The following is a 72,089-nucleotide window of genomic DNA, read 5'->3' as shown; positions in this document are numbered from 1 at the left end:
AGTGCTTTACCAATAATTTTTCTTTTAAAGAAAGTCAATTTCAGCCTATCAAAAGATAAACAAGAAGCCAGTTTGACCAATATTATTGTTCAGTTTGTCTCTTAAATTGCATCTTATGTGCATAGTGAATAGAGTAACGTGGTTGGATCACATGCTAAATAAGGAATACATTATTAAAGAAGGGGTATTGCATAGCTAACATGACATCAAGAAAAAAATGTTAAAGGGTAGAATAAAATACCCCTCACCTATTAAAAGGCAGCAGAAGTTTTCTAAAGGTCTCCTAAGCTTTGTAAGATCTGATTTGACCAAAGACAAATACTCCTACAAACTTATGACTTCAAAACATATGAACAATTACTAATTTTCATATAGTACTTGAAAAATTTTCCAGAGTGCTTTCAAATATATTTAATCTTTACAACAAACCTAAGAACTTTGGAGGAGAGGGTCTGTATCTTGTTCATGGTTTGAATTCAATACATTTTTAATGGATACGTGAAAGAAAAGTAAAGTAACTTAGTCAAAACCATCAGTGTGTAAAGAAACTTGGGTTCAGTCTTGGTCTTACGATTCCGAATTCCTTATTTGGAATTGTATAACTCTAGCTCTTATTTCATCTGTAGAGAAATAGTCAAATCTTTGATGCATATGTTTTCAATTTTTCCTTGATTAAAGAAAAACTTATTTTTCAGGATTCACACCCTCTTTTATCATTTTTAAACAGTGAAGTCAGGTAGTTTGAAATCAAATGTTGGCTATCTTTTTCAATAAGCGGAAGATAGTACATATTTCCAGCTTTTTAGGCTATGTGGCCTCTGTTGCAACTCCTCAACACTGTTGTTTTAGTACAAAAACAATAATAGATAACACGTAAATGAATAGGTATGGCTGTGTTCCAATAAAAATTTATTTATGAATACTAATACGCTGATTTCATGTAATTTCCTTGTGGGTCACCAAATATTATTCTCCTTCTGATTTTTAAAAATTACTCTAAAATATAAATGTTATTCTTAGCTTGTGGGCCCAATAAAAATAGGCAGTTGGTTAAATTTGATTCAGAAGGTCTTAGTTTGAGAATTCTTGGTTTAAATAATGATAATAATAAAAAGAACTCGACCCCTCTGTACAGTTAATTAAAACATTCAGCCCAATCTTGTGTCAGTGAAAATAATATCTATTTGAATTTTCTCAGAGGTTTCTTTTTAATGCTGTTTGGTGGTAGGGCATTATTTCATTTGGAGTGACTGAGTCAGAAAAAGTGACAGGGGATTCATGGGGTGGGGGGAGAAATGTCAAAGCACACTATTTCTGTAATTTGGTGACTTGAAATCAGTTCAGGATTGTGTCAGTATTGAATCTATCCAGGACCTCAGGAAAGGGAATGCTAAGTCAAATAAAAGAAAAATATTCCTGCTTGAGAACACACAAAGCATATTATTTATTTTAAGACAAAATATTTTTTGTTTGAAAACATGTATGTTTATCCTGTCGTGTTTACAATCAGAGACAAGAACAAATCTCAAAACTTGTATATGCTCTGGGGAAAGCAGACATAGAGAAATGTGGAATAAATTCAAAGAAAAAATTCAGAAGTGCTGCTGAGGGAAAGTTGAAAAAGTAGTAGAAGGAGACATTTCCAAAGTTAGAGACAAGAAGATGAGGCTTAACTGATTCAGAAAGAGAGGAACTGGCTACCTCCTTGGCTATGTATTGCATTAGTATTATTAGAAATGCTTATTAAAATGCTGAAGTGCCACCAGAGCATGACTATAAAATAATCTGCCATGTTCCATGAGAAATTGCACAAAAAATGGAACTTTAGAATAAGAATGTAATCCCTGCATTCATTTATTCACAGTTTTTTTGGTGGTTGGAGGTGAACTGATGAGAGAGTGAGAAAGGTAATGTCAGAATCATTTCATCACTGAGATGATTTTTCATTGATGGCACCATATTTTTCTGACCATTTTAAATGTGGTTTGGTCCCATTCACTCACTAAAACTCTCAAGGAACACAAATTTCTCTCATTGGAAACTGAAGGAAATGAGGATCTGAAAGATCTCTTCTGATAACTTAGTTTTCAATAATTTTCTTGGTTCTAGTAGGGACATATGTTTGGATTAGATAACTTGTCATTGTGTTGCTAAGTAAATAAAGAATTTATCTCCACTTGGACTGAAAGGATCATGTTCCAGAGAAGACCTTGTGAAACATCCTCATGAGAAACATTTTGTGTGAAAACTAGCAGACACCTCCTGGAAACATTCTTTTGATCTCAGGGAAAGACTGCCGTTATTCCAATCCACAAATTAGAGCAGGCCAAGCTATATCAAACACTCCTTCTCATTTGACCTCAAACTTTTGTTGTGGTTTTACTCAATAGGAGGTAAGACATGAAAACATGGAGAGACACAAATTCTTTTGAAACACCCAGCAGAGTCTGAGATACTGCTTGCCAAGAACAAAAGTTTATATTCTATTTTTGAATGTTTAGTTGTTTCTTGTATATAAAGCCTCTGCCCTTCAGTGTTGAATGGGGAAGTCACATAAACAGTTTATATTTCTCTTCTGTCATTTTTAGATGCTTATTTCTGAAGAATGAATGAGGGTGTATTTCCTGTGTGCCTTGTAGGGGTTTCTGTTTCATCTTCCTTCTCATTGACTGGAATATTAGACTATGACCTCCTGTTCTTTCCTTTTTAGCACATCCTGCATTTTCTCAGGTAAGTTTTTATGGACCTTTTGTACACCAACTTTGACAAGAGTCCAAAGAGAAAGATCTTATTTGCAGAGTGTCCTGTTTGGTGCCAAAATGGATACACAGTGGTCTACAGTGGCAAAAACACACTGGTTTTTGTCAGCTCTGTCTTTAATAGCTTTGAAACATTGGAGAATTCACCAAATACCCTTCAACTTTTTCATTGTAAAATAAGGCAAATTGAACTACATTTCGGTCAGGATAAGGTTAGTTTTGCTCACACACCTAAAATTTCAGTTGTATTAAATAACAAAGGTTTTCACATGTCTATCATGGGATTGGCAGACCCTGGGTTGGGTAATCACTTAGGGATTCAGGCTCACTACCTTGTCAAATGCTAAGCAAAGCAACCAATGCATCCTACCCGTATTCAGTTTCAAACCTCTTCCTAAGACCTGGAGTTCATTAAGTACCTTATATGCTTCCAGTTTATCTCAAGTAAGGATTTACTGAAGGTTTGCCAGTGAAAAGCACAGACTGCCATCCTGTGGACTCCAAAGAACAGTTTCCTTGCCAGCCACTGTTTGGTTTGTAAACCAATACTACATATTTTAGTTTGGTACAGAACCCTATTTATAGATACTATTTTCTGTATCCATCAGGTTAGTATGGATTGTGCTGTCATAGCCAATAACCTGCATGTAAATTAATGACAAAAAACAAAAAGTATTTCTCACTGAGGACACATTCAATTAAGTGTTGGTTGGATGTTTACAAATTTCATTTCCTCAAGAATCCAAGCTCAACAAAGTATAGCCACCATGCCAAAATAGTTGGTTACTGTACCAAGGAGTAAAGAGAATCATAGAAGATCTTGCACCAGCAGCTAAAGACACAGCATAAGAGCCTCATATGTCCCTTCTATTCAAGAAATGTCACATATCCCCAAGAAAATGTCACATATACCCAATAATGGGACTTGCTGCGTGCCCAGAAAGGGGGCAACATGCAAAAAATTGATAAAACGCACTGATGACTAACACAAGCTAGATAAATCTCACATTCCTTTCTTTCTTTGTTTTTTTCTTGTTTTTTGAGCCTTGCTCTGTCACCCAGGCTGGATTGCAGTGGCGCAATCTCAGCTCACTGCAACCTCTGCTTCCTGGGTTCAAGTGATTCTCCTGCCTCAGCTTCCTGAGTAGCTGAGATTACAGGCACATGCCACCACACCCAGCTATTGTGTGCGTGTGTTTTAGTTGAGATGGTGTTTCGCCATGTTGGCCAGGCTGGTCCCTAACTCCTGGCCTCAAGTGATCCACCTGCCTCTGCCTCCCAAAGTGCTGGGATTACAGATGTGAGCCACCACACATGGGCTTATATTCCTTTCTATGGTCAAATTTCATGATGATATTATTCTTACTATGCTTCAAAGAAATCTTTGGGTGACTGTGCTAGGCCACAGAAAGATAATCATTATGCATGCATGAAACAGTTGAACATTTTGTTTTTTTAAAAATCCCTGGATTTGTAAAGGCTGTGCAAATTTCAGTGCCTGTGAATGAATATCTATCACCACAGTGGAAAGTATGCTAACTCTGTTTGCATTCAGCTCACACTTCCCTAGCTACTGCCTTTGTTCCATGGTTTCTCTAGGACAAATGCAGTCAATTCCAGTAAAGATTGAAGTCAGGATTGGAAAAGGGCATGACACTCTCAGCTGGTTCTTAGCCAGTGTGTTGGCTAGTGTTGACGGCAGTGAATTTGCTGACAGCCAATTTTTTTCACCTACCTCTACTTCTCAGCAGTTTTAAGGGAATTGCTGAGGCAGGAGTTATGAACAGAGGCATCTTTGGTGATGCTGCATGGTATTTTAAACACACTGATTGATGTGCAACCTGGAAACCGCTGAAGCTTTGCTCTGTAAAAGTTTATAAGCCTGTGTATTGATGCAAAAGATGGTTGGTACAAAGGGTAGCCTGGAGTACTCTCCAGTTCTTTTATCTCTTTGTCCTTACCTTGCAGGAAGTGAGAAAAAAGAAATGTCACATTCTGTGGCCAAATGTACAAATGATTTTAGATACAGTTATCAGACTTCAAGTGAAAAAATAAACACTTTTCTCCCACGTGTGGCCCACAGTTTGCAGGCAGAACAACAAAGATAATCACTTTCAACAGGACAAACTACAGCCTCAGAGTTTGAGGAAAGGAATGACTGAGGTTGGATGGGAGAGTGATTAATGTCCCTGTAGCCGCTAGCCCTTATTCTTTCTTGGGGTCTGCTTATGAAATCTAACAAATGTTGAGTTTTATAATGAAATCTTGCAGAAGTTTAGTCTTCTAGACTAGAAATTCTAGAGTCATCTTTGACAGCCTATCTCTGCAATCTTTCAGCTGCAGGACCTCGGGCAGTTATTTAACCTCTCTGTGCCTCAGTTTCCTCATACTTGAACACATTGCTACATGCAAAGCACTTAGTCCATAGTAAGCACCTAATCCATGTTAGCTTGAGGGTTCAGAATTTATCCATTTCTAAGGAATATGATTATATCCAATATTATTTCTGAATTGTGACTAAAGAAGATTCTCAAAGTGATCAAATACAGATGTTCTTGAAACAGATAATATGTAAGCATTTTCCCCTGCTCCTCCAGGGCTTTCTGCAAAGGTTTGATTTCAACAATTCTTGGTATACTTCTGTGTTCTAAAAGTCAGAAAGTTTCGTTCACAAAGACTCAAGTTCAGAATTCTCTGCATCTTGGTGTCTTCTGAGGCATGGAAGTTGTGTTTTAAATACTTGTCTCAATCTGTTCTTTTCAACCCTCTTTGAGAGAAAAGACTTGTCCATTACTGAAAAGTTGCCGTGAACAGGAACACAACTCCTCATAATAAAGCCCAAACTGACAGAGAATATTATCTTAGGCCACTTTCCAGCACTGATAAAGTCATTCCCTTATTATATTGAAGATAGCTCTCATTCCAAAGTGTATTCAGTTATTCTATACCCTAGGAATACCCACAGAATTCCAGGGAGAAGAGAAGGCTGGAAAGACGAAGAATTTGAAGCTAAAATCAAGCAAATTATTTTACTCAGAGTTTTGGAAAAAATGTATACGAGAATTCTGTGTGGGCATATCATGTGGGATGTAGACTTGGTAGCTATAATAAAAGGGGCATAAATAAGACGGAAGTTGTTTTGCTCTCATATTCAAACCTAAGTCATATAGCAGCCTCTCTCCATGAAGCCAGCAGGGGCCCCAGGTCCTTTCATCCTCCTTTTCCTCTATCCCTAGGATGTTACCCTCATCTCTATGATAGAAAATGGCTCACCACTAAGTTCACATTCCAGACAGCAGGAAAGGGATAAAACAAAAAGGGAAGATACCACCTTCCTTTAATGAGACAGCCCTTTTAGGTAACCTGAACTATTTTTATTCACATCTTATCTCAAAGTGGGTAAGTAATTAGATATAGCTACACAGGAACCGCAAATGTCATCTTCACTGTTGGTGGCCATGTACCCAACTAAAAATCAGTGTCATCAGTGGGAGAGAAGAGAGAAGAACAGATACTAGAACAAATAGCCTCTTACTCAGTAGGAGACAGGATGCTAGGTGATAGCCACATGTAAATCTGATACCTGCAGTACTTTATAAATGGTCCCAGGCTTGTGGATGTCTGTGTACTGTGAATTGGGTAGATGAAAGCTATTCCTGATGTTCTGTGTAATTTTCATCTGAAAAGCTGCCTGATACGTCTGTGCCTGAATCTGCCCAGTTGCAAATTGGGAGCAATCACATTAACCATGGGAGAAGTCTCAGGAGTATTTGTTGGCTTGATGAATCTTAAATCAGAGTTTTCGAATGAATGAAACATTTGTAAAAACCAATTGAGTTAGTGTTATTCTAAAAAATAGTTTTGTCATTGGTTGCATTCAATAGTTAAGAAGTGAGTGTTTATTCTGCAACAACTTTATCCCTTAGAGAGAAGTGGCTGTTTTTATCTTTAAGTCAGATTTCAGACTCAAGAGGACCATTTATTTATTAAATTCAGGAGATGCCTCTCAGGCTAAAATGGCCACATTGTATCATAGTGTGTATGTGGTAGGTAAAGAAAATTTGTGATGAAAAAGTTGGGTTTGGTTTAAAAAAATGATGGTAGGAGAGCCAGTAAATCTTTAAAGCCTTAACATTAGGACTATACACATAAGCAACACCGAAACATCCCTTCATTCATTTGAAATATATTTGCTGGAACACCTACTGTGTTCTAGACTAGAAGCTGGGTATATAAGAATAATAAAGACAGACAAGATTCCAGTCCTCAACATTTTGCATGCTACTGGGGGAGATGGGCAATAAGCAAGTAAACACAACAGGTAATAAAAGATTGTGCTATGAGAATCACTGAACCTGGGAGGCAGAGGTTGCAGTGACCCAAGATTGCACCACTGCACTCCAGCCTGGGGGACAGAGCAAGACTCTGTCTCAAAACAAACAAACAAAAAATAAAAAATAAAAAAAAGATTATGCTAACTGATAGAAAATAAATAGTATATTCTGATAGTGAGTAACAGGGGCTTCTGTTTTAGATGATGTGGTCAGGGAAGTCCTTTCAGGACATTTAAGCAGAAACCAGAGGGAAAAGCTGCAGACATAGAAAGAGACGGGAGAAGATAATTTTAGAGAACACAGTTCTGGGGCAGAAAATATGCTGGCCTGTTCAACATAAATGGCAAGGCTAGTAGGAACCAATATATTTATTTGCTGGATAATTTGGGAAAGTCTTGTGGCTTAGAACTATTACTTATGTTTCCTCATGTTTACTGTACCTTCTATTTTTTTTTAAAAAAAACTTGTTAAATAATAGAAATGAAAAGAAATACAAAACACTGAAGTTTGATGGCCAAGTGGGAATATATACAAGCAGAAGCCCCTAGAATAAAGTCTTTCAGAAATGTGTAGAGCAAATTACTGAAATGTAAAGAGCAAAAAATACTAGGACATGATTAATCTTAACGTTATTTAGGAAATCCTGGATGTTGCCAGTCTTTAATTGAGTGATTCTAAAACAGATCTCTCTTTAATTTTCAGGACACATTGTCTCTCCCACATTTAGCTGTGGATATGTTTACTTTATAATTGGAAAAATTATCCATTCCTAGTTCTGCTGGACTTAAGAAGGTTTGTTTTCTCCATCTTGAGTATAGGGCTCTTTTCCAACATGAATCCCTGAGGAGTCGTGCAATTCTATATCTGGAAATCCCATCATGTTGAGCACATAGCCATGGCGTCAGCCCTTCCGTGTTTTCAATGCATCCCCTTAAAGCACAGATGCTTGAGATATGCCTTGGAATCTTTACCAGCCATTTAGTGTGCTGACCCTATCCTCAAATATTGAGGACAGCATTTTGAAAATTATATCAAGAAAGTGTGCATTCTCAAATTGACTCAGTAACTTCCCAAATTGCCAAATCACCTTTCACCCTAAAATTTTCAAAAGGAAAGCCTTCGGAGTTGATAATAAAATTGGGTTTCTCTCTTTTTTTTTTTTTTTTTTTAAGATGTTCTCTTTTTGCCCTTTCATGATGACCTGCCTAAGACTTGCATACAGTTTGGAATGGAATGCCTGGGCTCAAAGGCTACAGCCCACCGATCAGCATCTGACATTTTCATGCACACCGTGTACAGCTCCCTGTGTGGTGGAATGTGTCATGTCAGAACATGAAGATCTGTGACAAGGCCTGGCAATGGCTTTGACAGAGAAACTTTTCTCAGAAAAACTTGCCTGTCTTTTTCTAATGAGGAAATCCCAAAAAGAGAAGCTGAAACTTTACTGTTGTAGAAGGGTAATAAGTAAGCTGTGGAGAAAATTGGACAAATGCAGAAATCTATACAAAGCAAGTGTGACTTTTTCCCGGGAGAAGATCTTGCCAGAAAACATGGTGGTCGTATCATATCTGATTGACTGGTGCAAAACACGGACTAGGTAAGAATGGGTACCAGGAATTTCCTAGAGGACTTATGGTGGGGCTACAGCTTGACTGCTAAGTCTCCCGGCTGGTTCCTGCTGATGTGCTTGTAAGGGTCACTCGCAGGGAGAGCCTGGGGCATGCACAGCTTGTTTTCCTCTCCTCCCTTGCTCATGACTATGTTTAGCTCCCAAGCAGGAAGAGGCTGAATAGCTGTAAGAAAATCTAAGAGATTTGTTTGTATGTCCCTGCCATCAGAGGATGGAGTCTTAGATAATGGGACTACAAAACGACATAATTAATTTTCCATCAACTTTTTCCAAGGACTTTCAAATTTATTTTATGTCCTAAATTTATTCACCTTCACTGCCATTCTGTTTTCAGATTTTCTGTCCAATCATGGTACGGTAGCAAAAGTGCCAAACTTGGACTCAATAAACTAGTTTTATATGATTTGGGGCATGTCATTTTTATCAGTCGTGATATTTTAATGGATAAAATGAGAATCATGAAGCACACGCCTATGCTATGAGCACCGAGTGGGTATGATTATGAAAGCATTTTGTACATTGTAAAGGGTTAAACATACGTTGGTTATTTATTTGTTTTATTTTGACTTGGGGGAAGAAGGTTTATTCTGGATTATTTATTAAATGCTAGGGGAGATGTAGAAATGAAAGCACCAAAAACAATCAATGCCCCAAGTTTCTTTAATTGTTGGAAGGGCAGACTATATCTTTAGGAAACTATCCTATATATTTTTATGTGCATATATATCACCTGGAGGATTTTCTTAAAATGCAGATTTTGATTCAGTAAATTTGGTGGAGTCTGAGAGACTGCATTTCTAAAAGCTCCCAGGTGAAGTCTGTAGAGCCAGTCCATAGACTCTACATTGAGTTGCAATGGATGAAAGAGAATGAGGTAAAGCGGAAAGGTAATACAGGTGAAAAGAGTGATCAAGACGGAGCTTTCCTGTCGGTTGTCCCTTTATCTTGAAACCATACTGGTGAAATGACTACATATAGAATAACAGTTGTTAAGTAATCTTCCTGCTGATATTGTATCTTGATATAGTTTGTTGTTCTTAAGTGAGTGCCATTCTTGGGGAGTAAATCTAGAGCAAGAGATAGATTGCAGTAATTGTGGGCTTGGAACATGCCAGCCCTGCCCATGATTTGCTGTAAACATGGTAGGAAACTAGGGAAATTCGGTTCGTAAAAGAAGTGTCTGTATTCTGCCAACTGAGGAGTGATCTGACAATGATAAAATCATTAGCCTCTATGACCTTAGCTGTATTTAAAGAGTATTCTCTTGGGACACCTAATATAACATGTCTTGATTGGACATTGTGAACTAGCATTCTTATTCACATTTAGAACCAAATGACTTCCTTCTGGCATTTTTACAGTGATTTGGTAGCCTGCCATGATATTATGCATTGTTCAGAATAATTTTCCATGTTGCTGAGGTTCATTTCCCTGATTTATAGCTATTTGTAAAAGTTGGCTCTCAAATGTCAAGAAGAAAATAACTTTATAATAAATTACTCCAAACGAAGAGGAGATGCTGAAATTCTTGAAATTCTGCTGTAATTCTGTAAAGGTATAGGGTTACAATACACAGCTCTTGGTGACTCAATTCTAATGGGCAACTGTTACACTTTAATTTTTATAGATACAGTAGTGTCTCGGCTTTTTGTTAGCTACCAAAATAACCACATCTGAAAATGTGCTGCTGTGGTTTGTAACAAAGCTACACAGGCATAAACTTTGTTGAGGCACCATTCTCTAAGATTTGCTGCTTACTGAATCACCCCTCTTGGATTGGCAGCATCTTGATTAAAATGATCAATAGGGGAACAGATAGTGAAATATCTAATAATAATATTAACTGATGAGATCCTTTAGCTCAATATTTTGAGCTCACTTTGTTGAGTGTATCTCACCTACACAATGAGAATTCTACCCTAGTTTTATGTTTAGTTTATTGTAGAGTTTTAAAAAGCATTACTATGGAGAATATAAGAAAACAAAAATACTCAATAGTTTGGTTCTATTATTAATTTCCTGTATCCTTTAAAAGGAATTCTTGAGGCTCTTAGCTGAGTGTAGCTGAGGTCTGTGAAATGATGCAGTCTATATCCAGGTTGGTAGTTGTTGCTGGCATCCAACTCTGTTTCACATTCAACCTTAGCCATTATTGCTCTGTAATGATCCCATCTATGTACAGGGAAGTTTAACAGTTATAGTGAATTCTTAGTTTCTCAGTTTCTAATTGCTCAAAAGTCTAATACTGAGTCTTCACCAAGTATATTTCTCTAGGTTTAGTTTTCTGCACTGAACTGAAGAGTGTCTTATGCCTCCAAAATGCACTGCAGAGTGTCTGCCAACAATTGTTCACTAGCTGTGAATGTTTGTTCCTTTTCAATGCTTCATCTAGCTCCAGGTGCCAGTGACTTTGCTACCACTCTAAATGTGGTTAAAAAGAACAACTTTCAAACTGATTGTAAGTTGAAATAGGTCTTTATAATTTGGCTACAATATAAAAGACTCTAGATAAAACCATTAAATCTCTCCCATGACTTACATATGAAGTGCTGCTTTCATTTCACAAGGAAATTATTGATTTCAATTAGTTCTCTTTATACTAGAAATCATCTGGTATTAATTTAAAAATTTTTGAGATTCTGTGGAATAAGCAAATGAGACAACGAAAAGCTATGTTTTAAAAAATAAAACTTTCTGATATATACAAAATTAATATTCTTTTGGGGAAAATTCAAAATATAGAAAATTATTGCTTAAGTCCCTCCAAAATTCTATCACCCAGAGATAAACATAGTTAATATTTCTTTTTGTGAGCATTCTCTAGAGATAATGCTTTTTTCATATTCTTGGGCAAGTTATTCAGTCTTTCACTGTGTAAGCGTATTTTTCCTCTTCTATAAAATGGGAATAAAAATGATACTTGTCACCTAGGGTTGGAGATTTGATGAGTTAATATGTATAAAATGTGTAACTTAGTACCTGACAATAGTAAATAAAAATTTACTGGCAAGGCATGGTGGCTCATGCCTGTAATCCCAACATATTGGGAGGCTGAAGTGGGAGGATCACTTGAGGCCAGGAGTTTGAGACCAGACTGGGCTACATAAAGAGACCCTGTCTCTACAAAACATTTTAAAAAAATTAGCTGGGCATGGTGATGCACACCTGTAGTTCTACCTATTTGGGAGGCTGAGGTGGGATGGGTGACAAAGTGAGACCTTGCTCTAAAAAATATAAGTTAATATTATAATCACCATATGCACATATTTATAACTAGCAGGTATATTATTTCCAAAAATGAGGTAAAACTATACATGTTACTTTTTAATCTTTCTTCACTTAGTAATATGTTGAGGTCATGTTTCCATGTCAGTAAACAGGGACCTATAATATTCTTTTAAATTACTGCATAATATTCTATTATTCAAATGTAGTCAAAATTTTTAAAATTCTGGTGTTTATTTGATTTCCCTAACTGGTACATATTTGCACGTTTCCTTATACTAAGTTCTTAAAGGTGGAACATGGGTCAAACAATATAATTATCTTTGAAAGTTAGTGTTTTTAATGTAACAGCTAACAAAGCCTACTAAGAGGAGGAAGTGGAGCAATATGGCAGAATAGATGGCTCCACCAATGGTCTCCCCCACAAGGACACCAATTTAACAACTATCTACACACAAAAAAGCACCTTAATAAGAACCAAAAAATCAGGTGAGAACACACAGTGCCTGGTTTTAACTTCATATCACTGACAGAGGCACTGAAAATGTAGGAAAAACAGTCTCGGGTTGCTAACACCACCCTTCCTCCTTCCTCCAGCAGTGGCAGCATGGTGCAGAGAGAGAATCCGAGTGCTTGGGAGAGAGAAAGGACAGCAATTGTGAAACATTGCATCCAACTCAGTGCTGCCCTGTTATAGCAGAAAGCAAAAGGGATGAACTCAGCTGACACATGTACACAGAGTATTTAGCCCAGCCCTAACCAGAGGGGAATTGCCCACCCCAGCAATTGAAACTTGAGTTCCCACAAGCATCACTATTGTAGGCTAAAAGGCTTTTGGGCTCTAAATAAACTTGAAAAGCTGTCTAGGCCGTAAGGACTGCAACTCCTAGGCAAGTCCTAGTGCTAAACTGGGCTTACAGCCAAGGGACTTGGGAGGGTGCATGATCTACTGAGACACCAGTTGTGGTGGCTAGGGTAGTGCTGGCAGCACACTTCACCTAACCCCATGCAGCACAGCTTGCAGCTCCAGAAGAGACCCCTTCTTTCTGCTTGAGGAGAGGAGAGGGAAGAGTGGGGAGGACTTTGTCTTACAAAGACTTTGTCTTGCAAAGACAAAGATATGTAAACTTTTAAACAGGATTCAAAATAGCTGTTTTGAGGAAACTCAACTAAATTCAAGGTAGCATAGAGAAGGTATTCAGAATTCTATCAGATAAATTTAACAAATAAAATAATTAAAAAGAATCAAGCAGAAATTCTGGAGCTGAAAAATGCAATTGACATACTGAAGAATGCATTAGAGTCTTAATAGCAGAATTAATCAAGCAGAAGAAAGAATTTGTGAGCTTGAAGACATGTTATTTGAAAATACACAGTCAGAAGAAACAAAAGAAAAAATAATTAAAAAAAAAAAAAGCATGCCTACAGGATCTAGAAAATAGCCTCAAAAGGGCAAATTGAAGAGCTATTGGCCTTAAAGAGGAGGTAGAGAAAGAGATGGGGCAGAAAGTTTATTTAAAGTAATAATAACAGAGAACATCCCAAACCTAGAGAAAGATATCAATATCCAAGTATAACAAGGTTATAGAATGACAAGCAGATTTAATGCATAGAAGACTACCTCAAGGTATTTAATAATCAAACTTCCAAAGGTCAAGGATAAAGAAAGGATCCTAAACGCAGCAAGATAAAATAAATAACATACAATGGACCTTTGATACGTCTGGCAGCAGACTTTTCAGTTGAAACTTTACAGGCCAGGAGAGCATGGCATGACATATTTAAAGTGCTGAAGGGAAACAAAACAAAACTTTTACCTTGGAATAGTATATCTGGTGAAAATATCCTTCAAACATGAAGGAGAAATAAAAGACAAACAAAAGCTCAAGGATTTCGTCAACATCAGACCTGTCATACTACAAATGCTAAAGGCAGTACTTTATTGAGAAAGAAAAAGATGTTATTGAGCAATAAGAAATCATCTGAAGGTACAAAACTCACTAGTAATAGCAAGTACACAGTTTTTAAACTACTCTTAAGTGTGATGTATAAACTACTCTTAAGTAGAGCGACTCAACAATCAACCAATAAAAAATAATAACTACAGTAAGTTTTCAAGACATAGTACAATAAGATATAAATAGGAAAAACAAAAGGTTAAAAAGTGGGCAGATGAAGTTAAGGTGCGGAGTTATTAGTTTTCTTTTTGCTTGCTTGTTTGTTTATGCAAATAGTACCAAAAAAAGCAGGAATAGCTATAGTTATCACAGAAAAAATAGGCTTCAAAACAAAAACTATAAGAAGGGATAAAGATCACTATATAACAGTAAAGGGGGTCAATTTAGTAAGAGGATATAACAATTGTAAATATCTATGCACCCAACACTGGAACGCCCAGATATTTAAAGAAAATAATATTAGAGCCAGAGAGCGAGAGAGGCCCCACTGCAATAAGAGCTGGGGACTTCAACACCTCACTTTCAGCATTGGACAGATCTTCCAAACAGAAAATCAGCAAAGAAACATCAGACTTAATCTGCACTACAAACCAAATGGAACTAATGGATATTTACAGAACATTTCATCCAATGGGTGCAGAATACACATTCTTCCTCAGCACTTGGATCATTCTCAAGGATAGACCATATGTTAGGCTACAAAATAAGTCTCAGAACATTCAAAAAATTGAAATAATATCAAGCATCTTCTCTGACCACAATGGAGTAAAGCTAGAAATCAATAATGAGGAATTTTGAAAACTATATAAATACATGGAAATTAAACAATATGCTGCTGAATGACCAGTGAGTCAATAAATTAAGAAGAAAATTGAAAAATTTATTGAAACAAATGATAATGGCAACACAACATACCAAAGCCTATGGGATATAGCGAAAGCAGTATGAAGAGAAGAGGTTATAAGTGTCTACATCAAAAAAGAAGAAAAACTTCAAATAAACCTAACAATGCATCTTAAAGAACTAGAAATGCAAGAGCAAATCAAAACCATAATTAGTAGAAGAAAAGAAATACTACAGATCAGAGCAGAAATAAATGAATTTGAAATGACTAAAAGAATACAAAATATCAATGAAAAAAATTGGTTTTTTGAAAAGTTAAACAAAATTGGCAAACCTTTAGTCAGGCTAACTAAGAAAAAATGACAGAAGACCCAAATAAATAAAATCAGAGATGAAAAAAAGACATTACAACTGATTCTGCAGAAATTCAAAGGATTATTAATGGCTACTATAAGCAACTATATGCCAATAAATTGGAAAACCTAGAAGAAATGGAGAACTTCTTAGATATGTACAACCAACTAAGACTGAACCATAAAGAAATTCAAAACCTGAACAGATCAATAATAAGTAATGAGATAGAAGCCATAATAAAAAGTCTTCCAGCCAGCAAAACAAGTCTGAGACTCAGTGGTTTCACTGCTGAATTCTATCAAACATTAAAAAAAAAAAAAAAGTAACACTAATCCTACTCAAACCATTCTGAAAATTACAGGAGGAGGAGGAAATTCTTCCAAATTAATTCTATGAGTCCAATATCACCCTGATAACAAAGCCAGACAAAGACACATCCAAAAATACAAATAAAGAACCCATAGGCCATTATCTCTAATGAATATTGATGCAAAAATCCTCAACAAAATACTAGCAAACAAAATTCAACAACACTTAAAAAGATCATTCATCATGACAAGTGGGATTTATCCCCAGCATGCAAGGATGGTTCAACATAGGCAAAACAACAAATATGACACATCATATCAACAGAGTGAAGGGCAAAAACCATGTGATCATTTTAATTGATGCTGAAAAACATTTGATAACATTCAACATCCCTTCATAATAAAAACCCTGAAAAAACTGGGTATAGAAGAAACATACCTCAACATAATAAAAACCATATACAACAGACTCACAACTAGTATCCTACTGAATGGGGAAAACCTGAAAGCCTTTCTTGTAAGATCTGGAACACGGAAAGTTTGTCCATTGACACCACTGCTATTCAAACACAGTACTGGAGGTCCCACCTAGAGCAATCAGACAAGAGAAAGAAATAAAGGGCATCCAAATTGGAAAGGAAGAAGCCAAATTTTCCTTGTTTGCAGATAATATAATCTTACATTTGGAAAAACCTGAAGTCCTCACCAGAAAACTATTAGAACTGAATAAACAAACTCAGTAAAGTTTCAGGATACAAAATCAACATACAAATATTAGTGGCATTTCTATATGCCAACTGTGAACAATCTGGAAAAACCACTCAAAAGATCAATGAATCCAGGAATTAATTTTTTGGAAAAAAAATAAGATAGACCACTAGCTATACTAATTAAGAAGGAAAGAGAAAAATATAAAAAACACAATTATAAGTGGTGAAGGGAATGTTACTACTGACCCCACAGAAATAAAAACAACCATTAGAAATTACAAACACCTGTATGCACACAAAGTAGAAAACCTAGAAGAGATCGGTAAATCCATGGACACATACTCCCTCCCAAGACTGAGCCAATAACAAGCTCCAAAATTGAATCAGTAATAAATAGCCTACCAACTAACCAAAACAAACAGACAAACAGAAACAAAAACAAAAACAAAAACCCAGGACCTGATGGATTCACAGGCAAATTCTACTAGATGTACAAAGAAGAGCTGGTACCATTCCTACAGCAACTATTCCAGAAAACTGAGGAGAGAGACTTCTCACCAGCTCATTCTATAAGGCCAGCATCATCTTGATACAAAACCTGGCAGAGACTTCACGCCAATATCCTTGATGAACATCGGTGCAAAATCCTCAACAAAATACTTGCAAACTGAATCTAGCAGCACAACAAAAAGCTAATCCACCATGATCAAGTAGGCTTCATCCCTGGGATGGAAGGTTGATTCAACATATGCAAATCAATAAATGTAATTAATCATAAAGAGAACTAAAGACAAAAACTACATGATTATCTCAATAGATGCAGAAAAAGCTTTTGATAAAATTCAACATCCCCCTATGTTAAATACTCTCAATAACTTGGTAGTAAAGGAGCATAGCTCAAAATATAAGTTATCTATCACAAACCTATAGCCGACTTTATATTGAATGGGCAAAAGCTGCAAACATTCCCCTTGAAAGCTGGCACAAGACAAGGATGCCCTCTCACCACTTCTGTTCAACATAGTATTAGAAGTCCTAGTCAGGGCAATCAGGCAAGAGAAAGAAAGAAAGGGCATCCAAATAGGAAGGGAGGAAGTCAAACTATCTCTGTTCACAGATGACATAATTCTATATCTAGAAAACCCCATAGTCTCACCCCAAAAGCTCCTTCAGCTGATAAACAACTTCAGCAAATTTGCAGGATACAAAATTAATGTACAAAAATCACTAGCATTCCTAGGCCGGGGGTGGTGGCTCACGCCTGTAATCCCAGCACTTTGGGAGGCCGAGGCGGGCGGATCACGAGGTCAGGAGATCGAGACCATCCTGGCTAACACAGTGAAACCCCGTCTCTACTAAAAAATACAAAAAATTAGCCGGGCGTGGTGGCGGGCGCCTGTAGTCCCAGCTATGCGGGAGGCTGAGGCAGGAGAATGGCGTGAACCCGGGAAGCGGAGCTTGCAGTGAGCCGAGATCGCGCCACTGCACTCCAGCCTGGGTGACAAAGCGAGACTCCGTCTCAAAAAAAAAAAAAAAATCACTAGCATTCCTAAACACCAACAATCAGAGAGCCAAATCAGAAAGGCAACCCCATTCACAATTGCCATTAAAAAAATAGCTAGGAATACAGCTAACAAGGGAGGTGAAAGATCTGTACAATGAGAACTATAAAGCACTGCTCAAAGAAATCAGAGGTGACACAGACAAGTGGAAAAAACATTCCATGCTCATGGATAGGAAGAATCAATATAGTTAAAATGGCCATACTGCCCGAAGCAATTTAAAGATTCAATGCTATTCTCATTAAACTACCAATGACATTCTTCACAGAATTAGAGAAAACTATTTTAAAATTCATATGGAACCAAAAACGAGCCTGAATAGCCAAGGCAATTCTAAGCCAAAAAACACAAAGCTGTAGGCATCATGCCACCCAAGTTCAAATTATACTACAGGGCTACAGTAACCAAAACAGCATGGTACTGATACAACAACAGACACGTAGACCAATGGAACAGAATAGAGAACCCAGTAATAAGACCACACACCTACCACTATTTGATCTTTGACAGAGCTGAGAAAAACAAGCAATGGGAAAAGGATTTTCTATTCAATAAATGGTGCTGGGATAACTGGCTAGCCATATGCAGAAAATTGAAACTGGACCCCTCCTTACTCCATATACAAAAGTTAAGTCGAGATGGATTAAACACTCAAATGTAAGACCCAAAACTATAGAAAGCCTGGAAGACAACCTAGGCAATATCATTCAGGACGTAGGCATGGACAAAGAGTTCATGACGAAGACACCGAAAACAATTGTAACAAAAAGAAAAATTGACAAAGGGGATCTAATTAAACTTAAGAGCTTCTGTACAGCGAAAACCTATCAACAGAGGAAACAGACAACCTACAGAATGCAAGAAAATATTTGCAAATTATGTACCTGACAAAGGTCTCATATCCAGAATCTATGAGGAACTTAAATTTGCAAGAAACAACCCTATTAAAAAGTGGGCAAAGGATATGACCAGACACTTCTCAAGAAAAGACATACATGCGACTAACATCATATGAAAAAAACCTCAGCATCACTGATTATTAGAGAAATGTAAATCAAAACCACTATGAGATACCATCTCACACCAGTCAGAATGGCTACTGATAAAAAGTCAATAAATAACAAATGCTAGCGAGGTTGTAAAGAAAAGGGAATGCATATACACTCTTGGTGGGAGTGTAAATTAGCTCAACCATTGTGGAAGATCGTGTGGCAATTTCTCAGAGACGTAAAGACAGAAATACCATTTGACCCAGGAAGCCCATTACTGGGTATATACCCAGAGGAATATAAATTGTTCTATTATAAAGACACATGCATGCATATGTTCATTGCAGCACTACTCACAATAGCAAAGAAAAGGAATCAACTTAAATACCCATCAGAGATAGACTGGATAAAGAAAATGTGGTACATACACACCAAGAAATACTATGCAGCCGTAAAAAAGAATGAGATCCTGTCCTCTGCAAGGACATGAGTGGAGCTGGAAGCTATTATCCTTAACAAACTAATGCAGGAAGAGAAAACCAAATATGGCATGTTCTCACTTATAAGTGGAAATTAAATGATGAGAACACATGGACACATAAAGGGGAACAACACACACTGGGGCCTATTGGAGGGTGGAAGGTGGAAGGAGAGAGAGGATCAGGAAAAATAGCTAATGGATACGAAGCTTAATACCTAAGTGATGAAATAATCTGTACAACAAAACCCCATTACATACATTTACCTGTGTGACAAACCTGCACATCCTGCACATGTACCCCTGAACTTAAAATAAAAAGTTAAAAATTAAATAGATATAAAAACAACTAGATTATATGCAAGGAGCTCAAACAACTCTATAGGAAAAAAATCTAATAATTCAATTAAAATATGGGCAAAATCTCTCAATAGACATTTCTCAGAAGAAGACATACAAATGGCAAACAGGTATATGAAATGGTGCTCAAAATCATTGATTTTCAGAGAAATGCAAATCAAAACTACATTGAGATATCATCTCACCTCAGTTAGAATTGCTTTTATCTGAAAGTTAAGCAATAACAAATACTGGCTAGGATGTGGAGAAAAGGGAATCCTTGTACTGTTGATGAGAATGTAAATTCATACAACCACTATGGAGAACAGTTTGCAGGCTCCTCAAAAAACTAAAAATAGAGGTACCATATAATCCAGCAATGCCACTCCTAGGTATATACCCAAAAGAAAGGAAATCACTACATCAAAGAGATATCTGCACTGCCATGTTTATGGCAGCACTATCCACAATAGCCAAAATGGGGGACGACCTAGGTACCCATCAACAGGCGAATGGATAAAGAAAATGTGGTACAAATACAGAAAGGAATACCATTCATTCAGCCATGAAAAAGAATGAGATTCTGTCATTTGAAATGACATGGATGGAACTAGAGGTCTTTATGTTAAATGAAATAAGCCAGGCACAGTGTACTAGTCCGTTCTCATGCTGCTATAAGGACATACCTGAGACTGGGTAATTTATAAAGGAAAGAGGTTTAATTGACTCACAGTTCTGCAGGGCTGGGGAAGCCTCAGGAAATTACAATCATGGTGGATGGGGAAACAAACATATCCTTCTTTACATGGCAGCAGCAAGAAGAAGTGCAGAGCAAAGGATTTTATAAGGGTTTTTATAAAACCATCAGATCTCATGAGAATGCACCATCACAAGAACAGCATGGAAGTAACCGCCTCCATGATTCAATTACCTCCCAGTGGGTTCCTCCCACATGTGGGGATTATGGGAACTACAGTTCAAGATGAGATTTGGGTGGGGACATAGCCAAACCATACCACACAAAAAGAAAAACATCACATGTTCTCACTTATCTGTGGGTGCTCAAAATTAAAACAATTGAACTCATGGAGATAGAGAGTGAAAAGGTGGTTACCTGAGGCTGGGAAGGGTAATGAGGGTGGGAGGTTAGGAGGGATGGTTAATGAGTCCAAAATTAGTTAGAATAAATAAGACCTAGTATTCGCCAGCACAACAGGGTGACTATAGTAAAAAATAATTTAAATACGCATTTAAAAATAATTAAAAGGGTATTATTGGATTGTTTGAAACACAAAGGATAAATACTTGAGGTGATGGATACCCCATTTACTCTGATATAATTATTACATATTGCATGCCTGTATAAAAATATCTCATGTAACTCATATAATATATATCTACTATGTACCCACAACAAATAATGCAAGTGCAATTAATAAAAAAGAAGCTGATTAAAAAATGCAATTTAATAATCGTATTTGATAGGGAAATGAAAAAAACTTGGTATTTGATTGTAGTCGTAAGTAGTTGTAAGCACCAGCTTTCAGGAAGCTTATCAAATTCAAATTCAAGACTCACTAGTTGTGTGACCTTGTACAAGTTTTTAACCAGTCTGTGCCTCAGTTTCCCTGTCTGTAAAATAGAAATAAAAAAATCTACTTTCTGGGTTATTTTAGTAATTAAATAGGTAATACAAACAAAATACTAAGAATAGTGTCTAGCTTATAGTAAAAGCTCAGTAAATATTGTTTAACTTTTTTTATATAGGAAAGTGACATAGCAGAGAGTACTTGTCAACTGAAATGGAACTTTATGTAACTTAGAAGTAATACAAATTTTCACAGGTTTCTCCAAAATAACTATTAAACAACATTTCAATCCATTAAAAAAATTTTTCTCTCTCTCTTTCATGACATATATGCTGATATAGAATCACTTTCTTGGGCAATAGAGGACCAAATCATCTGAGTTAAACAGCTTCCTGAGCTGCTACTTCCCAGGGTGCTATGAATTCTGTCAAGTTATTTGCACTTAATTGCTTTAAACCCTAAGGCACTTACGGAAATCTTTCTTTTGCTTTATCCAATGCTTGGCAATAGGATATAAAAGAAAACAATATAGTCATACATCGCTTAATGATGTCCCTTAGCATTACTTAACTACAAGAAGTTTTGAGACATGTCTGGTTAGGTGATTTTGTCATTGTGTGAACATCATAGAGTGTACTTATGCAAATCCAGATGGTATAGCTTACTACACCCTAGGCCATTTGGTATAGCCTATTACTCCAAGGCCTCAAACCTGTACAGCATGTTACTGTACTGAATACTGTAGGCAATTGTAACATAATGGTAAGTATTTGTGCATCTAAACATGTAAACATAGAAAAGGTAGAGTAAAAAAATCATATAAAAGATGGTATGTCTGTATAGGGCAACTCTCTGTCATATATGGAGGCTGATGTTGACCAAAATGTTATGCGGGGTATGACTGTATTTTTAAAACATTGAAAAATACCAACTAAAACAACTTATTTTATATTGTTCTACAAAACAGCTTTAGTTCATTTCCAGCACTTACCCTATTAATAAGGTATGGTGTTCAACAAAGGGATGTAGTTAAAGTGAGGTGTAGGTTTTAATTAAATTCTTTGGAAAATTTTTAAATATATTTTGCTATTTGGTTCAGCCTTCTTACAGACTCTCTCAATTCACGTCTTCCACTAATCATGCGGACTATTATAAAAGAAAAAGCAGAATTTGACCTTTGTGTTTACATGGCTTTCCAGACAAAAGTAATTTGCCAGAAACAGCTAAGACCCATACTGAATGTCATGAGAGCTTTTAGTTCACCACAAAATGAGAACTGCCGGATGTCCTCTTTTAACACATGAAGATTTTCTCACGTACCTTGTATAGCCTTTACCTTGCTGGACTTGTTTGATTATGATTGGCTACAACTGCCAGCATAGTAAGTAAGAGATAATTGTGAGCATTAAGTCCCTGGTGCATGCTAGGCTGTGGCTGTGAGCATAGGGCAGGGAATTTGCACTGCTCATCAGGCCTGCCTGGGCTACACCACACTTGCAGTCATAAGGGAAAGTTGATTTATGAAAGGCTGTGGAAACGCCAATGATATAACTTCTAGGAAGTCTTCCTTTGCCCTTCAGGTAAAATTCTTAGTGACAGACAGTGGATAATAGAGCATAGAACCACTCCATATCCATGTTTGAGGTCATACCCAGTGCCTTCCTTAAATCCACCCTCAAAGAACAGCACCAAACTCTCTCTCTCTCTCTCTCTCTCTCTCTCTCTCTCTCTCTCTCTATATATATATATATATATATATATATATATATATATATATATATATATTTTTTTTTTCACAACATGTTTCTGTTCTTCACCTCTGATCTGGTCCCCCCACTTGATGGCAGGGCCTCTTTTCACTCATCTTTCTTTCTCAGTAATATTTATTCAATGAAAGTCTCTGCCCATTGAATTAGGGCTGTGATTTGTCAAGCAAGTTACTTGTTTAAAGTGGTGTTTAACATGGTTTTTAAAAATTATTTTTAACAAATACTGTGTAGTAGAAATAGTGTGTTTTTCCCACTATATTTATTGGGATCAAGAAAGTGGGGAGGGGGATACAGCAGACTCAACTGATAGCAGTAATTTAAGTATGCCCCGAGAATGCAGATGCACCTGATCCGTATCAACTTTATGCTTTTTACAAATGGGAGTGTCTCTCCTGTCAAGCCCACTGCCACTGGACCATCTCTATGTCTCACTTGTTGGATCTGGGTCTCTTCTTTGGCCTCCTGGACATGGTGCCATCTCTGCTGAAGTCTATAGGGATTTCTCAGGACAATTGGTGAGCCAGGCAGGAGGTGGAGAAAACCCCAAGAGTGCAGAGATGATGGGATTAGGGAAGGGGTAATCCCTGGGGAAAATCCAGGCTGCCTGTCCACTTCAGTGTAGGGCCTGATAGCCACCATCCCTGATGGATGGGGCCCACCATGTGGGCACCCTGAAAAGGCTGGAGTCTGGAAGAGTTGTTGCAGGGGACAGATCTAATTGAGCGAAGGTCAGATTCCGAGTTGACTGGTCATTCCTGACTGCGCTCCAAGCTGAGGCTGAGCTCACAGTGCAGGCAAGAGTTCATCACTTGTTAAATGAGTTTTGACAAGATAGAGGTGCCAGATTAGTTCAGGCTGTAACACTGGAGATGTTACTGTCCTGCCTGAGGGAACAGGATGGCAAAATGGAGACCCTGGCTTATTGGCTAGTGTGTTTGAAGGGTCACCAACTCCCATGCCAACAAGATGAGGCTATGATGACTTAAATCGTCCTGGGACCCTAAGTCCTGGGACCCAATGGAGAGCTCTAGTGGGGAGGAGAGTGAGGTCTGAGAGGTGCCTAAAGAGGTTCCTGTTCTCTCTGCCCACCCGTGGTCACTACCGGAAAGGAGGCAACCTGGCCACACCCACAGGGAGTAGATCAGTAAAACTTGCCCCATCCTGAAAGACTGTACACTGCTGTGGAGCTGGTGGAGGTAAGAAGTGGGTTCAGGCAGTGGAGGAGGGAGTTGATCGCAGGGTGGCTTCTCCATCTGTGGGACATGGGGGCAGAGGGTAGTGTACTCTCTTGATTTGAGATGAGTAAAATGGCATCTATCATAGACCACTTGGCTCTGAGGCAGGGCCTCTATAGTGCTGAAAATGAGGATCGGGCCAGCCCCTTCCTCAGCTGGGTAGTTGTGGGTTACAAGGCAGCCTGGCCAAATGAGGTGAATGTCCCCACATCTCCTTTGCTATGGCAGACTATGGGGGAATTTCAGTACATCCCCTGGGAATTAGTGGGGAAGCATATTATCTATACTGACCATTGCTGAGGTCCCGACAATGAGCTTTTCACTGCTGGCATGAAAGCGCCATCTTAAAGTCAGCACCCAACCAATGGTATGGTGCATGGGTACCCAACCTGAGCCCCTTGGTAGGACAGTCAGTGTCTAGAGCAGCCCTAGTGACCTCTGACTTAGGAGAGATGGAGAAACTCCATGGGCAAATGGCGCTTTTGCATCTGGTTGCAAGGCTTCTCTGCATACCTGGCCCCAGGGAAATTGCAGAAAAATGGAGTGAGAGGAATGTGAGGGCCATTCAAGGGTATGCTGGGATGGAGTGTCTGGCAGATGCACCTGACAGCAGTAGCTTAGCTTAAGCATACCCCGAGAATGCAGATGCACCTGATCTATATAAACCACATGCTTTTTACAAATGGGGGCAGTTCTCCTGTTCAGCTCACAACCACTGGACCATCCCTGTATGTAAGTCCTCAGTAAATCCTACGTCTTGTTTGCTGACTGTGGGTCTCTTCTTCGGCCTCTTGGACCTGGTGCCATTTCTGTTGAAGTTGATAGGAGTCCAGCACGACAGTGGTATTATTTAATGTTCTTGTGGCTTTGAACCATAATTTTACTTTCTGGAGTAATGCCACAAATCGTGATAGCCCTAATTTAATATTTGATGGTATTCCCTTCTTCCTACTTTCTCCAGGGAGGAGAACCTTTCATCAGGATAGATTTACATTCCTTTTTGTTCACCTGGGAGTTATTTCAGTTTCTACCTGGGAATTATTTCAAATACTTTCCCTCATTTCTCACCCGCTGCCATGCTGATGACCAGATCATTTTGGCTGAAAGCAGGCAAATGTGCTTTAATTTAGGCATTTGCTGACTGTAGAATGGTCTAAAAATGATCTCACATTTCTACCAGCTGAATCTGCAAAACGGATATAAATCAGCAGGAAGGCTGCGTGGATCTCTAATGGACCCCACAGGAATTCTGGGATTCAATGAGCTATAAAGATGGTTCACAAAAACGCAGAGAACCAAAGGAGTCTTCTTCCGTGCTTTTCTAATAATTCCCTGTGTCCTCCTCACCCAAATGTTTTTGCACTCTCATGAACATTTCAAAAATCTAAAACCAACATGAATTCTATGCAAGATAAATACAGAGCTTGCAATTGGAAATGATCTCAGAACTGCTGTAATCTATTTTGTTCAAGCAGAAATAAATCTTAATCATACAACTATTTCATAGACTCATTCATTCATCTGTATTTCATGATTTTTAAATAAGAAAATCCCTGGCTTTCCTGTGGAATTATTTTAGGTACAATCTCTGGGCTATGCATGTGACTTACCAGAGAAACAGAGAAGCAGACAGATTTCCTGTTTAACATTCCAGGCCTAACCATTTCAAAAGGAAAGAAGGGGAAAATTAGACATGACAGCATACTATAATGGCCTTTCATTGTTTCTCTTTGTCTGTGGAATTCCAAGGAAAAGAATTTACCTTGACTAACCTTTGGGAAATTTATCCATCTGTTTGTTTTCCGACTCAGCATGGATGGGCCTTCTGTGTACAGGATACTGTGGCCAGAATTGGTGAACTGGTACTTATTCATGCATTCCTTTATTCAGCAAACATTTACAAAGACTCTTCTATAAATCAAACACTGTAGGCTGGAAGTTTTTAAAATTTAAAATTTAAATTTTTTTCAATTGAGCTCTCATTCTAGTATTAGAGGTTTAAATAAATTGTTATATTGTGGTGCTAGCAAAGTGAAGAGAATTATTAAATGCACCTCCTTCCGTGCAGGTTGGAGAAGTCAGAAATGAAATTTTTGTCTGTTGAAGAATGATGAGGTATCTATGGGATGGGAAACAAGGTGGGGTGTGAAAGGAAATATGTGAAATGCATATCTCTGTTCACATAGAACTTCTGGAAGTGTTGGAAAGCAGACAGCTATTGAACAGAAAAGTTCACAAAAAAATGTTATTTCAATATCAAATAGCCAATTATATTAGATACAACAGTATCAAATTTATAACTAATTAGGATCTATCCAGATTAGCCCCTCCTTTAAAGATGGAGAAGCTGGGGCTATGCAATGATGGAATGAGCTGCGTGAGGTCACCTGGCTGGCAGGAAGTGGGAGCGGGTAATAGAACTAGGGTCCAAGTCTGCGATTTCAGATGCTGAATAAAACTCGATTTAACAGCATCTTATCTAATCTCTTTCCCTTTATTAGTTAGAACAAATCAAGGCTGTGTAATATATTTAATGTTATTCCCTCTATTTTTTACAACCAATTCAGGAGCCTGATAAACAGAAAAGGCTCTATATACAATCATTATTTGGAGCACTCATACAAGAAAGCCACTCAAAAAATCTCCACGCTGATTAAAAGGGTTTGCATTCATGTGTGCTTAGAAACATAGGCATAATAATAACAATATTTTATGTACAAATAACATCTTACACTTTACAAAGTGCTTTCACAAGCATCATATATTTTTCTTCCATGTCAACTGTGTGGGGTAGCTATTATGGCTCCATTGTACAAATTAGGAAATTGCAAGTTAGAGTTTGTGACTTAATGCCACACGGGTAATAAGTGGCAAAGCCAGAGTTCAAATCCTTGTTTTCCCACTATACTTTCAGTATTCTTGCTTCTCTAATACACAGAATAGGCAATAGATGCCATGCAGCTTCCCATGTCAGCCTGGTATTTCAGTAATACTTGCGGTAACCTAGACTTTCCTGGGAGCTTTCATGGACACAAAGCAGTTTAGGTAGCTGTGTCCCACCTTCAACAGCACACAGTCTATCTGAGGAAGATGTGACTGAAATGAATAAAATGAGGCATAATACAAGATAGATTTCAATAAAAATCTAAATTTGTGCTGGCTTTAAGGGCAAGTGTTCCCCAGAAGCCAAATTACATTAAGAAATAAAAGTCTATTGGTGATTTATTTTGGAAACTACCAAACCGAACTATCATCAATTTACACTATACTACTTAATTTATTTAATGCAATTTATAAGCATTAATGATGCACTAATAATCTGGAAAAATGTAATTACAGAAGATCAAGAATAATAGTACTATAATGCCAAATGCCAGGTTGTGCAAAAAAATTTATGTCCTTCTTAAATTCCAACAAGGGAATAATACTATCTAGTTTTCTTAATGGATGAAAAACAGCCTTGTCGCAGATGGAGTTTTCAAAACCCTTTCCTGGTAGAAGCATCAATCCTTTGATGCTACTGGGAAATTCATTCTGTACCACCAGGCCAATTAAAACAGCTGCACAGCAGTTAGCTGCAGGGAGGATCTCATGCTCCAAAAAGACTGCCAAAATTCCAACCCAGATAACTGGGACCTGAAAACTTTGCATTCCATTATTGATTTTTTTTTAAGTAGATAGCAAAATGTGGGAAATACCTTTTAAATAATCAGCTCCATAGTCATTTTTTTTGAGTAATTCGACCTTTTAAAATTCTGCTGAAAGATGATTTATATTTTGCAAAGGTGTATCATTATTTTATAGATCTGTTTTCCTTGTTGATCCACATTTTGCTATTTTTATACCTTCACTTTTCCATATGCTTTTTCTTGAGTAATGGCCAATTGTGTTGCTGCCTGTGGAAATAACAAAGATAAGATGTAAACCGTTGCTTCCTTAACAAAGGACTTGATTACATCTAAATTGCTTTTAAGGTAGTATTTTTACTATCTACTATTATTTAATATCACATTGGAAACCCTTGGTACTCCTGACTTTGGTAACATTTTACTCCATTTTATTGACAGCAACACAATAGACTATGTTAAATTTCTAACTACGGAAGACTTTGGCACAGTGGTGCTTAAACTGGCCACATATTGTAATCACCTGGGAGATTAAGAAAAATAGTGTCAAAGAAAGTAATTAGGTTATTAGGCTGAGTGCTTTGGGTTCCCACCTAAGCAAAACAAAACACAATTTGGTGTAAACAGTAAAATGAAACTTAAGCTTATCCAATCAGAACTGCCAATTAACATCTAATTAGAGAATCTACCAATCAGAAACCATGAAACCACAAACTAACCTCTAACTAGAAATTTTATCAATAAGAAACTGCCAACTAATCTCCAACTAGGGATGTTCTACTTTAACCAATTAAATATTTTCTGTCTTACTTCTGGAAATACCTTATAAAAGTTTTCCCTGATTCCTACCTGGTTAGAGCCCACACCACTTGTGATTTGGGGCTGCCTGATTTATGAATCACTGTTGGCTCAAATAAACTCTTTAAAATTTTTGTGTGCCTAAGTTTACCTTTTAACAATATTGGTGCCTGAGTCTCACCCATCACCCGTAATTTGTAATTCAGTGGGTCTGGGGTGCGAGCTTGGTATTCATATGTTTAAAAACTTCCAGGGGATTCTAACATGCAGCTACGCTTAGGGAGGTACAATTTGGACTAGAGGAAATCACTCTAAAAGCTAAGCAGAAGTGACTTTTTTCTTAGACAGAAGGTCTCACTCTGACACCCAGGCTGTAGTGCAGTGACATAGCCATAGCTCACTGTAACTTCAAACTCCTGGACTCAAGCAATCCTCCTACCTCAGCCTCCCAAAGTGCTGGGCTTATCAGCATGAGCCACCATGTCCTACCAGAAGTGACTTTTTAAGAAATTGTAAATTAAATCGTTAGTTAAAAATTAGTAATATTATGGCCAGCATGAAAATAAGACTCTTGTTAATGAAATCCAAGTATTATGCTACTTGTAGGTAGTGATGTGTTAGTAAATGTTTAAAACCAGCTCCCTAAGAAACAAAGCTCTGTTTAGTTGTGTTTGTCTATTTCTTTGGTTGTGTTTGTCTGTTTCTCCCATCATAGATGATTTCAAGCTACCAATGGTTTTACAACTGACTTGCCAAGTTTCTGAAAATTTAACTCAAGCCAATTTTAGCCAGCTTCATTGTACTACTGCATCTGAGAGAACTAGATCAGGCATGCCAATTATCACCTGATTAATATTAGATAAGTTATTTATCCTTTGGAGATAAAATGCATTTATTTAGGCCTCACTTAGGTTAGAGAAGATAATCATCAATTCCCATTTTTTGAAGTTGCTTAGACTAGCAGTATTGTTAGTCTGTCTAGGATTAATTTTAACAAGTTTCCTGATTGTTTTTACCTTTGTGAAAATAATATTCTTAATACATTTAGTCACTTGGTATGCAAATCACTTAAAACATCAACAGCTCTGAAATCTTGTGATGTTCTCTTCATTTTGAGGTATAATAAAATGTTCTACTTGAACATCATATATATTACTAGATAAATGATAATTAAAAGACATTTCTGTAATGCTTTTTCTGTGCTAAGAACTGTTCTAAGCACTTTACATATATTAAAGTTAATAAATGTTTAACTTATAAATTAAATATAAGTTAACTTAAACATGTTAGACATATAAGTTAAATATGTCTAACTGATATTTAACATAGAAGTTAAAATAAATATTAACTTATTTTTTTACAGCTCTTTGAGATATATTCTATTGTCCCCATTTTTACAGAGGAAGGAACTGGGGGTGAGAGAAGTTATGTAACTTGCCAGCGACACACAGCTAGTAAGTAGCATATTGGAATTAGAACTAGACAGTCTGTGTTTTTTTTTAAAAAAAAAATTTTAATTTTTTTATTTCAATAGGTTTTTGAGAACCGTCAGTGGTTTGGTTACATGAGTAAGTTTTTAAGTGGTGATTTCTGAGATTTTAGTGGATGTATCACCCAAGCCGTGTACACTGTACTCAATGTGTAGTCTTTTATTCCTCCCCATACCCCACCCTTTCCCCCAAATCCCCAAAGTCCAATGTATCATTCTTATGCCTTTGCATCCTCATAGCTTAGATCCCACATATGAATGAAAATCATATGAATTCTGATTCTCAATCATATGAATGAGAATACAATGTTTGGTTTTCCATTCTTGAGTTACTTCACTTAGAATAACAGTCTCCAGGGGGGAGGAGCCAAGATGGCCAAATAGGAACAGCTCCGGTCTACAGCTCCCAGCGTGAGCGACGCAGAAGACGGGTGATTTCTGCATTTCCAACTGAGGTACTGGGTTCATCTCACTAGGGAGTGCCAGACAGTGGGTGCAGGTCAGTGGGTGCGCGCACCGTGAGCGAGCCGAAGCAGGGCGAGGCATTGCCTCACTTGGGAAGCGCAGGGGGTCAGGGAGTTCCCTTTCCGAGTCAAAGAAAGCGGTGACGGAGGGCACCTGGAAAATCGGGTCACTCCCACCCGAATACTGCGCTTTTCCGACGGGCTTAAAAAACGGCGCACCACGAGAGTATATCCCGCACCTGGCTCGGAGGGTCCTACGCCCACGGAGTCTCGCTGATTGCTAGCACAGCAGTCTGAGATCAAACTGCAAGGGGGCAGCGAGGCTGGGGGAGGGGCGCCCGCCATTGCCCAGGCTTGATTAGGTAAACAAAGCAGCCTGGACGCTCGAACTGGGTGGAGCCATCACCACAGCTCAAGGAGGCCTGCCTGCCTCTGTAGGCTCCACCTCTGGGGGCAGGGCACAGACAAACAAAAAGACAGCAGTAACCTCTGCAGACTTAAATGTCCCTGTCTGACAGCTTTGAAGAGAGCAGTGGTTCTCCCAGCATGGAGCTGGAGATCTGAGAACGGGCAGACTGGCTCCTCAAGTGGGTCCCTGACCCCCGAGCAGCCTAACTGGGAGGCACCCCCCAGCAGGAGCACACTGACACCTCACAGGGCAGGGTATTCCAACAGACCTGCAGCTGAAGGTCCTGTCTGTTAGAAGGAAAACTAACAAACAGAAAGGACATCCACACCAAAAACCCATCTGTACATCACCATCATCAAAGACCAAAAGTAGACAAAACCACGAAGATGGGGAAAAAACAGAACAGAAAAACTGGAAACTCTAAAAAGCAGAGCGCCTCTCCTCCTCCAAAGGAACGCAGTTCCTCACCAGCAACGGAACAAAGCTGGATGGAGAATGAATTTGACGAGCTGAGAGAAGAAGGCTTCAGACGATCAAATTACTTTGAGCTACGGGAGGACATTCAAACCAAAGGCAAAGAAGTTGAAAACTTTGAAAAAAATTTAGAAGAATGTATAACTAGAATAACCAATACAGAGAAGTGCTTAAAGGAGATGATGGAGCTGAAAACCAAGGCTCGAGAACTACGTGAAGAGTGCAGAAGCCTCAGGAGCCGATGCGATCAACTGGAAGGGAGGGTGTCAGCAATGGAAGATGAAATGAATGAAATGAAGCGAGAAGGAAAGTTTAGAGAAAAAAGAATAAAAACAAATGAGCAAAGCCTCCAAGAAATATGGGACTATGTGAAAAGACCAAATCTACGTCTGATTGGTGTACCTGAAAATGATGGGGAGAATGGAACCAAGTTGGAAAACACTCTGCAGGATATTATCCGGGAGAACTTCCCCAATCTAGGAAGGCAGGCCAATGTTCAGATTCAGGAAATACAGAGAACACCACAGAGATACTCCTCGAGAAGAGCAACTCCAAGACACACAATTGTCAGATTCACCAAAGTTGAAATGAAGGAAAAAATGTTAAGGGCAGCCAGAGAGAAAGGTTGGGTTACCCTCAAAGGGAAGCCCATCAGACTAACAGCGGATCTCTCGGCAGAAACCCTACAAGCCAGAAGAGAGTGGGGGCCAATATTCAACATTCTTAAAGAAAAGAATTTTCAACCCAGAATTTCATATCCAGCCAAACTAAGCTTCATAAGTGAAGGGGAAATAAAATACTTTACAGACAAGCAAATGCTGAGAGATTTTGTCACCACCAGGCCTGCCCTAAAAGAGCTCCTGAAGGAAGCGCTAAACATGGAAAGGAACAACCCGTACCAGCTGCTGCAAAATCATGCCAAAATGTAAAGGCCATCGAGACTAGGAAGAAACTGTGTGAACTAATGAGCAAAATAACCAGCTAACATCATAATGACAGGATCAAATTCACACATAACACTATTAACTTTAAATGTAAATGGACTAAATGCTCCAATTAAAAGACACAGACTGGCAAATTGGATAAAGAGTCAAGACCCATCAGTGTGCTGTATTCAGGAAACCCATCTCACGTGCAGAGACACACATAGGCTCAAAATAAAAGGATGGAGGAAGATCTACCAAGCAAATGGAAAACAAAAAAAGGCAGGGGTTGCAATCCTAGTCTCTGATAAAACAGACTTTAAACCAACAAAGATTGAAAGAGACAAAGAAGGCCATTACATAATGGTAATGGCCAAAAAGAGTCCAGGACCAGATGGATTCACAGCCAAATTCTACCAGAGGTACAAGGTACAAGGAGGTACAAGGAGGAACAGGTACCATTCCTTCTGAAACTATTCCAATGAATAGAAAAAGAGGGAATCCTCCCTAACTCATTTTATGAGGCCAGCATCATCCTGATACCAAAGCTGGGCAGACACACAACAAAAAAAGAGAATTTTAGACCAATATCCTTGATGAACATTGATGCAAAAATCCTCAATAAAATACTGGCAAATCGAATCCAGCAACACATCAAAAAACTTATCCACCATGATCAAGTGGTCTTCATCCCTGGGATGCAAGGCTGGTTCAATATACGCAAATCGATGAATGTAATCCAGCATATAAACAGAACCAAAGACAAAAACCACATGATTATCGTAATAGTTGCAGAAAAGGCCTTTGACAAAGTACAACAACCCTTCACGCTAAAAACTCTCAATAAATTAGGTATTGATGGGACGTATCTCAAAATAAGAAGAGCTATCTATGACAAACCCACAGCCAATATCATACTGAATGGGCAAAAACTGGAAGCATTCCCTTTGAAAACTGGCACAAGACAGGGATGCCCTCTCTCACCACTCCTATTTAACATAGTGTTGGAAGTTCTGGCCAGGGCAATTAGGCAGGAGAAGGAAATAAAGGGTATTCAATTAGGAAAAGAGGAAGTCAAATTGTCCCTGTTTGCAGATGACATGATTGTATATCTAGAAAACCCCATTGTCTCAGCCCAAAATCTCCTTAAGCTGGTAAGCAACTTCAGCAAAGTCTCAGGATACAAAATCAATGTACAAAAATCACAAGCATTCTTATACACCAACAACAGACAAACAGAGAGCCAAATCATGAGTGAACTCCCATTCACAATTGCTTCAAAGAGAATAAAATACCTAGGAATCCAACTTACAAGGGATGTGAAGGACCTCTTCAAGGAGAACTACAAACCACTGCTCAAGGAAATAAAAGAGGATGCAAACAAATGGAAGAACATTCCATGCTCATAGGTAGGAAGAATCAATATCGTGAAAATGGCCATACTGCCCAAGGTAATTTACAGATTCAATGCCATCCCCATCAAGCTACCAATGCCTTTCTTCACAGAATTGGAAAAAACTACTTTAAAGTTCATATGGAACCAAAACAGAGCTTGCATCACCAAGTCAATCCTAAGCCAAAAGAACAAAGCTGGAGGCATCACAGTACCTGACTTCAAACTATACTACAAGGCTACAGTAACCAAAACAGCATGGTACTGGTACCAAAACAGAGATATAGATCAATGGAACAGAACAGAGCCCTCAGAAATAAAGCCGCATATCTACAACTATCTGATCTTTGACAAACCTGAGAAAAACAAGCAATGGGGAAAGGATTCCCTATTTAATAAATGGTGCTGGGAAAACTGGCTAGCCATATGTAGAAAGCTGAAACTGGATCCCTTCCTTATACCTTATACAAAAATCAATTCAAGATGGATTAAAGACTTAAACGTTAGACCTAAAACCGTAAAAACCATAGAAGAAAACCTAGGCATTACCATTCAGGACATAGGCATGGGCAAGGACTTCATGTCTAAAACACCAAAAGCAATGGCAACAAAAGCCAAAATTGACAAATGGGATCTAATTAAATTAAAGAGCTTCTGCACAGCAAAAGAAACTACCATCAGAGTGAACAGGCAACCTACAAAATGGGAGAAAATTTTCGCAACCTACTCATCTGACAAAGGGCTAATATCCAGAATCTACAATGAACTCAAACAAATTTACAAGAAAAAAACAAACAACCCCATCAAAAAGTGGGCGAAGGACATGAACAGAGACTTCTCAAAAGAAGACATTTATGCAGCCAAAAAGCACATGAAAAAATGCTCATCATCACTGGCCATCAGAGAAATGCAAATCAAAACCACAATGAGATACCATCTCACACCAGTTAGAATGGCAATCATTAAAAAGTCAGGAAACAACAGGTGCTGGAGAGGATGTGGAGAAATAGGAACACTTTTACACTGTTGGTGGGACTGTAAACTAGTTCAACCATTGTGGAAGTCAGTGTGGCGATTCCTCAGGGATCTAGAACTAGAAATACCATTTGACCCAGCCATCCCATTACTGGGTATATACCCAAAGGACTATAAATCATGCTGCTATAAAGACACATGCACACGTATGTTTATTGTGGCATTATTCACAATAGCAAAGACTTGGAACCAACCCAAATGTCCAACAATAATAGACTGGATTAAGAAAATGTGGCACATATACACCGTGGAATACTATGCAGCCATAAAAAATGATGAGTTCATGTCCTTTGTAGGGACATGGATGAAATTGGAAATCATCATTCTCAGTAAACTATCGCAAGAACAAAAAACCAAACACCGCATATTCTCACTCATAGGTGGGAATTGAACAATGAGAACTCATGGACACAGGAAGGGGAATATCACACTCTGTGGACTGTTGTGGGGTGGGGGGAGGCGGGAGGGATAGCATTGGGAGATATACCTAATGCTGGATGACGAGTTAGTGGGTGCAGTGCACCAGTAAGGCACATGTATACATATGTAACTAACCTGCACAATGTGCACATGTACCCTAAAACTTAAGGTATAATAATAAAAAAACAACAACAAAAAAAACCAGTCTCCAATTCCATCCAGGTTGCTGTGAATGCCATTATTTCATTCCTTTTTATGGGTGAGTAGTATTCCATGGTATATATATATCATATTTTCTTTATCCACTCATTGATTGATGGGGATTAGGGCTGGTTCCATATTTTTGCAGTTGCAAATTGTGCTGGTATAAACGTGTGTGTAAGTAGCTTTTTCGTGTAATGATTTTTTTTTCCCTCTGGGTAGATACCTAGCAGTGGGATTGCTAAATCAAATGGTAGATCTACTTTTAGTTCTTTAAGGAATCTCCACACTGTTTTCCATAGTGGTTGTACTAGTTTACATTCCCACCAACAATGTAAAAGTGTTGCCTTTTCACTGCATCCATGCCAACATCTAATATTTTTTTAAATTTTTTGATTATGGTCATTCTCATGGAAGATCTAGGATTCAAGGGCTGCTGTTCTTGCAGGAGTGAGGTAGTATTATTGCACTGTGGTTTTAATTTGCATTTCCCCGATAATTAGTGATGTTGAGCATTTTTCCATATGCTTGTTGGCCATTTGTATATCTTCTTTTGAAAATTGTGTATTCATGTCCTTAGCTCACTTTTTGATGGGATTGTTTGTTTTTTTCTTGCTGATTTGTTTGATTTCTTTGTAGATTCTGGACATTAGTCCTTTGTCAGATGCACAGATTGTGAAGATTTTCTTCCACTCTGTGGGTTGTCTGTTAACTCTGCTGATTGTTTCTTTTGCTGTGCAGAAGCTTTTTCATCTCATTAAGTCCCATGTATTTATCTTTGTTTTTGTTGCATTTGCTTTTGAGTTCTTGGTCATGAAGTCTTTGCCTAAGCGAATGTCTAGAAGGGTTTTTCCAATGTTATCTTCTAGAATCTTTATGGTTTCAGGTCTTAGATTTTTAAGTCTTTGATCCACATTAAGTTGATTTTTTGCATAAGGTGAGAGATGAGGATCCAGTTTCATTCTTTTACATATGGCTTTCCAATGGTCTCAGCACCTTTGGTTGAATAGGGTGTCCTTTCTCCACTTCATGTTTTTGTACACTTTGTTAAAAATCAGTTGGCTGTAAGTATTTGGTTTTATTTCTGAGTTCTCTATTCTGTTCCATTGGTCTATGTGCCTATTTTTATACCAGTACCATGTTGTTTTGGTGACTCTGGCCTTATAGTTTGAAGTGGGATAATGTGGTGTCTCCAGATTTGTTCCTTTTGCTTAGTCTTGCTTTCACTGTGTGGGCTCTTTTTTGGTTCCATATGAACTTTAGGATTGTTTGTTTCTAGTTCCGTGAAGAACAATGGTGGTATTTGGATGGGAATTGCATTGAATTTGTAGATTGCTTTTGTCAGTATCGTCATATTCACAATATTGATTCTACCCATCCATGAGCATGGGATGTGTTTCCATTTGTTTTTGTCATCTATGATTTCTTTCAGCAGTGTTTTGGAGGTCTTTCATGTCCTTACTTAGGTATATTCCCAAGTGTTTTATTTATTTTGCAGCTATTGTTAAAGGGGTTGAGTTCTTGATTTGATTCTCAACTTGGTTGCTGTTGGCGTATAGCAGGGCTACTGATTTTTGTACATTAGTTTTATATTCTGAAACTTTGCTGAATTAATTTACCAGTTCTAGGAGCATTTTGGATGAGTCTTTAGGGTTTTCTAGGTATACAATCATATAGTCAGCAAACAATGACAGTTTGACTTCCTCTTTACTGATTTGGATGCCCTTTATTTCTTTCTTATTGCTCTAGCTAGGACTTCTAGTACTATGTTGAATAGAAGTGGTGAAAGTGGGCATCTTTGTCTTATTCCAGTTCTCAGTGGGAATGCTATCAACTTTTCCCCATTCAGTATAATATTGACTGTGGGTTTCTCAAAGATGGCTTTTATTACCTTAAGGTATGCCCCGTGTATGCCAATTTTGCTGAGAGTTTTATCATAAAGGAATGCTGGATTTTGTTAAATGCTTTTTCTGGGTCTGTTGAGATAGTCAGGAAATTTTTGTTTTTAACTTTGTTTATGTGAAGTATTACATTTATTGACTTACATATGTTAAACTATCCCTGCATCCATGGTATGAAACCCACTTGATCATGGTGGATTAGGTGTTTGATATGCTGTTGGATTTGGTTTGGTAGTATTTTGTTAAGGATTTTTGCATCAATGTTCATCAGGGATATTGGTCTGTAGTTTTCTTTTTTTGTTATGTCTTTCCCTGGTTTTGATATTACGGTAATACTGGCTTCATAGAATGATTTAGGGATGATTCCCCCTTTCTCTATCTTTTGGAACAGTGTCAATAGGATTGGTACTAATTCTTCTTTGAATGTTTAATAGAATTTAGCTGTGAATCCATCTGGTCCTGGGTTTTTTTGTTTTTGTTTTTGAGATGGAGTCTCACTCTGTTGCCCAAGCTGGAATGCAGTGGCATGGTCTCAGCTCACTACAACCTCCGCCTCTGAGGTTCAAGTGATTCTCCTGCCTCAGCCTCCCAAGTAGCAGGGACTACAGGTGCGTGCCACCACATCTGCCTAATTTTTTGTATTTTTAGTAGAGATGGGGTTTCACCATGTTGGCCAGGCTGGTCTCAAACTCCTGACCTCAGGTAATCCACCCGCCTCAGCCTCCCAAAGTGCTAGGATTACCGGCGTGAGCCACTGTGCCCGGCCGGTCGTGGCCTTTTTTTTGTTGGCAATTATTTTATTACCATTTCAATCTCAGCTTGTTATTGGTCTGTTCAGAGTTTCTGTGTCATCCTGGTTTAATCTAGGAGGGTTGTATATTTCCAGGAATTTATCCATCTCCTCTAGGTTTTCTAGTTTATGTGCACAAAGATTTTCACAGTAGCCTTTAATAATCTTTTGTATTTCTGTGGTATCAGTTATAATATCTCCTGTTTCATTCCTAATTGAACTTATTTGGATCTTCTCTCTTCTTTTCTTGGTTAATGTCACTAATGGTCTATCAATTTTATTTATCTTTTCAAAGAATCAGCTTTTTGTTTCATTTATCTTTTATATTTCTTGTTTCAATTTCATTTAGTTCTGATCTAATCTTCATTATTTCTTTTCTGCTCTGTTTGGGTTTGGATTACTCCTGTTTCTTCAATTCTGTGAGATATGACCTTAAATTGTCTATTTGTACTCTTTCAGAGTTTTCCATGTAGGCATTTAATGCAATGAACTTTCCTTTTAGCACTGCTTTTACTGTATACCAGAGGTTTTGATAGGTTGTGTCACTATTATCATTCAGTTCAAAGAATTTTTAAATCTCCATCTTGATTTCATTGTTGACCCAATGATCATTAAGAAGCAGGTGATTTAATTTCCATGTATTTGCATGGTTTTGGGGTTTCCTTTTGGACTTGATTTCCAATTTTATTCCACTATGATCTGAGAGAGTACTTGATATATAATTTTGATTCTTTTAAATTTACTGAGACTCGTTTTGTGGTCTATCATATGGGCTGTCTTGGATAATGTTCATGTGCATATGAATAGAATGTATACTCTGCAGTTGTTCGGTAGAATGTTCTGTAAATATCTGTTATGTCCATTTGTTGTCGGGTATAGTTTAGGTCCATTGTTTCTTTGTTGACTTTCTGTCTTGATAAGCTGTCTAGTGCTGTCAGTGGAGTATTAAAGTCCCCCACTATTATTGTGTTGCCGTCTATCTCATTACTTAGGTCTAGTAGTAATTGTTTTATAAATTTGGGAGCTCCAGTGTTAGATGCATATATTTTTAGAATTGTGTTATTTCCCTCTTGGACTAGCCCTTTTATCATTTTATAATTTCCCTCTTTGTCTTTTTTAACTACTGCTGCTTTGAAGTTTGTTTAGTTTGATATAAGAATAGCTACTCCTGCTCACTTTTGGTGTCCATTTGCATGGAATATCTTTTACCACCTCTTTATCTTAAGTTTATGTGAGTCCTTATATGTTAGGTGAGTCTCCCGAAGACAGCAGAAACTTGGTTGGTGAATTTTTTTTTTTTTTCTGAGTTGGAGTCTCACTCTGTCACTCAGGCTGGAGTGCAGTGGCATGATCTCAGTTCACTGCAACCTCTGCCTCCTGGGTTCAAGCAATCCTGCTGTCTCAGTCTCCTGAGTAGCTGGGACCACAGGCACATGCCAACACACTCAGCCAATTTTTGTACTTTTAGTAGAGATGGGGTTTTGCCATGTTCCCCATGCTGGTCTCGAACTCCTGACCTCAGGTGATCCACCCACCTAGGCCTCCCAAAGTGCTGGATTACAGGCATGAACTACTGCACCCGGCCAGGTTGGCGAATGCTTACCCGTTCTACCATTCTGTATCTTTTAAGTGGAGCATTTAGGCCATTTATATTCAACGTTAGTATTGAGATATGAGGCACTATTCTACTCATCATGCTATTTGTTACCTGAATACTTTGGTTTTTTTCATTGTGTTATTGTTATATAGGTGCTGTGAGATCTATGCTTTAATGAAATACTATTTTGGTGTATTTCAAGGATTTGTATCAAGATCGAGAGCTCCTTTTAGCAGTTCTTGTAGTGCTGGCTTGGTAGTGGTGAATTCTGTCAGCATTTTTTTGTCTGGAAATATTGTTTTCTTTCCTTCATTTATGAAGCTTAGTTTTGCTGGGTACAAAATTATTGTCTGATAATTGTTTTTGTTTAAGGAGACTAAAAATAGGACCCCAATACCTTCTAGCTTATAGGGTTTCTGCTGAGAAATCTGCTGTTAATCTGATAGATTTTCCTTTACAGGTTACCTGATGCTTTTGCATCGCAGTTCTTAAGATTCTTTTTGCCTTGACTTTAGATAACCTGGTGACTATGTGCCTAGGTGATGATATTTTTGTGATGAATTTCCCAGATGTTCTTTGAGCTTCTTGTATGTGGATGTCCAGATCTCTAGCAAGGCCAGGGAAGTTTTCCTCGATTATTTCCCAAAATATGTTTTCCAAACTTTCTCTTCTTCCTTGGGAACGCCAATTATTCTTAGGTTCAGTTCCAAACTTCTTGGAGGCTTCGTTCATTCTTTTTTAATTCTTTTTTCTTTGTCTTTGATGGATTAGATTAATTCAAAAGCCTTGTATTCAAGCTCTGAACTTATTTCTTCTGCTTGTTTGATTCTATTGCTGAGAGTTTCCAGTGCATTTTGCATTTCTCTAAGTGTGTCCTTTATTTCCAGAAGATGTGATTTTTTTAATTTATGCTACCTATTTCACAGAATAATTTTCCTTTCATATCTTGTATCACGTTTTTGATTTCTTTAAGTTGGAGTTCACCTTTCTCTGGTGCCTCCCTGATTAGCTTAAGAATCAACGTTCTGAATTCTTTTTCTGGCAATTCAGAGATTTCATCTTGGCTTGAATCCATTGCTGGTGAGCTGGTATGATCTTTTGGGAGTGTTAAAGAAACAAGTTTTGTCATATTACTAGAATTGTTTTTCTGGCTCCCTCTCATTTCGGTGGACCATGTCAGAGGGAAGATCTAGGATTGAAGGACTGATCATATTCTTTTGTCCCAGGGGGTGCTCCCTTGGTGTGATGTTCCCCCGCTTCCCCTAGAAATGGAGCTTCCTGAGAGGCAAACTGTAGTAATTGTTTTTGCTCTTCTGGGTCTAGCCACCCAGTGGAGCTACTGGGTTCTGGGCTGGTACTAGGGAGTGTCTGCAAAGAGTCCTGTGATGTGATCTATCTTCAGGTCTTGCAGCTGTGTATACCAGCACCTGTTCTGGGGGAAGGTAGCAAGGAAGTAAAGTGGACTCTGTGGTTTTGTTTTTGTTTATTGCGCTGGTTTTGTGTTGGTTGGCTTCCAGCCAGGAGGTGGTGCTTTCAAGAGCGCATTAGCTGCAGTCCTATAGGGAGGATGCATACTTGCCCTAGGAACCCCTGGTTAAGTGTTCAGGTTTCCCAGGTTGTGGGCAGGGACATAGAGCTCTTCAAAGATTATGACCTTTGTTTTGGGCTACCGGGGTAGGTAGAGAAAGACCACCAGGTAGGTAGCGATAGGCGTGTCTGAGCTCAGACTCTTCTTGGGTGGGGCTTGCTGTGGCTGCTGTGGGGCATGGGGGTGTGGTTCCCAGGCCAATGAAGTTATATTTCCAGGGAGATTATGGCTGCCTCTTTTGAGTCATACAGGTCGCCAGGGAAGTGGGGGAAAGTTGTCAGTCACAGGCCTCACCCTGTTCACATGCAGCCCACAGTCCCAAAGGCCAACTTCACTCCTACCAGAGCCCTCCAACAGCACCAAGTGTATTTCCAGGAAGCCTGTGACCAGGGCTGAGAAGTTGCCCCAGACCACGAGCCGCCCCATTGAGAAAGCAAGCAGACTCACAGTTTTTTGGCACCTCAGGGAGCCTGCAGTGGTGATCCAGTTCCTTCAAAGGGTCTGTGGATTCACTCAGCTTTCCTGGTATGTCCCTGTGGTAGTTCTTGAAGCAAAAGTCTATACACTGCTCTGTCCATTGGAGCAGGAGCTGCAAGCTAGTCCTGCCTCTAACTGTGTTCTTAACCACTGTGTTATATTAAAAAAGAATTAGAGAAGGAAAATTATATTCCGATTCTATTTTTGAATATTACAGAACTCAGGTGCTATGGTCTGAATGTTTGTGTACCCTTAAATTTATATGCTGAAATCCTAACTCCCAAGTTGATGGTATTAAGAGGTGGGACCTTTAGGGAGGTGATTAGGTAATGAGAGTAGAGCCCTCATGAATGGGACTAGGGTCCTTATAAAAGAAGCCAAAGAAATCTCATTTTCCCCTCTACCAAGTGAGGATGCAGCCAGAACATGCTATCTATGGACCAGGAAACCAGCCGTCACTAGAAATTGAATCTGCCACACCTTGATCTTGGACTTCCCAGCCTCCAGAACTGTGAGAAACAAATTTCTGTTGTTTATTAGCTATTCAGTTTATTTTTGTTTTGCTGTAACAGCAGCCCAAATTTACTAAAATATCATTTTGTTTTATTTTTCCCTCTCTTATGGTTGTTTTAAAATCCTTTTCAAATCTAACAAATATACTGTTTGCTGAAATGATTATTTTGCCTTCCTTCTTATCAGTGTAGTTCAACATTTTCTGTTATGAAAATAAAAAGCACTCATAATTTTTGCATAGTAGAGAAATTATATTTATTGAGGAATAAATTTTATAACAAGTTGTGTTATCACAAATCTCTAAAAATAACAACGCAGTTTTTAAACTCGTATTTTGTGAGTTGGAGCCTGGCAACAAAACAACAATAACAACAAACAACAACAATAAACAAAAAACCACTTAACACAGACATTTCTAGGCTGAAAAAGAGAAGAAGTTGCCAAGTGCAGGGTTTTTTTTTCAATCATGTTTGCAAATAAATTCCAACTTACAGAAAAAGTTGCAAGAATCAGACTGTCTCAAAGAAAACACATATACATTTTACTGAGATTATTGTTAAATTTTACCTCACTTACTTTATCAATTGCTCTTTCTCTATTTATGCGTATCAGATTATTGTTAAATGTTACCTTATTTGCTTTATCAATTGCTCTCTTTATGTATGTTTGTGTGTACTGTTGCACACGCAAATGCACACAAATATATGTTTCTGAATTTTTTGAGAGTAGATTGCATACATTATGGCCCGTTACCTCAAAATACTTTATTGTGTATTTGCCAAGAATAGGTATATTCTTTTACTTAATCAAAGTATACTTATCTGATTGACTGTCTATATTCCAATTTGCCAGTTGACCTAACATTGTCCTTTGGAGCACTTATGTTACCTCTGGTACAGAATCCAGTCTAGTATTACTTACTATGTTTAGTTGTCAGGTGTTTTTACTATCATTTAATCTGAAACATTTCCACAACCTTTCTTTGTCTTCTATGACATTGACATTTTTGAAGAATTCAGTCAAAACCCCCTGTCGTTTCTGGTTGTTGTTGTTACAGTGATGTTGTTTCCTTCTCAGTGGGTCACATTTGAAGGCACATGTTGAACATCCACCCTTTATTGGTGAGGTTAATTTTGATAACCTAGTCAAGAGGTTGTCCATTTTTTTCCATCGCATGGTTACTATTCTTTCCCCAGAAACTAACAACAATCTGTGAGGAGATACTTTAAGCCCAGACTAATATCCTAATATCCTGCTCCTAATCGAAATTTCCCCTAGCTTTAGCATTGATTGATAATTCTTGCCTGAGCCATATTTACTGTGATGGTTGAAAAATGATGGTTTTCCAATTCCAGAACTCCTTCCACTCACATTTAACACTGGTCCATGACGTTCTATTGCAAAAAAAAAAACCTTCTCATTTGTCTGTCTATCTATCTATCTATCTATCTATCTATCTATCATCTATCTATCTATCATCTGTCAGTCATCTACCTATCGATTATCTATCATTATATCAGTATGGATTCATGGATTTCTATTTTTTCCCAATGGAATTGGGAATTTATTTTATTTTTTTCTCAATTATCTTGTTATTTATTTTTCCCAATTATTTTGCTCTCAAATTGGCTCAAGTTTGGCCAGTGGGAGCCCCTTCAAGCTGGCTCTATGTTTTGGCAATATACCTGTATTTTTTTTTTAACATTACTTTCTGGCATAACAAGATATTTCAAGCTCATCTTGTTCCTACCTTGCCCTTGCTTTGGAATCATCCATTTTTCCAGGTAGCCTTGGTTCCTTTTAGTGGCAAACTATATTAGACACGAAGATCTGAGTGCTAGGTATATTCATTTCTGCTGAGGTGTTTTTGTGTCTAAGCCCTTTTGGCAGATAGGATTAGTAAATATATGCATGTGTATACACACACGCACATAAATACATGTGTATTATCACACACATATATGCATGCAGGCATGTGTATGCAATTATAGTACATATAAACATACATATACATGGTTTAGAAATTATGAATTTATATCAATTCTATTCCATTTCCACATGGTTCTTTCTTGCCTTCCCTCATTTCATATTTGTATATTTGTTTTTCCATAGTGAACATCCTGACTCCCATCAACATCAACAAGTTTTCTCATTTGCTCAATCATATAATACATCTGAAATAGTTTTATTATTACTTGGGCACAATGCAGTGGTCCCCTGTTCCTGCCTGTCAACAATTACTGGACCTAATGATATGACTAGTTATTTATTTAAAATAAAGGAACTCCTATGTTTACAAAAAGTCTTGTACAGAAATATTTGTAGCAGCTTTATTCATAGCAGCCGAAAATTAGAAATAGCCCAATTGTCTTAATAGTAGAATGGATAAACTGTGATATATTCATACAATGAAATAGTACTTGGTAATAAAAAGAAACAAACTACAGCTGCATGCAACAATGTGGATGTATCACAAAAACATGATGCTGAATTTAAAAAAGGCAAACAGAAAAGAATGCATGATGTATAATTCCCTTCATATGAGCAGGTAAAATTAATCTATGTGATAGAAACCAAACCACTACTTGCTTTTGGTAGGGGTGGAACAGAAAAGGACACTGATTGGGAAGGGACAGAAAAAAATGTACTAGGTTAAGAAAATGTTTTGTGTCTTGATTGGGATGTGAGTTATATTTAACTCACATTTACCTGTCTATAAATTATCTGTCTATAAATTATCCATTTTTACTTAACTGTCTATAAATTTAACTGTCTATAAATTATCCATTAATTTTAAAATGTTGGCTGGAGTAGAGGCTACCCCTTTTAACTGAGACTACAATTCTTTACATTACAATAGCCCATTCTCCTAGCTTGCCTGATTTCTGATGCTCCTTCCCCATAACTCCTCTGGCCCCTGTCAGCATTTGAGTTTGCTACCCTGATCAATACTTTGATTTCATTTTACTAAGAAATTATATCCTTTTTATTATCATTTCAAGTATACAAAGTTCAACAAAGATTAGAATTTTGTAGTTAATTGAATGACATCATCAACTGTTCGTGTCTGGCCAATATATATGCTTTGATGTAATAATGACATGCATGCACATTGAAAATGTTTAAATAACACTGACTTTTAGGTTAATTCTCAGTTTAGGCCTTTGCATATCTGATATATTAAGACAAAAGCAAAAACAAATATTTGCAGTGTATTGAGTTTTGTCAATGGAAGCAACTGATTTCCATCATTAAATGATCAAAAGCTACTTCAATGAGGAAATGATTTTTCAGACCTTCTCATAGATTCTGGTGCACACCACGCCCTTCATTTTACATTCCTTAAAAAAGAGAGAGGTTAATTGAGTATCTCAAGTTCAAACCAGAGAACAGAAAATTTGTAATAAAAATAGAAATTCAAAATAAACTCATAAGATTAATTTAGAAAGGAATAAAATATCAGTATGTCAGTCTCCAGTAATTCAGAATTATGACCATTGAAATAGAAGAAACAATTTAAAAGTTGATCTATGTTGCTGTAAAGGAATTTTTTTAGGTGGCAAGTTTTTATGTATAATTCACTTGCATTTAAATCTAATAAGACAGTGGTTTTCAAAAATGTCTACATATTTGCGTTACCTGGGGAATATTTAAATATGGTGATGGTTCCTCCTCCCCCAAGAGATTTACATTGAATTATCTGTTTGGAGGCCTCCATATTGGTATTTACTCCCCAAGTAAATCTGTTGTGCAGCAAGGGCTAAGAACCACTGTACTAAAGAAAGAAACATTCGGAAGAGTACATGAATCTATTTACATTCAATGTATGTGTTAATTAGTGAACATAAAGCCTTAACCCTAAAAAAAAAAAAAATCATCAAAGGTCATCACATACAACCTTTGTCATTATTTTCATCTGCCAACTAGAAGTCTCCAATGAGCTCAGCTTGCTTTATTGACATGATTGATTCTAAGTTACTATGAGCTCTTGAATGCAAAATTGTGGGATATCTGCAAATAGTCTACAAATGGCTTTGCAAATAGTCTACAAAATACACCTTGCAGAGAGTGTTTTGCTTTTAAAATTTAGACTTGCTTTCTTCTTTGTGAGCCCAAACTAGTAAGATTTACCTACACTTTCTTTAATCTTACTACCATTTTTAGGTATTTTTATTTGTAAAATAACAAATGGCTTTTTTTATTTCTAAAATCTTGGGTCAGTACTTGAAGATGAGTCTGTAATAGTTTAAATATCACTGAAGCATTAACTCTTACTTTATTCTTAGTCATTTTTATCCATTCATATTCCAAAGAACAAAGAATATTTTGAAAACAATATAATCAAATTATTTATATAGCATTATTTCTCTATTTAGAAGTAAAAATACTCTTACCGCTACCATTTTCCCATTCACTAGCTTTCTCTTTATGGTTGTCTCTTTGCCATCCCATCTCTGCACTTGATTCAGTGATCCTCTCTGCAGGGTTACGATGCTCTGCAAAGACAAGGTCATGCAATTGACTTGCCTGAAATTTGTTGATCAAAGAAGCAGTTCTTTCAGTATGGAACCATTTTCATAATAGATATAGATGTCTCAGGAGGTACACTCCTTTTCAACAGAATTGAGTCTACCCTTTTACACTAGCAGGAATATTCCTCTCTCTCAAGCAGCCCACTGGGCCAACTTTGAAGAGAAACATTAAAGATTACCTTGGTCTTTCTATTGTCAGCTGTGGTTTCTTCAAATTCCTGGCCTAGCTTGAAGGAGATCTCTGTATTTTTAAAGGTACTTTCAGTTCGTATAGTTATAATATCTCCTTTCTTGCTGATGATCACAGTGGGTTTGGCCAAATTTCCCAGTTTTCTGGTGGCTAACCCCACACCTGAAAATTAAGATAGTGTTAGAATTATGTTGACCAAGAGAGCATAGCCAAAGAGACTGTGGTGGCCACATCCTATGCTCAGTGGTGCCCCAGGTGAGTTGATGGCAGGTAATATCACCTACTACTAAGCATCTCCTCCCATGTTTCACTCCTAATGGAAATACATGCCCAGGACTCAAACATTTTAGGTTTTGTTGTTACAAAAGTAAAGTCTGCAGATTTTCGTGTTTTTTTTTCTTTTTCTTTTTTTTTTTTTTTTGAGACGGAGTCTCGCTCTGTCGTCCAGGCTGGAGTGCAATGGAGCGATCTCGGCTCACTGCAAGCTCCGCCTCCTGGGTTCACTCCATTCTCCTGCCTCAGCCTCCCGAGTAGCTGGGACTACAGGCGCCGCCACCACGCCTGGCTAATTTTTTGTATTTTTAGTAGAGACGGGGTTTCACCGTGTTAGCCAGGATGGTCCCGATCTCCTGACCTTGTGATCTGCCCTCCTCAGCCTCCCAAAGTGCTGGGATTACAGGCGTGAGCCACCGCGCCCAGCCAATGTCTGCAGATTTTCAAGAGTAAAAGTTTCCAGCTGAAATAGCTACTGCAAGTCATCCATTTTTATTACATCCAATCCTATTCCCCATTGAAAATTACTAATTATAGATTTGCATAAATCATTCTAGAGGTTTTAGTTTTATGTACAAATACTATAGATATATTTTAAAAATGAGACTATAGCATATACGTATTGTTCTATGATATTTTCCCTCAATACCATATTATGGATATGGAGAAGTATTCCCCTCATATTTTTGATAGAATTTCACTTCTGAAATTTTGTGGCTTCTATATCTAGCTGGTAGGAAAAAAACTATCTATCTAACTTTGAGATCTATACTATTCTAAATGATCATAGAGAAATAAAATATTTTTTAAAAAACTCTTCTACATTTCAAAAATGAAACAAAATTAGACTCTTAAGTTTATTACCATTATTACCAAGACTATAAAATATATGGAAAAGGGAAAATGTAAAATAAAAAACATATGAAAGAAAAACTAGTTTTCCAGGAAGTCTCAATGGTTGAATAACTTTTTCCAGTTAAAAAGATCTCAAACTTTTATATACTGAATAAGAAGTTAAGAGTTACAGCCAATAAACTATAAACTATATTCTTTCTTCAAATTCTGTTTAATCTTTTGTTATTTTATACAGTTTAGGACAATGTTTTTCAAGTTAAATCATAATCTCTGGGGCAGAGCCTGAGAATTTATATTTACCAAATCCCAAGGTGTTATTTTGCATGCTAAACTGGAAAACAGTGGAATTAGAAAATCCTTCACTGAGACTTTCTTTTATTTGGCTTCTTCCTCAGCTGTAAAATGAAGTCTTTAAATCTAACCGATCTCACAGTATGAATTGATCCCCATAAGTTCTCTTACTGTTCCAGGCAACAATGACATGACTTTGCTCATTTTATCTAAAATAGAACATTTTATACAAGCTTTCTGAACAGTTAAGTAAAGCTGTAGGCACTTTGACAAGCACAGCAAACTCGGGTCACTGGCATCACTCTTTGTTGTATTTATATAGTTCTGAAAATTCCCAAAGACTCTTCATATCTATTGTGTTTATATCGATGGGACATACTCTAGAAATAGTATAAAATAAAGTTGTTGTAACTAATGACTCGGTTTTCCATCTCCATTCACTGCTCCAACTCCAGAAACGTCTGATGTTAGCGAAATTGAGTTTGAATTCACTGCCATAACCCAGTTCTTTTTCTCTCAGTAACTTCCCTAGACTATGAACACAGTAGTTTAGGAAGTATTTTTGTTTTTCAAACTCTCTGTATCTACATGATTGTGTAATAAAGGACAACCTAGAGGTAGAGAGAAAAAACTGTTTAGCTAAAACTTAAATTTTTAAATTGAGATTTTCTAGGATTTGCAATATATTCAATTCCTTATTTTATGAACACTTCAGTTGCTATGAACGTAGCTCTCAGAAAAGCCAGAAAATGGGTTGACCATGCTTTTAAGCTTTCTCTCCTCTGGACCTGCAACCAAAATTCTCTTGGTATGAAATTGCCCTTGAAATCAGTGGGCGTTCCATGCATTTAAGCAGCTTTCTCATTTAAGTTAATTCTATTAAGAATTACCACAAATAAAATTCAAATAAATTGTCTGAATGACACAACAAAAGATTAATCCTAAAAGAGGATTGTACTGCAGCCTTGCAAACCTCCCCAGTCTCCTGTTAAAAGTCGTAGATGAAAATGTCATGTAGCTTTCTTAAAAAGGAGCTTTTCAGCAGAACAACAGAAAGCATTTCTTACCCAGAGCTTTCATGTAATCGTCAAAGTTCTCACTAGAGACAAGTTTCCAGGTGCCCAGGAATTTGTTGCTCATCGTGATGGGTGAGAGCTCAACACAGTTCTAAGTGGGATTCAGAAGACTCAGATAAAATGCTGAGGCCTCAGAAGATTCTTTTCAAGGATGCCCAAAGCGTGTGACTCTTACAGAGACCCAATGGGGAAAGGCAGTGTCGGGACTAAGCAATGAATGGCTCTTCAATGGCCAGCTGCCCGCCCAATAGGATAAAAGAAAACCCCACATAATACTTCCCTTTGTCTCCAAAAAAATTTATAAAATGAATGAGATTACTATTTGAGTCTTCAAAAATTTTTTGATCAATCTTACATTTATAAGAAGGCTTAGGCCCTTCATGCTTTGGAAAAGACTGCATGAATTCTGTGATCATGAATGAATGTGTGTGTGTTTAGACATGTTGGTCACTCTCAATCCTGAGTCTGCACAATTAAGAATTCTTATTGAAAGGGAAGAAAAAGAGGAAAATGTCTGTAAGTATTATGATAACAGTCTCAAATATGTTGTGGGAGAGAAATGTAGGGGAGCAGTGTGAGGAAGTATTCATAGGTAAGAAGGCTTGGCATAGTTCACATATCCCAGGCAGGCAGAGTAGGCAGACAAAGAAGTCAGTCTATTGCAGCAGAGCACAGAAATTGTATTCATGTGATGAAACAAGAAGTAGCACTATAACATGTTCTTTGAGCACAACAAAGATTTTCAGCTAAAAATACTTAAAATCTGAACTAAGCAGGTTCCTGGATACTATAACTATTTGTGTTTAAGTCATTTAAAATGAATCTACAATTTTATAAAGAGGATTTTCTATAGAAAGAGTACTAATTTATATTGACAACTCACTATGGGCCAGACACCGTGCTAAGTGCTTAATACGGGTGATCTCATTTAATTATATCACTAATTCCAAGAGTTAGGAACTATTATTATATCCATTTTACCAATGATAAAAATGAGCTTGGGGACATTAGGTAAATTGCTCCCAAAAGTTGAATAAGGAGAGGACAGGTTTGAACCCAGCATTGCTGCCAGTGCCCGGGTTCTGAACCATGATCTTACCCTGCTTCTATTATACTATACCATACATGCTACATGCACAGAGGCCCTGGCCAGAGATCACCTGATGCTGATAGCACCACGATTAGCTAGAAACACTCTCGCTCTTCTCAAAAATCAAGAGAGGTAAAAAATCAAAAGATCCAGCCTACTATATTACATCAAAGCCCCAGTCTTTGGCCAAGGGGAACAAATGTAAATCCACTTAGAATATAAGTGTTGCTCTTGAGAATCTCTGATTACTGCTATATCTTTCCTAGCAGGTTTTTTTGTTTGTTTGTTTTTGTTGTTGCTTGTTTGTTTGTTTTTACCTTAGCATTAATTCTGGCTGGAGACAACTGATATTACCAAGTTCTATACATTTAGTAAACAGGTTGGCACTGTTTACAACAACAAAAATATGATGAATTTGCTCATAACAGGTAGAATTATTGGCAACAAGGGCTCAAGAAACCCAGTTGCAGAGCTGTGACATAACTATTGCAGTTATGTAGTTAGAGTTCAAGCTGAGTAAAACATGTGAAATCATATACAGTGGGCTGAAGTTTCATTTACAATCCCAGTGCCTGAATAGCTCAAGGTGGGAAAGAAATAGTGAATAGGAAAATTCCTCAGCTAACCAACTAACCCAATCCTAAACCCAAGAGAATGTAACTGGAGGGAGTACATTGTACTGGGATAGAAAAAACAACTGTGAAAGAAAAAGCTTTTGATTAGTGGATATGTTATTTTATTTTCCAAAACACTTTACAAAAATGATGATATCACTTGTACCTTCAAAACTTTTTTTTTTTTTGTTAGCTGTACACTATTAAGGAGTACAGCATTCAACATTTAGGTTTTCTGCCTAAATAAATGAAGGACTCTCAAACCCTCACACTAGAGCTGAGACCTTGTATTCAGTGGGACTGCTACAAGAAAGCTGTGTGAATTTTAAGCTGACTCTGTATTGCACATAGGAACAGCAGTGGAGTTTAAAACATAAACATTGAGCCATATATTTCCAAGAGAGAAAACTTATAACTTTGAAGCAATATTAGACCAAGAGAAAAATTTTCTACTTAAGGCTTAACAGCAATTGTACCTGAATGCTATTAATAGAACTGACCAGACGAGTTTGGACCATGATGGGATTCTGAGGCCAATATATGGGCCAAAGGCACAGATCAAAGCAATGAGGGAAGACCCAGACTGAACTAGGCCTGAAACATTACATCACTCCTAGCTAAGAAAGTCATCAATGTCCTAACAAGAAAGAATGCATAGAACCACATTATAAGTAGATGTATATATTTAGACTGAACTACATGTTTGTAAAATACATATAGTCTCTCTATGATGTGTATTCAGGTCTTCTCTCTTCACCAATTTATTGTCCATGTAAATTCTCAAGATACAGAAAGTTATTTGACTCATACACTGAAAGGAAGATCCAAAGGTCCAAACAAAATAAATAAGGAAAGCTTACTCTATATAACAAACCATGTAAGTGTTCCTTATGGATTGTCTTCAAGCTAAATCCAATTATATATTTGAAAAAGAAATAAGATAATCAATCATTACATAGCAAATGAACAAAGAATTCCTGACCCTCCACTTGGATGCCAAAGATCCAACTCAACTTTCGCTGTTTATTCAATTGCAAAAATATTTGTTGAGAGCTTAATAAGTGCCAAGCACTGTTGAAAGTGCTGGTTAAAAATTATTGAATCAAATTCCTTGCCCTCATGGAACTTAACATTCTACTCATGATTTGATAAAGGCTTGAAGCAAGAAGTATTAATTGTAATGAATTTGAAATTATTTGTAATAATAATTGATATTGTGATAATAATTGATGACAAGAGAAGCATACCATAGAATACCAAGATAAATAATCAACTTAAAATGGTCACTTAAAAAATTGTGGGTTCATAGTAGGTGTATGTATTTATGGGGTACATGAGATGTTTTGGTACAGGCATGCAAAGCATAATAACCACATCATGGAAGATGGGGTATCCACCCCCTCACACATTTATCTTTTGTGTTACAAACAATCCAGTTTTACTCTTGCTTATTTCTAAATGTACAATTTAATTATTATCGACTATAGTCACCCTGTTCTGCTATCAAATACTAGGTCTTATTTATTCTATTTTTTTTGTAACCAATAACCATCCCCACCTCCCTCCTACTCCCCCACAATTCCTGCACTACCCTTCCCAGCCTCTGATAATCATCCTTCTACTCTCTGTCTCCATGGGTTCAAATGTTTTGATTTTTAGATCTTGTAAATAAGTGAGAACATGTGATATTTCTCTCTCTGTGTCTGGCTTATTTCACTTAACATGTGCTCCAGTTCCATCCATGTTGTTGCAAATGACTGAATCTCATTCTAAAAAGTGTCATTTTTAAATAAACAGCTGGGAAAAAAATAAAAATAGAACTTAGAACTTTCACTTCTAGCCATGATAGATGAGGAAATTGAACTCACTTCTCAACTGTAAAAAGATGAACAAAATTAGAAAAAAAAATCTTCAAGGCATCAGAGAGATAAAAAGGCAGAGAAAAACTAAGGGCTTAGGACTTGGGAAAGAAAGGCAAGTCCGGAGAGACAAATCTCCTATTTGGAGCTTCTGCTCCTCTAGGGATCTATGAATTCTGCAAGAGGCAGGTTAGAGGTAAAAAATCCAAGGAACATTTATGACAATGCTACAGGGTTAGGGGAAGGGGAAAAGTGAAGAAGAATCCTGGTTAATCATTACATTTTGTCTTGGGACTCCTTTGCAACATAGGATTAAGGATTAGCTCAAAATATACCTGTGCTAATATAAAGTCAATTCTTAAAATTAATGTGATCTGGGATAGCTAGTGAACCGAGCTACTAGTCAGAAATGAACATAAACCCTCTTCAGAGAAAGAAGATAATGTCACCCGAGGTCTAAATTTATTTATATAATTTTTATGTACATTGCTAATCAAAAATAAATAGAACAAAAAGAGAAAATATACTTAAAAGCTAAAAGAAACAATGGACAATAGAAATAGATAATTCATAGAGCAGATAATAAAAACAAACATGATAGAAAATATCAACAAACCCAAAAGCATTTTAATGACTAGTAAGATTGATAAACTTTTAGGAAGATGGATTAAAAATAGAGAAGACAAAATTATTGAACGCAGGAATGGAAAAAAGCATATTAATATATCCTACAGATATCAAAAAGATCATAACAATATTATAAACTACTTCATGTCAATAAATTAAAATTTTTTAAACAAAAAAATTTAAAACAGACTTACAGGTTTCTTAGAAAACACAGTTTATCAAAAATGATGCAAGAAAAAGTAAAAATCCTGAATACTCCCAAAACTATTAGCATTAAATCCATATTTAAAATCCATCTCACAAAGATTCCCTATGCCCATAGGCTTCACCAATGAATTCTTACAAATATTTGAGGAAAAAATAATACCAATGTTACACAAACTCTTCTAGAGAATAAAAAAGGTCCTAGTTTGTAGGTTGCCTCCACCAAGATCTCTGCACATGTCGTTCTCCTTTCCGGCAATACCTCCCTTCGTCTCTTTCCCTGTAATATGTAATCACTCCCACATGTTTAATCCTTAATTCTCAGCTCAATCATCCTTTCAGACTTTTAGAGCGACATTCTCTTGATATTAACTCAACCATCTTTCCTAAAATTTTCTTTACCATGCATATCATTTAACAGTTACTGCAATGGCAATGTTTATAAATTTTGAATATAACTTGATAAATAGCTTAACTGACATCTTGATTCCATGTGATCAGGAACAATGCGTGATTTTGCTCATGTAGTATCCCAAGTGCAAAATACCATGCATGCATACAGTAGGTAATGAATAACCATTTGTTGACTGACTGAAGAAAATAGAAAATTTTCTACTTACAAGGGTTTTTGTTTGCATCAAATCAGATAATAAATGTTATGAAAGCATCAAAAACTAGTGCTTATGATCAGTAGTAGTATTCTTCTAAACTTCTTTCTCCCCTCTCCCTCCCCTGCCTTCTCTTTCTTTTCTTTTTCTGGAGACACAGAAAGAGCAAGACTTGGGATATAACTAAGTGACACTCATTCCTTCATTTGGTCTTTCCTTTAGTCAGCAGTAAAAGCAGGCAATTGTTTCCATGTTCAGTATGACATAATCTTATTATAATACTAGGAAAGTGCATGTAAGATTATTCTAAGATTCATTGTACATTATCTCACAAGCATAAATGCAGACAATTATTCAACATATATTTGTTGAACTATGATAGTACTAGAGATAATATGATGAGTGAAATAGCAACAGCTCCTTCCCTCATGAGCCTTATACTCTAGTTAGGAAGACAGACATTAAGTAAACAATCAAGACACATGATATCCAATTATTTCTTTTTGTCATTTGCAGATGGATACTGTGAAAATGCCATTAAGAGCCCGTTGACCATTACTATCTAGGCAGATACCTTATGAAATTTCTTAGACACCATCATGAGACTAATGATCTGATTTATCTTTAGGAGTCAGCTACTAGAGCAGCCAGTACCTTTCCCAGACAGCTATTTAGTAGAAGGTGACAATGGCACTTCAGGATGGATAAATTCCTCTTCCATGTTTCAAATAAGTGTTTTGCTCTAAGTTTAACAATGTCAAATTAAAATTGCTTTCTTAATGCAAACCATTTCATGCAACTTCCTCGGCTACCAGTGGGTATTTTGTCTTTTGGTTACTATGGTGACAATTGCATTTATGCAGCCCCAAAGGTAGTTAATAGTTTTTCTTTTCTGTTGAATGGCAACAAAGAGAGGAAAGAAGTAGTTTGTGATTCCTCTAAACAATTCAATTAGCGGTTTTTGTTTGTTTGTTTGTTTGTTTTTTGCTAGAATCTAACACACCGAGGCCTCTTTTCCAAAGGCTAATCTAAGATTTCACATCATTATTGCTAATAGAACACCTGAGAATTGGAGTTACTCACTCACTGGGGAGTAAATAGAAGACAAGATTTCTGCATCTGAGTTTCTTTCTCTGGTCATCATAACATAAACTGAGTTTTCCCCATTTTTCTACTCATTTGCATTTTGTCTTAGAGAAAAGGTGATATTAACACTTTCCAGATACAGGACATCCAAGTAGATTGTACTTCAGGTATTAGCACAAAGAGCTGTGGGAGACACTTTTCAGGATTTAGCCATTTGCTCCATATTGCTATATAAAAAAGGAATCCCTTAAAAATAATTCACTTGCAAAACATAGTGAAAAATGTGTGTGTATGTGCTTAGCTTGATTTCATCAGGAGAAAACACAAACTCAAAAATTCAGGTGATTTTCTAATCATGTGGTATCCAGGTAGCCTACTTTGTATTCTACTTTATTTCTTTGATTGTGTCTTACAATTTTTTTTGAACAATTAAGATGGTATGATGGCTTGAAAGTATAATTTACATACGAACTTTTTACATCTATATATATATTTCAGACTAAGTAAAGTTAGATCAGAGAATCAATTAAATTCATGTTTAAACAGTGGTGTTTTTTTTTTAATTCATGCCAATCCATCCCTTATTTCCTCAAATAACTGAAAACTAGTTTTTTTTTTTCAGTTAAATTCCAGCTTATAACACGTTCGTGACTGGAGATAAACTGTAAAAATGACATCTCTTAAATTTCACACTTATTCGGAGAAATATTAGCTGCTGTAATACACTCCAGGATTTCAGTGGCTTATCCTGGAAGTTTATTTTTTGCTTGATGTCCAGTCCAGTATAAGTGCTCCTGGCCTATGGGTAGCTTTTCTCCATGAGGCGACTCAGAGGCCTTGGATCCATTTATCTTGTGCCTCCACCATGACCTCAGGTTTCAGAGTCCTCTCCTCCAAGCAGGCAGGCACAGATTTCCTTGACCCAGAAGTGGCACATATCACTTCTACTCATTTTCTAATGCAAAATTGTCATAAGGCCCCAGGGAGACAGGGGAGGGACTGGGCAATGCAGTGCCTGGCTGGCAGACTCTTTCTAGCAACAATGCTATAATATGGAAGCGTAACCCCAGATTTCTACTGGGTAATTAACCATCTCTGTCACAGTGGCTTTCAAATTGTGGTACATCATGTTCTGACATTATTTCTTAATTTAGGAAGATAGAATGTGATAGTGAATTTGGAGTAAGTTCTCATTTAGCTTTATCACTTACTATAATAAATGGATTTCATTTGGGCTGAAGTTTTATTATCTGTAAAATATTGATTATTTTGAGGATCAAGAAAGATAACTTTTGGGAAATTGTTTTGTAATTTATGTCTTGAAAGATATTATTTTTAATAAGCATCTACTCATATTCAAACTCTGTTTTACAAAGTAAACTAGAATCCATATTCCCTGCTCATTTTTCTCAATTAGTTGCTCTAAGCTTACCTCTGCTGAGACCCTCTTGATCTCTTTGTCTGCTCACTGTTTTAGTACACATGCTCAACAATTACATTGTTCCTACTCTTTGCATTCTAATTTCCTTATAACCTCAGAAGGGGATCTGGAAAAAATGAGAAGACCTGAGGGATTTTCTGTGTCAGTCCTTTTGATAAGGCTTCATTTACTCTCACAACCCTGAGAAGTAGATAAGTCTCCATTTTGCAAAGGAGAAAATTTAAGTGATTAAGCAGCTCATGCTTGCTCATGTAGCTGCCAATGGCAGAAGCAGTATTCCAGTCCAGGTCTGACTGGTCCTCCAACCCCATTCAATTCACGGCATGCATCTCTGGGTCAACAGGTGAGTTCCATTCTATGAGCAGGGCTGGTAGTTAGATGGTCAATCCCCACCTTCCTGGAAAAAGGGACACAAGGGCCTGGATACCAAACTCCAAAATGAATAGACTATATTTTTGGACTAAGTGTTCAGGATAGAAATCATAATAGTGTATGTTTTGGGACTAGACTATGTCCTGATACTTCATCCTAATGTTTCATCTACTTTTGGTTACTATCTTTGGGATAGTCCATTCTCTTTTTATAGCCAGTGAAGAAAAACATGTCCATTATGTTTATTGCATTTTTGTGCAAAAAGTATAAAAATTAAATACTACTAAAAATGTTTAAAACAAATTAATTTTAATAATAAATTATATTAACGACTTATATTAATACTATGTAACATAATATAATATATAATTAACAATATAAATGTTTATTAACATATAATATAATATAATGTATAATTGTCTCTATATTATATATTAGTGTAATCATTTAATTTTTACTTAATTAAATTAATTTCTTTAATTAATTAATTTTAATAATATTATTCGGTAATTTATTAATAGTGTTAAATAGCAAGGAAAATCTGGTGAATGATTCTTGACTCATATATTAATAATGGTATTAGTATGATTGATCTTTAAATAATTAATACTTTCCTACAAACTTCAGTGTGGATTTGACATACAATAATATAAATATTCAGAATAAAATATATTTATAAATTATATATTATAAAATATGTATAAATATTCTGAATATCATATTCTGAATTTTATTATTTTGCACACACTAAAGTCCTTTAGGAAGGAGGAGGACATGGCATGCTGGGATGACCGTCATTGCCCACATCCAGCAGCTATGTAGCCAGCACCAAGACCATCACTTCTGGCCACAGCTGAAATCTCACAGGTCTTCAGGGTTTAATGTGACAACCCTAGTTTCTGAATATAAATATTATATTCTGAATATTTATATTCTGATTATTTAATATTTATATTTTATTTATATTTATACATGAGAGAATAGAAACTTCTCTCACTTATTTTATTTTAAACCTGCTTGGAAAGTAAACAAATAATGGCTTTACATTAACTCACTATAATGAAAAGTCCCTCTTTCATTATCTTTCTTCTATAATAAATCTAATACAACATAACAAATATCATGTTATCATTTACTTAGAGATAGATGATAATTTTTGAAGGCAAGTCAGATGTACCAAGAGATTGATTATATGAAAGTTCTTAATAAAGACAATGATTCTAAGTATACCGTTTAATGTATTTTTAAAAGAAAATTTTCACATGATTTGACTGAAATTAAAAGGATTCATGTTTCAAGATGACTCTGCTACATCAAATATAAAAGGGAAGTTGTGAACACCCTACCTAACTCTGATGTTTTCTAGTCCCTAAGACAGCATCAGACGCACAGTGATCACCGAGAAGAACTTGTGGATGAGTGAATGAATGATTTCCTCAGGAGTAGTATCTTTGGCTCCACCTACTAAAATACTCAACATAGGGGTTTGTTTCTTATTCAGGCTCATTGTAGTTTGAGCTTTGACATATATGAAAAGAGAAATATCTTGAAAATTAGGAACAGCATTATTCTTTTCTTAATCGTGCCTGTGTAAAGTCAAAGATTTAAGTGAGTAAGTGCTTAGTGCTTTTTAGCATAATTTCTTCTTCCTAACAGTTGTGGAAAACTCTCTGACCCTGCTCTGAGACATCACTAAAGCAGCTGTCATTTCCAGCTCCCTTGCAGAGGCTGATTGAGGAGGCATTGGTCCATGTTCCCCTTTGTGCAAGACACCACTTCTGGGGCTGAACACCATCTTGACTTCTGGAACACACACATGGTTACATTTTGTACACACTCAAGTCCTTTAGGAAGGAGGAGGACATGGCATGCTGGGATGACCATTATTGCCCACATCCAGCAACTGCGTAGCCAGCACCAAGCCCATTACTTCTGGCCACAGCTGAAACCTCAGATGTCTTGAGGGTTTAATGTGACAACCCTAGTTTCTTTCCTTGGCCAGGGATTCAGTTCATGTCTCAACCCCATGTTGTAGTCCTTTTGTTCATTACCCTTCAATTTCACCCTTACTAGGGTGCCAGTAACCCCCAGTTTGCCTCGAGCAGTCCCAGGTTATGCCTACTCTCCAGATGTAATTGTTAATAGTGCTCCTTTTCAATTTTAATTTCTCATCCAGTTTGGATGACAAATTACATGGACATTCTGCTCTAGTGAATAGACATGACTCTAAGGACTTACATTTGACCAAATACGATCTATGTTTCAGTTTAAGGCACAAAATGATTATTTACAAAATTCCCCCTCTTTCTTTCTCCTTTTACCACTGCTATAGGTACCCACAGCATTTTAGGCTTTGTCCTTTAATTTTACCTCCATTAGGCTGTTTTACCCTAAGCCCTGAGAACATCAATTTCTACCAACAGCCTTTGGTGAAACTATTAACGGACTGTGTGTAGCTCTAACAATTACATTCTTACTAGACATTTAGAAATTCAGGACTGGCATTTAATAAAATGTCATACGGCAAAGGCTAAGTTGTAAACAGTTGTGACAGATGCACCAGCCTGATTATTTTAAACGGATTTATGGAGAAACGAGATGACTGTTTTAAATGCTCTTTTATAGCAACTTATCCACAGTGTATGACATCCAGTCTCTATTTAGTGCTATCTATCTGTCTGTATCATCATCATTTAATCTATGTATCTGCTTTAAGTGGGCCACACTTCTGAAAAAATAAAAAAATCAGCAATGTTGGTTTTTAGAATCTGTGCTGCCTAGGAGATCACCTGAATTTCCACAAGGCTTTGATAGAATGCCTTAACCTAAACGGAATGGGTCCTTCAGTGAGAGCTCAAGGACTGTGGAAGTCAGGTGGGCAGAGGACAGAGGGGACTTTGGTGCTGTTACAATCACACCACAGGCAAGTAGCTTCTTGCCTCATCAATTCATTGGTTTGTTCCTAATCCTCATTATTAAATAGCTTCAAAACTGCACTTAATTTGATGCTTTTATTAAGCAAATTTATATTGAGACATTTTTTAAAAATCACCAGCCCTGAGGCATATCTTCTTCAGGTACCAGTTCCTTGTCAGTGAACAAGTTTTCATTGCTGTGGACCTTTCTTCACACCTTTTCATAGATTCTGGTGCTGACAATATTATTCATTTTACATTCCTAAAAGCAAAGAGGAATCTATTAGAGTTGGTAGATAACAGGCTAAACTTGCCCTGCCCCTTTCTCCTCAGACCAAACCCTTAATTCAGGATGCAAAAACAATTGAATAACTTGAAAGGCATGTATCAGATAGGAACATATAAAGACTTCAATTTAAAGAAAACTTACCACTACCATTTTTTCATCCACAATTTTTCTTTTGATTGTTGTCTCTTTGCCGAGCCATTTTTGGACGTGAATCATTGAGCCATTCTCTAATGTTATGGTGCTCTATAAATGCATAAAGAAATCAGAAGTAGCAACTCACTACCTTCTAACCTACATGAGACCACATATCTACTTTTTAATTTCTATTTTGAAATTCTTTTCTTAAAATCCTCACTTTTGTTGTCATGATGTAGTACTATCAAACTAGAAGAAGTCTCAAGAGATTATTCAATTAGTGCTCTTTCCTAGGCAAACAATGCATAAGCTATTTGTGTTTAGTTGTTTCTTTCTATGTGCTCTTTCATATAATGACAAAGAGATAAGAAAAAATGAAATGAAAACAATTTGAATCTTTTAGCCCTATTGTTAACCATCAAAATAATTAGCAAAAGGATTAACTTTAGAGATGTGCGACTATTAACAGAACAAGCCCAGACAGACTTGGTGATAAATCAGATTACAGTAAACCATGCCTAACCACCTTCTAACTTTTTCCTGATTGTTGAACACCAGGAAGAATTAGTTCTGACCTTTACTTTCCGGTTGTCTGCTGTGGTTTCGTCAAATTCTTCCCCCAGCTTGAAGGAGATCTTAGTGTCCTGGAAAGAACTTTCTGTTCTTATGGTCATCATTTTCCCATCAACACTAATAGTTACTGTCGGTTTCACTAACCCTGCCATGTTCCGGGCTGTGAAATTCACTCCTATAAGACAGAGATAGCCTTGGACCTTATTAAGACATTGTTAACAATCACTCTGGAAGTCAATTTTCAAAGAATGCTTACTTTACCTATTTTGAAATTTTGGATAATGTACAGTAACTTATTTTATGTTTTCTGTGATATCAGGGCTGAGCTAGATCCTCCCAGTCATAAGGTATATATGTGACATTTTGAAAAGCTAAATTCACTCTCTGAGACTATTACACTTCCTCTAAAATGTACATTTGTATGGTGCCTTTCAAGAGATCAAATGCTTGCACTTCATCTTGTGGAGTGTTACGACAAACTCGTGGGTGCGGGAGGAGTTTGACTTAGAGCCTGGCCCTGTGGTTTGGTTGGGAATTTCCCATTGTCAAACTTGACTCCTGCAGTTGGTGGGCAGAAGAGCTGACTCCTTCTCTGTCCTGATATCAAACTCCATTTCACATTTAGATTGTGGAACTGATATGACACATCTTACTGTAGAGAAGCAGTGTTAGACATTTGCATCACAAAGAAGAGTGAGATGGTTAAAACCCAGGCTCTAACTTGGCCACTTGCTAGCTTGGGCATATTATTTACCTCTCCTAACCTTCAGTTTTCTCAGTAGTAAAGTGTGGATAACTGTATACTTAACCTCGCAAGTTTTTGTTTGTTTGTTTGTTTGTTTTTTGTTTTGAGACAGAGTCTCGCTATGTTGCCCAGGCTGGAGTGCAGTGGCACAATCTCAGCTCACTGCAACCTCTGCCTCCCAAGTTCAAGCGATTCTCCTGCCTCAGCCCCCCGAGTAGCTGGGATTACAGGCACATGCCACCATGCCCAGCTAATTTTTGTATTTTTAGTAGAGATGGGGTTTCACCATGTTGGCCAGGCTGATCTCGAACTCCTGACCTCAGGTGATCCACCTGCCTTGGCCTCCCAAAGTGCTGGGATTGCAGGCCTGAGCCACTGTACCCAGCCAGCGGATGTTTTAAAAGGTTAAATGAAAGGGGTTAGCATGGTACTGGCACATAGAAACTGCTCAGCTGTTATTCTTGCTTGTATTATGCCTAAACCCAGCTCCCAGTCAACTCAAGTGCTACTCTGGCCATAAGGCCCAAGTTTTTTATATACCCCCCCAATTTTTATTCAAAACAAGTGAGTCTATAAATCTATGAAGAGACAGAAAAACTTGTTTCTTATGACCCTCTGAGAAAGTGAATATTGACTACATCAGAGGAACAAATATTACATTTATAAGCACATTGACTTATTATGGGGATAAGGCATTGTTATTTCATTGTCTAGAATGAGTAAACATAATTAATAATTGTAAGCATCCATTGAGCGTTTTATGTAAGTTAAAAAAAAGTAAAGATAAGAAAGTCCTTGGCTTTGTATACAGTTTACTACAAGGGAGGTTTCTCTTAATTAAATATGAAAAATATGAAATAATTGCTGTTCTTCTATTAGTAAAGAACAGTTTAGCTATTATACACCCAAGTCATTATAGTTAATGTATAACTAAATGACTTGAGTTAGAGATTAAAGGATTGGTAGGGTTTATAATTCTGAGGAATATCCAGTGGTGAGACATTCAATGAGTAGAAATGTTCTGTTTCTTCAGATTTGTAATTCTTCAAAATCATGTTTATAAAATATCTCTCACATGTATGAGAACTCTAAAAATTAACCAACTAGAAATTTTGTTAGTTGATACTGCTGTTTTAAAGCTATAACTTAAAGCAAACCTTGAAACAAATTTAATTGATCAATTTAATTGTAGGTAGTGATTACTGTCTATAAATTTGAAGCTGAGAAAAATGTTATTAAATGAAATGGACCAAGCTAAAATGAAATTCTATCTAGAAGTTAGGTGAAGTATTTTCAAAAAGGATAAATGGGCTTAAATATATGGATTATGACTGGACAGAGGTGTCCGTGGGCCTAGTCTTCCAAAAAGAGACAATTGTTACTAGTAATTTAAAAAAGCAAAAGTAGAAGCATAAATTATGTTAGTCTATATACTCTAGGATCACAAAAGGAAGATAATTGTAGGAAAATTCATGGTAAAGTACAAACCCAATCACATCACACAATGCTTTGCCAATTTCCAAATTTGTAATGGTATTTCTCACCCAGTTCTTTCATGTAATCCTCAAAGTTTTCACTGGAGACCAGCTTCCAGGTTCCCAAGAAGGGCTCAACCATCATGGAACACTTGCTGAGAAGAGCCACTCGTAATTGAAAACCAAAGAAATATAGGCATTACGGTGCTGCCAGTAGTTTAATTTAAAGAGCGTCTTCATCACGTGACTCTTCTGAAATGGCCAATGGGCAACAGCAGCAAGACTAAAGATTCTAGGCACCAGCATTTGACTCATTTTATTTACCTCCAAATTAAGAGACAGAAAATTAGCATGTAAAATTAAATTCTGGTCAATGATTTTAGCTTCTAGCAAAAAGATTTACACCCAAGTCACCTGACAAATATTACTTGTGGAACGGAGACAATCTTCAATAGACATCAGCTTTTTGAACAATGAATACTGAGTCAACCCTGAAGGAATATCCTGACAAATTGATAAACACCTGGCTGAGATGTTTTCCTACCTAAGACAAGAAATCCTTGCTTGGTCCACCTCAGCTGTTTTTTGTTTGGGTAAGTCACAGTGCTCAAACATCCTCTTCATTAAAATAATATCTTCCCTTCCCTTCCTTACAGGGTTGATGGGTTGATATTAGTTAATGTAACTAAAATGCCTATAATTGCTTGGAGGGAAGTGGAGGGTATTATTAATATATTATCATTGTTGTTAATCGAAGGTAATTGAGGACAGGAAAGAAAGGTGACAATTATCATTGAACAATAGTATATGATTTAAGCTCTGAAAAGGAAGCAGAGCTAATGCCTACAAAATTCGTCTTTCAGGCTTACAAAGTAAACTCTACATTAAAAGATATTTTAAATTATAAGAAAAAATTTTGGCAAGTTTCATATAGAAAAAGATGTTTGGAATCTGCATTCCAAAAGAAAGACAAAGGCAGCAAATAGTTTCAATCTCTGTGCCATTACTTCTGAAACCATCTTCTGCAACCCCAATAATGGAAGTGGACTTTGCAGGTACTGAGTTTAGTAAGAAGGAGTAGATTCAGTAGCTGTTGATTTACATTACGGTTTTGAACTCCAGTTAACTTTAGAAGATGTTGGAAAGTTAGTGTCAGGGACCAGAAGAAGAATATTTATATTTTTACCTGCTTTGTATGTATTTATATTTTTACCTGCTTTGTATGAAGTATTTATTTAATTCAGAAAATATTGTTTGTGAACAAAATAAACAGGAGGTTGATATTTTGGTACTGTAAAACAATAACTTAAGTGGAATAAAGGATTGTTTTGATGAAAACATATAAAGAAGAAACATATAATGTGATATCTTTATGGGTGGGACAATTATTAAATTATCTACAGTGCAAAACAGGGTAAGTGAAAATCCTGGAGTTAATTTCAGGAAACTAAGACCCAAGCTCAAAATAAGTGCCTCAGCAGTTGAAAGTGCATTCAGAGGTGATGTTCAAATATAGAGCAAGTTGTTAAACGTTTGCTTAACTGGTTCGAGATATGTATGCACTCTCTGCTTTAAAGAAAGCAAGCATACATTGCTATGCCTGTTGGCCAGCTGGGTAGTGTAGCAAAGGTCTCCCATCAGCATAATCTTCCTTGTTGTTTTGATTCTCCTGTCATAGAATGATATTCCTGTGGTCCGTTTAGAACTCAGTTGGCCCATGAGACAAAAGCTAACATCAGATTTCTGGTTTCAATTATCCTCAGCAAACTAACACAGGAAGAGAAAAACACCTCATGTTCTCACTTATAAGTGGGAGCTGAACAGTAAGAACACATGGACACAAGGAGGAGAACAATGCACACTGGAGCCTGTTGGGGCCAGGGCTATGGGGGGAGGGAGAGCATCAGGATAAATAGCTAATGCATGTGGGGCTTAATACCTACGTGATGGGTTGATAGGTGCAGCAAACCACCATGGCACACATTTACTTATATAACAAACCTGTACGTTCTGCACATGTATCCCAGAACTTAAAATAAAATAAAATAAAAATTCTGGCTTCTGTAAAATTCCCCACCCCTAGGAGAGAACCAAAGGGAGAGACAGTCTCTCTTTTGCCTCTACACATTTTTCTATCTCACGTGATATTTACAGGTGCTGCATCCATTGTGTTACCTCCTCAAAGATGGGGCCAGAACTGAGGATAGCAGAGCAGAAACGTGGAAGGAACTGAAGGCCACTTTATTTCAAAAATTTATATTATGTTAGTTAATAAATTCCATTCTTATTTAAACAGTTTTGTCTCTGAGCTTTTGTTACTTGCAGAAGAAGTCTTCATAATTACTATGCCTTTGTAAATAGCTTCACCAAATCGTGAATTTGGACCTTCACAACAACCAGTTGCATGAATCACATAGAGCTGGCCTCATAACAGCATAGACCCATCTTCCTGAACCAACTCAGACATCTCTTTCTCTGTGACACTGGTTCAGAGCTAGATAATCCCCATGGCGTGAAGATAGAAATAAATGTTTAAGAGAAGTATATTAGCTTATTTCATAGTACTGCAAATAGCTATTTCCCAGCTGTCTCCTGAGCTATTCTATGAGTATATCAAAAAAAGAAAATATTTTCCACTCACTTCTGTATCCTTAAGACAGTATCTGGCATATCATAAGTGTTCAATAAATGTTTTATGGTTGAGTGACCAAAGAAATAAATAGTATTTTTTTAACTGGTAATTCTCATTAGTGTTCTTTATCTCTCTAACAGTGACTAAAGACAGAGTTTTAGTACATTATCTTCTCCTGACCTGGTCCTATGACAGGCCTTTTATTCTGGTCATTATCAGATGGTGGAGGGATGCTCAGACTCTCTTCATCTTTCTCAGTTACATAGCACAAGTCTCCCTTCTCAATTAAGAAAGTTCTCTGCTATTTCTGTTGCTACCACCGCTAGCCTTTGGCACTTCGGTTTGATTATATAAAAAAAGTGAACACCATTTCCTCAAGTAGAAAAAAAATTTTTAATTAGATTGTTCCTAATGTTAATCCTAGTAAAGGAACTAGAATACTGTAGTTTGTTATAGAATAGTTACATGTCTTGTTTTTATGACAGTTTCAAGGCTCATTTCTCCAATATGTCATTTTTCTATGATCTTTCAACATCTCATTTTCTATATTGATTTTCTTGTGACATTTTAAGACATCAAGTAGTTTTGAATAATTTTTAATTTTGAGATGCTATGGTTGCCACTGATGATGGATACTGGTAAAGTTAAACATATACTGGGAGCTACACAAGTATTCAGAAATATGTCTGATAATTTATTGCTGCACATGTAGTACTTTAGCTGGATTTGATAAAGCATCTAAGATTCTTATTTCCACATGCAGTGACACCTCTAAGTATCATATTCCTTACTGTGTTCATCATTCAATTTCAATTTTATAGATGCAATAATATAATGACTTTTCAAAGTGTACATTTAATCTAGGACTCTGAAAAGTAATTATTTAGAATTTTTCTTTTTAAGATGATATTATATTATCCAATAAGGAAAACAAGTATTTTGAAATTAACTGGTTAATAAATAGTCTGAATGTGATATTTATCATTGAAATAGTCCTCCATTTGCTAGTATTTTCTACACTAGAGGAATTGATGTTATAATTTCAAGAGACTATTTGCTTAACATAAAAGATATATTTTTTTAAAACATCACTTTTTCCAATAATTTTTTATATATGGGGCTTGTAAGAGAATTTTTACATTGTTTTTACTTCTGGATCTCTTCACTTATAATAAAAATTTTACTTAAAACAACCGTACCAAATTAACTCTGAGCAAATAATTTTTTTAATATGACAACTTCCAGTTTAGTTTTACTAGTTACAAAATAAGTCCATCTCTTATCTATTATTTACTGCTTAATAGGTATACATAAAAATAGCAATTTCTTTCGTTTTTGGTGAAGGTTATTTATTTGAAGTGCTCACTATTTAAGAGCATACGGAGGCGGCTGACCACCTTGAAAATTCATCTGTAGTAGGACTGTTCTTTTTTTTTTTATTTTTAATTTTATGTTAAGTTCTGGGATACATGTGCAGAATGTGCAGGTTTGTTACATATGTATACATGTGCCATGGTGGTTTGCTGCACCTATCAACTGTTATCTAGGTTTTAAGCCCCGAATGCGTTAGGTATTTGTCCTGATGCTCTCCCTCCCCTCGGCCCCCACCCCCTGACAGGCCCCAGTGTGTGATGTTCCCCTCCCTGTGTCCATGTGTTCTCATTGTTCAACTCCCACTTATGAGTGAGAACATGTGGTGTTAGGTTTTCTGTTCCTGTGTTAGTTTGCTGAGAATGATGGCTTCCAGCTTCATCCATGTCCTTGCAAAGGACATGAACTCATTCTTTTTTAAGGCTGCATAGTATTCCATGGTGTATGTGTGCCACATTTTCTTTATCCAGTCTATGATTGATGGGCATTTGGGTTAGTTCCAAGTCTTCACTAAAAAATAGCAATTTCTTTCTAAGGAGTTATGCATATCATATTTATTAACGTGTAAAGAATTTTTAGGCAAATTCATTTTTTGGCAATTGATATTTTCTCTTGTTTCATGCCACCTCCTTCCCCTAACTCTATTCTATTTGGTTGAGGTTTTTTTTGGTTACCTTTTAATTCTGAAATAACTACAAAAACACTTCCCGAACAACACAGAAAACTCCCATATATACTCTTTGCCCAGATTTCACAATTGTCAACATTCCAACACTTTTGTCCCTACCTCTCTCTATCTCTCTCCCTCCCTCCCTCCCTCTCTCTCTTCATAAGAAGCAAGCTGTTTGTTGCTCAGTCATTGAGAGTAAGTTGAGAAATGTTGCCCCACTCCTCTCCAAACAAGGATCTCAATCAGGAAATCAACACTGATGGCAATACTGCTATCTAATCCACAGACCCCACTCAAACCTTACCAATTGTCCTGACAGCTTTTCCTTTTCCTACTAAAAAAAAGGGAAAAAACCCAGCCTTTCTGACCCAGAATCCTATCCGTGATCATGCGTTGCTTTCAGCCATCATGTCTCTTTAGTCTCCTTCAATCAGGAACAGATCTTTAGTCATTCCTCATCTTTTAGTACTGGAGACACTGGGGAAAAAAATCACTGTTCTAAGCAAGAGGCTGGGTCATCTGCTGAAAACTGAGAAGCAATTTTTACATGAAAACTGAGGTCAGTAATGCTTCAGACTTTGAAAGGAGTATATCTAAATCAGAAATTGTAGCCCTTTGATGGCTAGAGTGGGAATTAGGGAAGAGGGGATAGCCAGCTCATTACTTAACCTGATCCTGTGTTTCTAAAGAGGGAGTGACTGGCTTTTTGGACTATTCATATCTGCTTCAAGATATAGGTGGACTCTGTGACCACACTGTGGGTTTTGGAGAGGTACTCACTTAATCCTGCCTCTTTTCCTTTCAGAGTACAGTGTCCTCTATGCCTTTATGTATGTATTGATAGAAACAATGTCAAAAAGTGGAAAATTATATGAGCTTCACAGAGATCCCAGGCAAGATAAATGGGATAAATTGGGGAGCTGTTACTTGAAGATCTTTCTTGGATGTATCTATGGACTTAGTTTTATGGTGAAAATATAGGAACGTGAATTTGACTTATCTATCAAATTTATATTGAACTGGATCTTCTTATTCTATGATTCCACACCAATTGAAAAATAATAATTAGACTTGAAGACTACATTTTCAAAAATGACTAAATTCACAAATATACCTACATAAACGGACTTTGTAAAGGATTAGCACAGAGGCACCATTAGGGATGAGGAAGACTTGAGAGGAAGGGAGTGGGAAAAAATGAATTCTGCCCAGGAAGAGGCAGAATGTGAAGTACAAAACAAACAGAAACCTTGAGGCAAGGAGGAAGATGCATGTTGGTATGATGGAAGCAAGAAATGTGAAGAGAACAGAGACATGATAAAACTGGAGAGTTAGATTTAAAAAAGGCAAGCATAAGACAGCTTCCACATGCCATGCTAACAGGATTGGACCTTTTCTGCCTACAATGAGAGTCACTAAAGTGTTTTAATCAGTGAATGTCCCAGTCGGATTTCCATTATCTAATCATTCATAAAGTCTACAGGGCTTGGGAAAGACTGGAGGTAATAGAGACCTAAAGACAGAACTCTGAAGTAATTAAGGAAGAAAATTACAGTAATATTGGTGGTGGGAAGAAGAAAAGCAAACATAGTAAAGAAGTTTGAAGTTAATATAATCAATATTTTAAAAAATTAAATAAATGTTATGGAGTGAGGAAGGAGGATTATTCGAGAATGATTTTAAGATTTTTGAAATGGAAAACAAGATGGAACATTCTGACGTTGCTGAGATGTGGAAAAGAGGATGAGGAGCAAGTTTAAGGGAAAGGGTGGAAGGAAGAGCTCATGATAAATTTGGGTTTAGGGGCCGGGGACATCCACTTGTACACCTTTAACTCTTTTTAACTCTCCCTTCTCCTTTGGTTATATAATCACCTTTTTTTGGTGGGAGAGTTATTGTGGTAAAATACACAAAATATTTGCTATCTTAACCATTTTAAGCATGCATTTCAGTGGTGTTAAGTACATTCACATTGTTGTGCAACCATCACCACCATCCATATCCAGAACTCTTTTCATCTTGCAAAACTGAAACTCTGTGCCTGTTAAATAGTAACTTTCTATTCCCCTTTTCCCACAGACCCTGGAAACCATGGTTCTATTAATACATTCTATCTGTGATTTTGACTACTCTAGGTACCTCATGTAAGTGAAATAATATAGTATTTGCCTTTTCATCACTGGCTTATTTTACTTAGTATCATGTCCTCAAGATTCATCTGTGTTGTAGCATATGTCAGAATTTCCTTCTTTTTAATACTGAGTAATAATAATTCATTGCATCTATATACTACATTTTGCTTATCTATGCATCTGTCCATGGATGCTTGAGTTGCTTCCATGTTTTAGCTATTGTGAATAACTTGCTATAAACATGGGTGTACAAATATCTCTTTGAGACCCTGCTTTCAATTTTGGGGGTATACATCCAGATGTAGAATTGCTGGATCACATGGTAATTCTATTTTTAATTTTTTAAGGAATTGTCATACTGTTTTTTACAGTGGCTTTACATTTCTACCAACAGTATGCAAGGGTTCCAATTTCTCTACATCCTTGCTAACACTTGTTATTTTCCAGTTTTTGTTAATAGTCGTTATTCTGATCGGTGTGAGAAGGTATCTCATTGTGGTTTTGATTTGCATTTTCCTAATAATTAGTGATTCTGAGTGGAAAAAGCACAAACTATTTTTCCTCTGCTCTCATACTACAACAATCAACACTGAAAACTTCTGTGACCAAATATGTGGGGATTTCTCCCCACCAACAAACTAGTAATAAGTTCTACAGCAGACACCAGCTGAGTGTCCTCTAACTCAATTCAATTCTGACACAATCTCCCTGGAGGTAAGATCAATCTCACAAGACTGCCCCCAACTTCAGACACCAGTAGCAAGTCCAGGCCGCTGGAACTTCGGACCAACAAGCTTCAAGCTGGGATTTCCATGACCGCCTCCTGGGGTTTGATTAATTTACTAGAGCAGCTCACAGAACTCAAAGAAACACTATGTTTACTGGTTTATTATAAAGGATATTACAAAGGATACAGATGAAGAGATGCATAGGGTGAGGTATGGGGTCAGGGGCATGAAGCCTCTCCAGGCACTCCACCCTCCAGAAACCTCCTGTGTTCAGCTACTGGAAGCTCTCTGTAACCCATCTCTTCAGACTTTAAGCAGATGTCATCAGATAGTCATGATTGAAACATAGACAACAATGTAGAAATGTAATTGGACCAAAAAAGTATGATTATAATACAAAAGACTGAGTGAGGAAACCCAGCAAGGCCTACCTGTTTAGTTCTTCTTTGGTCCCCTGGAGCAGGACACCTTTCTTGTAGTGTCTCTGCCTGGCCTTACTATCAGGATAATGCTGGCCTACTATAATGAATTAAAAACGGTTTCCTTCTCTTCAACATTTTGGAAAAATATGAGAAGGATTGGTGTAGTTCTTTAAATGTTTGGTAAAATTCACCTGTGAAGCCAAGAGGTCCAGAGATTATCTTTGTTGTGAGATTTTTTATTATGATGACCTGCAATCAGACAAGGTAAGTCACAGCATTTTTTCATGGCCAGCTCCAACACAGAGTGGTGGGGTAAGAGGAGAGTATATTTTTAGCTTTTGTGACCTGCCTTGGGGAGAAAAAAATGTTCCCGGACAAAACTGAAGGTTGAGCTGCCATTTCTCTTGGCCTCATAACAAGATGCAGAAGAAGTGGGGAGGAAGAAAGTTTTAATTTCTGTAACCAGTTACAGAGAGAAGGCCTGGAAATTATTGCCAGACCAACTCAAAATAACAAAGTTTTCCAGAGCTTCTATACCTTCTAAGCTATATGTCTATGTGTAAATGTGCATTCATCTAAAGACATAAGTGATTAACTTCTTTTAATCTATAGCTAAGGTCTGAGTCCTGAAGACCTTCTTCTGGAGCCTCAGTAAGTTTACTGAATCTAAACGGATCTAGGTGCTGGGGTGATTACCTTTATCT

General features: G+C 37.1%; 2 protein-coding genes across 2 annotated transcripts; both read right to left on the bottom strand.

The window, feature by feature from the left end:
• Positions 1 to 42,410: 42,410 nt before the first annotated feature.
• PMP2 (peripheral myelin protein 2) lies at positions 42,411 to 49,573 on the bottom strand. Its single transcript, XM_019032866.4, has 4 exons — positions 49,389 to 49,573; positions 46,892 to 47,064; positions 46,575 to 46,676; positions 42,411 to 45,521 (listed from the first exon to the last, which is right to left on the bottom strand). The coding sequence occupies exons 1-4, from the start codon at positions 49,459 to 49,461 to the stop codon at positions 45,471 to 45,473; spliced, it is 399 nt and encodes a 132-aa protein (XP_018888411.3). The 5' UTR covers positions 49,462 to 49,573; the 3' UTR covers positions 42,411 to 45,470.
• Positions 49,574 to 60,295: 10,722 nt separating this feature from the next.
• Positions 60,296 to 63,625, bottom strand: FABP9 (fatty acid binding protein 9). The gene is made up of 4 exons (XM_004047199.4): positions 63,500 to 63,625; positions 61,213 to 61,385; positions 60,644 to 60,745; positions 60,296 to 60,475 (listed from the first exon to the last, which is right to left on the bottom strand). Exons 1-4 carry the CDS (start codon positions 63,573 to 63,575, stop codon positions 60,425 to 60,427), a joined length of 402 nt encoding a protein of 133 aa, XP_004047247.2. The 5' UTR covers positions 63,576 to 63,625; the 3' UTR covers positions 60,296 to 60,424.
• Between the last annotated feature and the right edge of the window lie 8,464 nt (positions 63,626 to 72,089).

Source organism: Gorilla gorilla, chromosome 7 (genome assembly GCF_029281585.2).
Source record: "Gorilla gorilla gorilla isolate KB3781 chromosome 7, NHGRI_mGorGor1-v2.1_pri, whole genome shotgun sequence".
Taxonomy (NCBI): domain Eukaryota; kingdom Metazoa; phylum Chordata; class Mammalia; order Primates; family Hominidae; genus Gorilla; species Gorilla gorilla.
This window is presented reverse-complemented; position numbering and strand designations above follow the sequence as displayed.

Coding starts and splice junctions, on each gene's coding strand:
- FABP9 (XM_004047199.4), bottom strand. CDS start 63,575: ATGATGGTTGAGCCCTTCTTGGGAACCTGGAAGCTGGTCTCCAGTGAA. Junction 61,386..63,499: donor GGATTACATGAAAGAACTGG/GTGAGAAATACC, acceptor TCTGTCTTATAG/GAGTGAATTTCACAGCCCGG. Junction 60,476..60,643: donor TGGATGAAAAAATGGTAGTG/GTAAGTTTTCTT, acceptor CTTTGCTTTTAG/GAATGTAAAATGAATAATAT.
- PMP2 (XM_019032866.4), bottom strand. CDS start 49,461: ATGAGCAACAAATTCCTGGGCACCTGGAAACTTGTCTCTAGTGAGAAC. Junction 47,065..49,388: donor CGATTACATGAAAGCTCTGG/GTAAGAAATGCT, acceptor CTTAATTTTCAG/GTGTGGGGTTAGCCACCAGA. Junction 45,522..46,574: donor TGAATGGGAAAATGGTAGCG/GTAAGAGTATTT, acceptor CTCTTTTTTAAG/GAATGTAAAATGAAGGGCGT.